Raw genomic sequence first — 61,835 nt, 5'->3', positions numbered from 1 at the left:
TACAGACTCGTTGACGTGCAAACACCTTGAAGGTTCATTTTCGGTTGTTTAACATTAGAATGAACTTGTAGTTCTATTCTTGACTCGTTGGTAGGCCTGGAACACAGCTTGTGTCTTCATTATTGGCAGATTGAAGTTGGAAACAACTTTACTTCATTCCATATCGTTTGAAGTTGAAAATCAATTGTAGCTTCATTTTTGGTTGTTTTAACATATAGATCAACTTGTAGTTTCTTCTTGACCAGTTTAAGCATTTGTAACCAACTTGTTTCTTCATTCATTGAGCTAGATTGAAGTTGGAAACAAACTTGTAGCCTCATGCCAGACTCGTTTGAACGTGAAAACAAACTGTAGCTTCATTTTCGGTTGTTTTTAAAATTTAAATCAACTTGTATTTTCATTCTTGACTCGTGGAGCCAGAAACAACTTGTTGCTTCATTATTGGCCTAGACTGAAGTTTTTTGGAAACAACTTGCTGCTCATTCCAGACTCGTTTGAGAGTGAAAAACATTGTAGCTTCATTTTGGTTGTTTACAATTAGATGAACTTGTTTTCATTCTTGACTGTTTGGCGGCCACTTGCGCCATTTGCTTGAAGGAAACAACTTTTGATCATTCAGAGCTCGTTGAAGTTGAAACAACTTGTAGCTTCATTTTCGGGTTTTAAACTTCGAATCAACTGTAGTTTCATTCTTGACTCGTTTAAGGGCACGAAAACAGGCTGTTGCTATCATTGTGTAGATTGAAGTTCGGAAACAATCTGTAGGTTCATTCCAGACTCGTTGAAGTTAAAACAACTTTGTATCGCTTCATTTTCGGTTGTTAAAATTAGAGATCAACTTTGGTTTTCATTCTTGACTCGTTTGCGCACGGAAACACTTTGGCTGCTTCATTAGTGCTAGATTGAAGTTGGGAAACAACTTGTAGCTTCTTCCAGACTCGTTTGAGCGTTGAAACAACACCTTCAGCATCATTTTCGGGTTTAAAATCTAAATGTAACTCTGTAGTTTCATTCTTGGACTCGTTGAGCCTGGAAACAACTTGTTGCCTTCATTATGGCTCGATGAAGTTGGAACCACTTGTATCGCTTCATTCCAGACTCGTTTATTTGAATCACAACTTGCAGCTTCTTTTGCGGTTGTCTCAAATTTTTTTTTAATACTCCACTTGTCGTTTCATTCTTGCCTCGTTTGAGCCCGGAAACCCCTTGTGCTTCCTTACTTGGCTTGATTGAGTTGGAAAACACCCTTGCTCTTCTTTCCGACTCCTTGACGTTGAACAAACTTGTAGCTTCTATTTCGTGTTGGTTTAAATTAAAAATCACTGTAGTTCCATTCTTGCTCGTTGGAGCCCGTAAACCACTTGTTGCTTTCATATGGCTAGATTGAAGTTGGCAACTACTGTGCTACATCCAGACTCGTTTTGGGAAAAGTTGAAAACAACTTTTAGCTTCCTTTTCGTGTGTTTAAAACTAAAATCAACTTCATAGTTTCATTCTGACTATTGAGCACGGAAACAACTTGTTGCTTCATTATTGGCCTAGCGTTGAAGTTGGACAACAACACTTGTAAGTTCCATTCCAGGACTCGTTTGAAGTTGAAAACAACTTGTAAGCTTCATTTCGGTTGCTTTAAAATATAATCAATTTGTGTTTCATTCTTGACTCGTTGAGCCCGAAACAACTTGTTGCTTCATTATTGGCTAGATTGAAGGTGGGAAAACAACTTGTAGCTTCATTTGGTCGTTTAAATTAGACAAACTGTAGTTTCACTCTTGACTCGTTTAAGCATGTAAACAACTTGTTGCCTTATAATTGGCTTAAATTGAAGTTGGAAAACCTTGTAGCTTCAATCAGGACTCGCTTGAAGTTGAACCACAACTTGTCGCTTCATTTTCGGTTGTTTAACAAATTATATTAACTTGTATGTTCATTCTTGCACGTTTGAGCCTGGAAAACAACTTGTTGCTTCATATTGGCTAGCTGAAGTTAGAAACAACTTGTAGCTTTCATTTCGGTTGTTTCAATTAAAATCAACTTGTCGTTTCATTCTTGACTCGTTTGAGCCCGAAACAACTTGTTTGCTTAATTATTGGCTAGATTGAAGTTGGAAACAACTTGTACCTTCATTCCATACTCGTTTGAAAATGAAAACAGCCTTGTAGCTCATTTTCGGTGTTTAACATTAGAATCAACTTGTTGTTTCATTCTTTGATCGTTTGAGATAGGAAACAACTTTTTGCTTCATCATTGCTAGATTGAAGTGGAAACCCCAAAAACTTTAGCCTCATTCCACGACTCGTTTTGAATGTTGAAAACACCTTGTAGCTTCATTTTCGGTTGTTTAATTAGAGACTGAACTTGTAGTTTCTTCTTGACTCTTTGGACCCGGAGGAACAACTTGGTGCCTTCTTATTGGCTAGATGAAGTTGGAAACACTTTTAGCTCTTTTTATTCCTATACTCGTTTGAAGTTGACACCACTTGTGCTTCATTTTCGGTGTTTAGAAATTAGCACTCAACCTTGCTAGTTTCCATTCTTGACTCGTTTAAGCATGTAAAACAACTGTTGCTTCATTATTGACTAGATTGAATTTGGAAACACTTGTACTTTTGCAGACTCGTTTGAAGTGAAAAACAACTTGTAGCTTCATTCTTTCGGTTGTTTAAATTAAATCAAACTGTAGTTTCATCTTGACTCGTTGAGCCCTGAAACAAACTTGTTGTTCATTCTTGGCTAGATTGAAGTTGGAAAACAACTTGTGCTTCATTCCAGACTCGTTTGGAAGATGGAAAAACCCTTGTAGCTTCATTTTCGGTTGTTTAAATTAGAATGAACTTGTAGTTTCATTCTTGACTCGTTTAGAGCCCGGAAACAACTTTTTGCTTTCCTTATTTGGCTAGATTGACGTTGGAAACCTATTAGCTATTCATTTTCGGTTGTTACAAATTACACAACCTTGTAGATTAATTCTGACTCGTTCCAAGCATGTAAACAACTTGTTGCTTCATCATTGGCTAGATTGAAGTTGGAAACAACCTGTAAGCTCATTCCAGACTCGCCTTGCAGTTTAAAACACCCTTGTAGCTTCATATTGGTTGGTTAAAACTTAGGAATCAAACTTCTGGTTTCATCTTGACTCGTTTGAGCCTGTAAACACCAATTGTTGCTCATTCTTGCTAGATTGAAATTGGAAACAACTTGTATCTTCATTCAGCCTCGTTTGAGGTTGACAAACAACATGTACGCTTCATTTTCGGTGTTTAAAATTAGAATGAACCTCGTAGTTCTTCTTGACCGTTTGAGCCGGGAAACGACTTGCCTGCTTCATATTGGCTCATTTGGAGTTGGAAACAACTTGTAGCTTCATTCCAGACGAATCGTTTGAAGTGAAAACAACTTGTAGGCTTCATTTTCGGTTGCTTTAAATAAAATCACACTTGCGTTTCATTCTTGACTTGTTTGAGCCCAGAAACACTTGTTGCTTTATTATTGGCTCAGATTCGAAGTGGAAACACACTTGTAGCTTCATTCTAGCACTCGTTTTGAAGTTGACAAACACCTTGTAGTCATTTTCGGTTGTTTAAACTTACAACTGAAACTTGTTGTTCATTCTTGACTCGTTTGACGATAGGAACCACTTTTGCTTCATATTGGCTAGATTAGACGTGGAAACAACTTGTAGCCTCATTCCCGATCGTTTGAAGTTGCAAACAAACCTTGTAGGTTCATTTTCGGTGTTTAATTCGAATGAACTTTAATTTCCATTCTTGACTCGTTGGGGCCCGGAAAACAACTTGGTTGCTTCATATTGGCCTAGATTGAAGTTGGAAACACTAACTTGTAGCTTCATCCATACTCGTTTGAAGTGAAACACAACTTGTGCCTTCTTTTGGTTGTTTATAAACTAGGACTCAACTTGTGTTTCATTCTGACGTCGTTTAAGCATGTAAACCGTTGCTTGCTCATCATTGGCTACCGATTGAGTGGACAACACTTGTAGCCTCTTCCAGAACCGTTTAAAGTTAAAAACTTGTAGCTTCATTTTCGGTCGTTTAAAATTAGACATCACTCGTAGTTCATTCTTGACTCGTTTGAGCACGGAACACACTGTTTGCTTATTCGTGGCCTAGATGAAGTCGGAAAAACTTAGTCTTCTACAGACTCGGTTTGAAGTTGAAAAACACCTTATGGTTCATTTTGGTTGTTTCAATTACGAATGAAACTTATGTTCATTCTGACTCGTTGGAGCCCGGCAACGAACTTTGGTGCTTCATTATTGGCTAGATTGAAGTTGGAACAACTTGTCGCTTCATTCCAGACCGTTTGCAGTTGAAAACAAACTTGTGCTTCATTTTTGGTTGTTTAAACTTGATCACTTGTAGTTCTCATTATTGACTCGTTTAAGCCATGTTAAACAACTGTGTGTTCACTCATTGGCTAGATTGAAGTTTGGAACAACTTGTAGCCTCATTCCAGACTCGTTGAAGTGAAACACTTGTAGCTATTTTCTGGTCGTTTTAAATTAGCATCAACCTTGCAGTTTCACTCTTGATCGTTCTGCAGTGCTAAACAACTTGTTGCTCTTCTTCATTGGTAGATGAAGTTGGAGAACAACTTGTGCGCTTATTCAGACTCGTTTTGAAGTTGAAAACGACTTGTAGCTTCATTTTCGGTTGTTTAACCTTAGTTAACTTGAGTTTCATTCTTGACTAGTTTGAGCCCGGAAAACCACTTGCTGCTTCATTATTGGCTAGTTTGAAGTTGGACAAACTTGTAGTTCATTTGTCGGTGTTTAAATATTAGAATCAACTTGTAGTTTCATTCTTGACTGTTTACGCTGTAAAACAACTTGTTGACTTCACATTGGCTAGATTGAAGTTGGAAACAACTTGTAGCTTCTTTCCAGGACTCATTTGAAGTTGAAAAAACACTTTAGCTTCATTTTCGGTTGTTTAAATTAACATGACACTTGTAGTTCCCATCTTAACTCGTTGGAGCCGGAAACAACTGTTGCTCATTTGCTGATTGAAGTTGGAACAAACTACTTGTAGCTACATTCCAGACTCGTTTGACGTTGAAAACAATTGTACGCTTCATTTTCGGTTGTTTAAACATAAATTCAACTTATAATTCATTCTTGACTCGTTTGAGCACGGAGGAAACCAAACTGTTGCTTCCATTATTGGCTAGCATTGAGTTGGAAACAACTTGTAGCTCATTCCAGACTCGTTTGGAAGTGACCAACTTGTCGCTTCATTTTCGGTTGTTTACAAATTAGAATCATTGTGTAGTTTCATTCTTGACTCGTTTGAGCCGGAAACAACTTGTTGCTTCATTATTGGCTAGATTGAAGTTGGAACAACTTGTAACTTCATTTTTGGTCGTTTTAAAATAGAATCAAACTTGTAGTTTCACCTTGACTCGTTTTAAGCATGTAAACAAACTTTTGCCTTCTAATTGGCTAAATTGACGTTGGAAAAACAACTTTGTAGCCTTCATTCCAGACTCGTTTGAAGTTGAAAAAACAACCTGTAGCTCATTTTCGGTGTTTAAAATTATATTCACACTTGTGTTCATTTCTTGACTCGTTTGAGTTCCTGAAACACAAACTTGTTGCTTCATTATTGGCTAGATTGAAGTTAGAAACAAAACTTGTAGCTTCATTTTCGTGTTGTTTAAATTAAAATCAACTGTCGTTTCATTCTTGACCGTTAGCCGGAAACAACTTGTTGCCTTATTATTGGCTAGATTGAAGTTGGAAACAACTTGTAGCTTCATTCCATACTCAGTTTGAAGTTGAAAACAGCTTGTCGCTTCATTTTCGGTGTTTAAAAATTAAATCAACTTGTTGTTTCATTCTTGACTGTTGAGATAGGACCACTTTTTGCTTGCATTATTGGCTAGATTGAGTGGGAAACACAACTTGTAGCCTCTTCCAGACTCGTTGAGTTGAAAACACCTGTCGTCTTCATTTTCGGTGTTTAAATTAGAATGAACTGTAGTTGTCATTCTGACTCGTTGGAGCCCGGAAAACAAACTTGGTGCTTCATTATTGGCTAGATTGAAGTTGTAAACAAACTTTTTTAGCTTCCTCCCTACTAGTTTGAAGTTGAAAACAACTTGTAGCTTCTTTTCGGTTGTTTAAAATTAGATCAATTGTATTTTCTGCTCGTTTACAAGCATGTTAAACCTTGTTGCCTTCATTATTGACTGATTGAAGTGGAAAACAACTTGTAGCTTCTTGCAGGACTCGTTTGAGTTGAAACAACTTGTAGCTTCATTTCGGTTGTTTAAATTAAAATCAAACTTGTAGTTTCATTCTTGACTCGTTGGAGCCCGGGAAACAAACTGTTGCTTCCTTACTTGGCTAGTTGAAGTTGGAACAAACTTGTAGCTTCATTCCAGACTCGTTTGAAAGATGAAAAACACTTGTAGCTTCATTTCGGTTGTTTAACTTAGAATTGAACTTTGTGTTTCATTTTGATCGTTAGAGCCCGGAATAACACACTGTGCTTCATTATTGGCTAGATGTGAAGTTGCAACAACTTGTCGCTTCATTTTCGGTTGTTTACAAATTAGAATCAACCTTTGTCGTTCATCTTGACTCGTTTAGCATGTAAACAACTTGTGCTTCTCATTTGGCTAGATTGAAGTTGGAAAACAACTTGTAGCTTCATTCCAGACTCGCTTGAAGTTAAAACAACTTTTGTAGCCTTCATTTTGGTTGTAAAAACATTCGAATCAACTTCTGGTTTCATTCTTGACTCGTTTGAGCCTGTAAAAAACTTGTTGCTTCATTATTGTCTAGATGAAGTTGAAAACAACTTGTAGCTTTATTCCAGACTCGTTTGAGGTTGAACAACAACTGTCATTCATTTTCGGTGTTTAAAATTAGAATGAACTCGTAGTTTTCATTCTTGACTCGTTTGAGCCTGGAAACAACTTGTTGTTCATTATTGGCCTAATTGAAGTTGGACACAACTTGTAGCTTCATTCCAGACTCGTTTGACGTTGCTAAACAACTTTTAGGTTCATTTTCGGTTGTTCAAATTAAAATCAACTTGTAGTTCATTCTTGACTCGTTTTGCGCCCGGAAACAACTGTTGCTTCATTATTTGATTGATTGAAGTTGGAAACAACTTGTATCTTCTTTCCAGACTCATTTGGAAGTTGAAAAAAACTGTAGCTCATTTCGGTTGTTTAAATTAAAATCAACTTGTAGTTCCATTCTTGACTCGTTGGAGCCCGGAACCACTTGTTGCCTTCATTATTGGCTAAGATTGAAGTTGGAAACTACTTGTAGCTACATTCAAGACTCGTTTGAAGTTGAAAAACAACTTGTAGCTTCATTTTCGGTTGTTAAACTAAAATCACTTATCGTTTCATCTTGACTCGTTTGAGACGGAAAACCCCTTGTTGCTTCATTATTGGCTAGTTGAAGTTGGAAACAACTTGTAGCTTTTCCAGACTCGTTTGCCGTTGAAAACAACTTGTAGCTGCATTTTCGGTTGTTTAAAATTTAGAATCAATTTGTGTTTCCATTCTTGACTCGTTTGAGCCCGAACCAACTGTTGCTTCATCTTGGCTATATTGAAGTTGGAAACAACTCGTAGCTTCATTTTTGGTCGTTTAAAATTAGAATCAACGTGAGTTTCACTCTTGACTCGTTTAAGCATGTAAACAACTTGTGACCTTCATACTTGGCTAAATGAAGTTGGAAACAACTTGTCGCTTCATTCCTAGACCGTTTGAAGTGAAAACAACTTGTTAGCTTCATTTTCGGTTTTTTAAAATATATTCAACTTGTAGTTTCATTTCTTGATCGTTTGAGCCTGGAAACAACTTGTTGGCTTCCTTATTGGCTAGATTGAAGTTAGAAACCACACTTGTAGCTTCATTTTGGTTGTTAAAATTAAAATCACTTGTCGTTTTCATTCTTGACTCGTTTGAGCCCGGAAACAACTTGTTGCTTAATTATGCTGATTGAAGTTGGAAACAACTTGTACATTCAATTCCCACTCGTTTGACTGGAAAACAGCTGTAGCTTCATTTTCGGTTGTTTAAAATTAGAATCAACTTGTTGTTTCATTCTTGATCGTTTCGAGATAGGAAACAACTTTTTGCCTTCATTATTGGCTCGATTGAAGTGAAACAATTGTAAGCCTCATTCCAGACTCGTTTTGCAGTTGAAACACACCTTGTACTTCATTCGGTTGTTTAAATTCGAAGCACTTGTAGTTTCCTTCTTGGACTGTTGGAGCCCGGAAACACTTGGTGCTTCTATTATTGCCTAGATTGAAGTTGGAAACAACTTTAGCTTCATTCCATACTCGTTTGACGTTGAAACACAACTTGTAGCTCATTTTCGGTTGTTTAAAATTAGAATCAATTGTAGTTTCATTCTTGACTCGTTTCAGCATGTAAACACCTTTTCTTCCTATTGACTAGTATATTGGAAGTTGGAAAACAACTTGTAGCTTATTGCAGACTCGTTGAGTTGACAAACAACTTGTCGCTTCATTTTCTTTTTTAAATTAAATACTTGTAGTTTATTCTGACTCGTTGGAGCCCGGAAACAACTTGTTCCTTCATTATGGCTAGATTGATTGGACACAACTTGTAGTTCATTCAGACTCGTTTGAAGATGAAAACACCTTGTAGCTTCATTTTCGGTTGTTTAAATTAGAATGAAATTTGAGTTTCATTGTTGACCTCGTTCGAGCCGCGAAACAACTTGTGTTCATTATGGCTAGATTGAAGTTGGAAACAACTTGTAGCTTCCTTTTCGGTTGTTAAAAATTAGGAATCAACTTGTATTTCCTTCTTGACTCGTTTAAGCATGTAAACAAAACTTGTTGCCTTCATCATTGGCTATATTGAGTGGAAAACAACTTGTAGCTTCATTAGGCTCGTTTGAAGTTGAAAACAAACTTGTAGCTTCATTTTCGGTTGTTTAAAATTAGAATCAACTTGTAGTTTCATTCTTGACTCGTTTGAGCATGTAAAACACTTGTTGCTTCATTATTGGCTAAATTGAAGTTGGAAACAACTTGTAGCTTCATTCCAGACTCGTTTGAAGTTGAAAACAACTTGTAGCTTCATTTTCGGTTGTTTAAAATTAGAATCAACTTGTAGTTTCATTCTTGACTCGTTGAGCCTGGAAACAAACTTGTGCTTCATTATTGGCTAGATTGAAGTTAGAAAACAACTTGTAGCTTCATTTTCGGTTGTTTAAATTAAAATCAACTTGTAGTTTCCTCTTGACTCGTTTGAGCCCGGAAACAAACTTGTTGCTTATTATTGGCTAGATTGAAGTTGGAAACAACTTGTAGCTTCATTCCAGACTCGTTTGAAGTTGAAAACAACTTGTAGCTTCATTTCGGTTGTTTAAAATTAAAATCAACTTGTTGTTTCATTCTTGACTCGTTGAGATAGGAAACAACTTTTTGCTTCATTATTGGCTAGATTGAAGTTGGAAACAACTTGTAGCTCATTCCAGACTCGTTTGAAGTTGAAAACACCTTGTAGCTTCATTTTCGGTTGTTTAAATTAGAATGAACTTGTAGTTTCATTCTTGACTCGTTGGAGCCCGGAAACAATTGGTGCTTCATTATTGGCTAGATTGAAGTTGGAAACACTTGTAGCTTCATTCCATACTCGTTTGAAGTTGAAAACAACTTGTAGCTTCATTTTCGGTTGTTTAAAATTAGAATCAACTTGTAGTTTCATTCTTGACTCGTTTAAGCATGTAAACAACTTGTTGCTTCATTATTGACTAGATTGAAGTTGGAAACAACTTGTAGCTTCATTGCAGACTCGTTTGAAGTTGAAAACAACTTGTAGCTTCATTTTCGGTTGTTTAAATTAAAATCAACTTGTAGTTTCATTCTTGACTCGTTGGAGCCCGGAAACAACTTGTTGCTTCATTATTGGCTAGATTGAAGTTGGAAACAACTTGTAGCTTCATTCCAGACTCGTTTGAAGATGAAAACACCTTGTAGCTTCATTTTCGGTTGTTTAAATTAGAATGAACTTGTAGTTTCATTCTTGACTCGTTAGAGCCCGGAAACAACTTGTTGCTTCATTATTGGCTAGATTGAAGTTGGAAACAACTTGTAGCTTCATTTTCGGTGTTTAAAATTAGAATCAACTTGTAGTTTCATTCTTGACTCGTTTAAGCATGTAAACAACTTGTTGCTTCATCATTGGCTAGATTGAAGTTGGAAACAACTTGTAGCTTCATTCCAGACTCGCTTGAAGTTTAAAACAACTTGTAGCTTCATTTTCGGTTGTTAAAAATTAGAATCAACTTCTGGTTTCATTCTTGACTCGTTTGAGCCTGTAAACAACTTGTTGCTTCATTATTGTCTAGATTGAAGTTGGAAACAACTTGTAGCTTCATTCCAGACTCGTTTGAGGTTGAAAACAACATGTAGCTTCATTTTCGGTTGTTTAAAATTAGAATGAACTCGTAGTTTCATTCTTGACTCGTTTGAGCCTGGAAACAACTTGTTGCTTCATTATTGGCTAGATTGAAGTTGGAAACAACTTGTAGCTTCATTCCAGACTCGTTTGAAGTTGTAAACAACTTGTAGCTTCATTTTCGGTTGTTCAAATTAAAATCAACTTGTAGTTTCATTCTTGACTCGTTTGAGCCCGGAAACAACTTGTTGCTTCATTATTGGATTGATTGAAGTTGGAAACAACTTGTATCTTCTTTCCAGACTCATTTGAAGTTGAAAAAAACTTGTAGCTTCATTTTCGGTTGTTTAAATTAAAATCAACTTGTAGTTCCATTCTTGACTCGTTGGAGCCCGGAAACAACTTGTTGCTTCATTATTGGCTAGATTGAAGTTGGAAACTACTTGTAGCTACATTCCAGACTCGTTTGAAGTTGAAAACAACTTGTAGCTTCATTTTCGGTTGTTTAAACTAAAATCAACTTATAGTTTCATTCTTGACTCGTTTGAGCACGGAAACAACTTGTTGCTTCATTATTGGCTAGATTGAAGTTGGAAACAACTTGTAGCTTCATTCCAGACTCGTTTGAAGTTGAAAACAACTTGTAGCTTCATTTTCGGTTGTTTAAAATTAGAATCAATTTGTAGTTTCATTCTTGACTCGTTTGAGCCCGGAAACAACTTGTTGCTTCATTATTGGCTAGATTGAAGTTGGAAACAACTTGTAGCTTCATTTTTGGTCGTTTAAAATTAGAATCAACTTGTAGTTTCACTCTTGACTCGTTTAAGCATGTAAACAACTTGTTGCTTCATAATTGGCTAAATTGAAGTTGGAAACAACTTGTAGCTTCATTCCAGACTCGTTTGAAGTTGAAAACAACTTGTAGCTTCATTTTCGGTTGTTTAAAATTATATTCAACTTGTAGTTTCATTCTTGACTCGTTTGAGCCTGGAAACAACTTGTTGCTTCATTATTGGCTAGATTGAAGTTAGAAACAACTTGTAGCTTCATTTTCGGTTGTTTAAATTAAAATCAACTTGTCGTTTCATTCTTGACTCGTTTGAGCCCGGAAACAACTTGTTGCTTAATTATTGGCTAGATTGAAGTTGGAAACAACTTGTACCTTCATTCCATACTCGTTTGAAATTGAAAACAGCTTGTAGCTTCATTTTCGGTTGTTTAAAATTAGAATCAACTTGTTGTTTCATTCTTGACTCGTTTGAGATAGGAAACAACTTTTTGCTTCATTATTGGCTAGATTGAAGTTGGAAACAACTTGTAGCCTCATTCCAGACTCGTTTGAAGTTGAAAACACCTTGTAGCTTCATTTTCGGTTGTTTAAATTAGAATGAACTTGTAGTTTCATTCTTGACTCGTTGGAGCCCGGAAACAACTTGGTGCTTCATTATTGGCTAGATTGAAGTTGGAAACAACTTTTAGCTTCATTCCATACTCGTTTGAAGTTGAAAACAACTTGTAGCTTCATTTTCGGTTGTTTAAAATTAGAATCAACTTGTAGTTTCATTCTTGACTCGTTTAAGCATGTAAACAACTTGTTGCTTCATTATTGACTAGATTGAAGTTGGAAACAACTTGTAGCTTCATTGCAGACTCGTTTGAAGTTGAAAACAACTTGTAGCTTCATTTTCGGTTGTTTAAATTAAAATCAACTTGTAGTTTCATTCTTGACTCGTTGGAGCCCGGAAACAACTTGTTGCTTCATTATTGGCTAGATTGAAGTTGGAAACAACTTGTAGCTTCATTCCAGACTCGTTTGAAGATGAAAACACCTTGTAGCTTCATTTTCGGTTGTTTAAATTAGAATGAACTTGTAGTTTCATTCTTGACTCGTTAGAGCCCGGAAACAACTTGTTGCTTCATTATTGGCTAGATTGAAGTTGGAAACAACTTGTAGCTTCATTTTCGGTTGTTTAAAATTAGAATCAACTTGTAGTTTCATTCTTGACTCGTTTAAGCATGTAAACAACTTGTTGCTTCATCATTGGCTAGATTGAAGTTGGAAACAACTTGTAGCTTCATTCCAGACTCGCTTGAAGTTTAAAACAACTTGTAGCTTCATTTTCGGTTGTTAAAAATTAGAATCAACTTCTGGTTTCATTCTTGACTCGTTTGAGCCTGTAAACAACTTGTTGCTTCATTATTGTCTAGATTGAAGTTGGAAACAACTTGTAGCTTCATTCCAGACTCGTTTGAGGTTGAAAACAACATGTAGCTTCATTTTCGGTTGTTTAAAATTAGAATGAACTCGTAGTTTCATTCTTGACTCGTTTGAGCCCGGAAACGACTTGCTGCTTCATTATTGGCTAGTTTGGAGTTGGAAACAACTTGTAGCTTCATTCCAGACTCGTTTGAAGTTGAAAACAACTTGTAGCTTCATTTTCGGTTGTTTAAAATTAAAATCAACTTGTAGTTTCATTCTTGACTTGTTTGAGCCCAGAAACAACTTGTTGCTTTATTATTGGCTAGATTGAAGTTGGAAACAACTTGTAGCTTCATTCTAGACTCGTTTGAAGTTGAAAACACCTTGTAGCTTCATTTTCGGTTGTTTAAATTACAATGAACTTGTTGTTTCATTCTTGACTCGTTTGAGATAGGAAACAACTTTTTGCTTCATTATTGGCTAGATTGAAGTTGGAAACAACTTGTAGCCTCATTCCAGACTCGTTTGAAGTTGAAAACACCTTGTAGGTTCATTTTCGGTTGTTTAAATTAGAATGAACTTGTAATTTCATTCTTGACTCGTTGGAGCCCGGAAACAACTTGGTGCTTCATTATTGGCTAGATTGAAGTTGGAAACAACTTGTAGCTTCATTCCATACTCGTTTGAAGTTGAAAACAACTTGTAGCTTCATTTTTGGTTGTTTAAAATTAGAATCAACTTGTAGTTTCATTCTTGACTCGTTTAAGCATGTAAACAACTTGTTGCTTCATCATTGGCTAGATTGAAGTTGGAAACAACTTGTAGCCTCATTCCAGACTCGTTTAAAGTTGAAAACAACTTGTAGCTTCATTTTCGGTCGTTTAAAATTAGAATCAACTCGTAGTTTCATTCTTGACTCGTTTGAGCACGGAAACAACTTGTTGCTTCATTAGTGGCTAGATTGAAGTCGGAAACAACTTGTAGCTTCATTACAGACTCGTTTGAAGTTGAAAACACCTTATAGGTTCATTTTCGGTTGTTTAAATTAGAATGAACTTGTAGTTTCATTCTTGACTCGTTGGAGCCCGGAAACGACTTGGTGCTTCATTATTGGCTAGATTGAAGTTGGAAACAACTTGTAGCTTCATTCCAGACTCGTTTGAAGTTGAAAACAACTTGTAGCTTCATTTTTGGTTGTTTAAAATTAGAATCAACTTGTAGTTTCATTCTTGACTCGTTTAAGCATGTAAACAACTTGTTGCTTCATCATTGGCTAGATTGAAGTTGGAAACAACTTGTAGCCTCATTCCAGACTCGTTTGAAGTTGAAAACAACTTGTAGCTTCATTTTCGGTCGTTTAAAATTAGAATCAACTTGAAGTTTCACTCTTGACTCGTTTATGCATGTAAACAACTTGTTGCTTCATTATTGGCTAGATTGAAGTTGGAGACAACTTGTAGCTTCATTCCAGACTCGTTTGAAGTTGAAAACGACTTGTAGCTTCATTTTCGGTTGTTTAAAATTAGATGAACTTGTAGTTTCATTCTTGACTAGTTTGAGCCCGGAAACCACTTGCTGCTTCATTATTGGCTAGTTTGAAGTTGGAAACAACTTGTAGCTTCATTTTCGGTTGTTTAAAATTAGAATCAACTTGTAGTTTCATTCTTGACTCGTTTAAGCATGTAAACAACTTGTTGCTTCATCATTGGCTAGATTGAAGTTGGAAACAACTTGTAGCTTCTTTCCAGACTCATTTGAAGTTGAAAAAAACTTGTAGCTTCATTTTCGGTTGTTTAAATTAAAATGAACTTGTAGTTCCATTCTTGACTCGTTGGAGCCCGGAAACAACTTGTTGCTTCATTATTGGCTAGATTGAAGTTGGAAACTACTTGTAGCTACATTCCAGACTCGTTTGAAGTTGAAAACAACTTGTAGCTTCATTTTCGGTTGTTTAAACTAAAATCAACTTATAGTTTCATTCTTGACTCGTTTGAGCACGGAAACAACTTGTTGCTTCATTATTGGCTAGATTGAAGTTGGAAACAACTTGTAGCTTCATTCCAGACTCGTTTGAAGTTGAAAACAACTTGTAGCTTCATTTTCGGTTGTTTAAAATTAGAATCAATTTGTAGTTTCATTCTTGACTCGTTTGAGCCCGGAAACAACTTGTTGCTTCATTATTGGCTAGATTGAAGTTGGAAACAACTTGTAACTTCATTTTTGGTCGTTTAAAATTAGAATCAACTTGTAGTTTCACTCTTGACTCGTTTAAGCATGTAAACAACTTGTTGCTTCATAATTGGCTAAATTGAAGTTGGAAACAACTTGTAGCTTCATTCCAGACTCGTTTGAAGTTGAAAACAACTTGTAGCTTCATTTTCGGTTGTTTAAAATTATATTCAACTTGTAGTTTCATTCTTGACTCGTTTGAGCCTGGAAACAACTTGTTGCTTCATTATTGGCTAGATTGAAGTTAGAAACAACTTGTAGCTTCATTTTCGGTTGTTTAAATTAAAATCAACTTGTCGTTTCATTCTTGACTCGTTTGAGCCCGGAAACAACTTGTTGCTTAATTATTGGCTAGATTGAAGTTGGAAACAACTTGTAGCTTCATTCCATACTCGTTTGAAGTTGAAAACAGCTTGTAGCTTCATTTTCGGTTGTTTAAAATTAAAATCAACTTGTTGTTTCATTCTTGACTCGTTTGAGATAGGAAACAACTTTTTGCTTCATTATTGGCTAGATTGAAGTTGGAAACAACTTGTAGCCTCATTCCAGACTCGTTTGAAGTTGAAAACACCTTGTAGCTTCATTTTCGGTTGTTTAAATTAGAATGAACTTGTAGTTTCATTCTTGACTCGTTGGAGCCCGGAAACAACTTGGTGCTTCATTATTGGCTAGATTGAAGTTGGAAACAACTTTTAGCTTCATTCCATACTCGTTTGAAGTTGAAAACAACTTGTAGCTTCATTTTCGGTTGTTTAAAATTAGAATCAACTTGTAGTTTCATTCTTGACTCGTTTAAGCATGTAAACAACTTGTTGCTTCATTATTGACTAGATTGAAGTTGGAAACAACTTGTAGCTTCATTGCAGACTCGTTTGAAGTTGAAAACAACTTGTAGCTTCATTTTCGGTTGTTTAAATTAAAATCAACTTGTAGTTTCATTCTTGACTCGTTGGAGCCCGGAAACAACTTGTTGCTTCATTATTGGCTAGATTGAAGTTGGAAACAACTTGTAGCTTCATTCCAGACTCGTTTGAAGATGAAAACACCTTGTAGCTTCATTTTCGGTTGTTTAAATTAGAATGAACTTGTAGTTTCATTCTTGACTCGTTAGAGCCCGGAAACAACTTGTTGCTTCATTATTGGCTAGATTGAAGTTGGAAACAACTTGTAGCTTCATTTTCGGTTGTTTAAAATTAGAATCAACTTGTAGTTTCATTCTTGACTCGTTTAAGCATGTAAACAACTTGTTGCTTCATCATTGGCTAGATTGAAGTTGGAAACAACTTGTAGCTTCATTCCAGACTCGCTTGAAGTTTAAAACAACTTGTAGCTTCATTTTCGGTTGTTAAAAATTAGAATCAACTTCTGGTTTCATTCTTGACTCGTTTGAGCCTGTAAACAACTTGTTGCTTCATTATTGTCTAGATTGAAGTTGGAAACAACTTGTAGCTTCATTCCAGACTCGTTTGAGGTTGAAAACAACATGTAGCTTCATTTTCGGTTGTTTAAAATTAGAATGAACTCGTAGTTTCATTCTTGACTCGTTTGAGCCCGGAAACGACTTGCTGCTTCATTATTGGCTAGTTTGGAGTTGGAAACAACTTGTAGCTTCATTCCAGACTCGTTTGAACACTACAAGAAAAACCGAGATTCCCAACGGAATTTTCCGTTGGTAAACATGAAATCCCGTTGCTAAAACGAAATGCCAACAGAATTACCAACGAAACAAACTGTTAGTAAAATCCTGGTTGGTAAATTGTTACCAACGGAAATATTCATTCCGTTGGTAATTTCGCAACGGATTACCAACGAACTATGGGTTCGTTGACTTCACTGATATGTCCAATATGCCAACGGATATTCCGTTGCTATTTTGCCAACAGAATTTCCGTTGGTAATTTGCCAACATTTTTCTAATCTTAAATGCCAACAGATTATTCCGTTGGTAATGTCCCGACAGAATTTCCGTTGCTAATTTGCCAACAGATTCTTTCTTAAAATTGCAACCACAGCTCCCAACCATCTTTTGGTTGCAAAGTTGGTGATTTTACCAACGGAAAGATTAACAAGTTTCACTTATATATTTGGTTGCTAATTCGTAGGGAATGTTAATTATTAATGTTCTTTTTAGCTAATACTACATTAAACACTATAATTATATTCTTAACAAAATACCTGTAAAACCAAAATAACAACCAAAACAAGAGCTAACTTCATTAAAAACAAAGTACCTGATCAGAAAGTGATCAGTAACCAAACATTTACAATACAATTCTATTAAGTTGGTGCAAAATATATAGAAGTTCACTACAATATATAAAAGCAGGGGCTTGCTACAGTAATGAAGTAATGCCTAACTTGCATTCTGATTCCTGAATACCAAAGCAAGTTGGCTCTTCATCTCTTCCATTTGCTTTCTCATATCTTCTAATTCCGTATTTCTCATCTCTTGCAATTCCTTCACCTGATCCTTCATTTCTTGGAGTTCAACCTGCATTAGCTCATATTCTCTGTTGAAGTTGGAGCCACTGTAACGAGAAGTGGAAGTATCGCTCCTGCTTTCTGGCCCGTATATGACACTTTGTAAAGAACCCATGCCATAAATTCTATTTCTTTTGTCTAGCCCCCCAACTGCCTGTAGGAATATTTCATCTTCATCAATAATTTGGGGTTCTTCGGAACCTTCAACAGGTTTAGAGCGTTCCTCACGAATTTCAATAACCTTATTCTGTACAATAATGAAAACACATCATACCAAATTAATTTATATGCAATAATAGCGACAAAACACATATCAAAATTCTACAACACTCTACTTACATATACTGCTTCTGCTTTCTTCGTAACAAATGTTTTTTTGTCACGATTCTTAGTATGTGTAAGCAAATACACATCAGCCGGAGTTGGATCTTTACCATTAGTCTCCGCCTGAAAATTCATTAATCTACGTTAAAAGATATCAATCTCCAATAACATGTATAACGAAAATCACCTCCAAATCCAATCTGGGATACATGATTTACTGACAGATTCTAGTATCTAGTTGATTGCAATTACTGATTTCAGCAGAAGGTCAAGCTTAATTTTATACATGTCTAGCGGAAAGGAAGGTCTAAATCCAAACACATATGCATTGTTCTGCCAACTAAAATATTTAAGTCATTTAGCTACTTTGTTATTCTTCTTTCATGAACGTGTTTACAAGTATATAATTTAGCCAAAACAAAACAATTCAGGACCAGTATGTGTAATATATTTGCTATTATTTATAAAAAATGATTTGACTCTACAAGATTAAAAAAATAAGTGCAATACATCAACAACCTCCGATAAATTTAAAGCAATCAGCTACATATATACAAACTCATGCGTACATATATATTTGTTACAGAAGGTAAATTAGATAAGTTAAGTTCAACTCTTACCAGAACAGCAGCATGTGTTCTTAAAGACGCTGAACCACCAGTATGAGTTGGAGGGTAGTGATCAGTCCCACCACGACGATTTTTCTTCTGCGTTTTTGATTTAGTCTGGAAAACTGGAGTTTTCCAAAACTCAACCCAAAGCAACCATACATGCATGGCTACTCTATTGTCTACTTCACCAGCTTCCCATTTTTTCCGAGCATCACTGCAAAAATTTGAATATCGATTGCTTGCTTTTTTTACCCATGCTTTGTATATTTGTTTGTCTTCTTGTCTCCAAACAAAAGATTTCTGCAAATAATAATAATATTATTACAAAATAGAAACAGAAATACTGGGGTTTTTATAACAGCACAATTATAGAACAAACATCCAAAATAATATCAAACATTACAGAGTAAATTAAGAGCAGTGTGCTTTAATAGAAAAAAAAAATTAACAGCGATGTAACTACACATGTAAAGAGAAGTACAAAATGAACAAGTGGTTTCAGATTAACATTAGTGATCAGACATATGACTTCTAAATTTTTTTACCAAGCAGGCCACATGTTGTGGTCGTTGTCAAAGAATCCGACCACACTAGTAGTCACTACACCATATATGGTCTATCCTAACATTGCATAATGATGTTGCCACCAAAAACGTTGCCTTAGATGCTTAAAATTTGATTGAACTGGGTGTATACCAACATCATATAGCGGTGTTGCCATTGATCCGAAAACTGTTGCCTTAACCACAAAAAAATCGCAATGCCAACATCTTGGCAACATCTTGTGAGATGTTGCCTTAGAGAAGAGTTAAAATAAAAGAGGGAAACATCCCGCTTTGTTTTGATAGTCAAATTTTTAAACAAAATTCAGCTGCAACCGCCTTAGAAAAAACATATCTCCTGCATATCTCAGACAATTAAAACAAAAATTAAAAACATATCTCTCATCTCTCTCTCTCAGACAAACACATCTCTCTCCTCGAACGCACTCTCTCTCAGACAAAACCTCCCTCTCTCTCTCTCCCGCATCTCTTACTCAATCTCTCCCGTATACCTCTCTTCTGAATCTTCTCTATCTCACTATTTCATCTCTTCCTCTCATCTCGTTCCCATATCTCTCATCTCTCGAAGCTCGAATCTGCAAAAATTTGGGAAAGGGGGCTGGTTCGACGACTTTAAAGAAGGAGCTCTGTTGTTTTTCTCTCGTAGCTTTAATTTGGTCGAACTCTAACTATAAGGTATCTCTCTGAGTTCATCTCGTTGATTTGGGGGTTTTAAAACCCTAATTTTTAATTGTTAATTTAGGGTTTCTTCAGTTGGGGTTTAATTGGGTGTTGATTTGGGTTAAATTTGTAAGTCAATTGAAAAACTCTTGGAGCGTGTTTGCTTATCTGCATTTTCCAAGTTTGTATGTGCATTTCTGAATTCTATCTATGTGTTTATTGTTTTTTGTTTGTACTAGAGGATTGATGTATATAAACTTGTTAAACTGCTTGAGAATTAGTTTCAAGTGTATTTTCAAGTGAATTAGTTTTTGTGTATTCCTGGAGAATGTATTTGCTCCTGTAATCTGTACTTTTTCTTGAGTTATAGTTTTTATTCTAGTAGTAATGTGTGGAGAATCACAATGACCCTGGACATATGTATTTGCATATTTGGTAATGCTCCCCATTCTCTTAAACTAGTATTTGCACACTCTTGTGTTTAGGTGATATTAGTTTAGGTGATACAAGATCAGCTAGAGTCCCTAAACCACGACCAAATCTACCTAAAATTTTATACTATGAACACAGATTTTATAGTATTACTATTATGCAACCAAGCAAGTTTGTATATGGTAATAGTAGATGTCATATGAATTGCAGACTGGTTAACAGGGGATTTCAAGTGCAATTTTTCTTTTAATAGCATTGTGACTTGCGTTGGGGATTAATAAGTTAGTATATATGTATAAGTTAGTAAATATGTATAAATTAGTTTGTATTACTACTTATTGTAGGAGACATGTTCTTTTATATGTTTTTGTATGGTCTCTAAACTATAGCAGCCTGCCAACTCTAGAAAGTAATATGTGTAGTGATAACTTAGTAGTGATGATATTATATATATATATATATATATATATATATATATATATATATATATATTTAGTATTCATGATATTTAGGCTTATATATTGTATATATGTTTGTAAATATATTTGTTAGGTACTACTGTTAGGTATGGTACTACTATTATATATTGTATAATTGAGTTGTATTTTATTGAACAGAACGTAAAGATGAGTGAAATATGGATTAATCTTCCAAGGTTCAGTGAAGAGTACACCAAGGGGGTTAAAGATTTTGTAGAAAATGCTATGGTTCATTATGCTGTAGAAAATGAAATGAAGTGTCCTTGTAGTTTATGTAAAAGTAAGCAATGGTGGGGTGCAGAACAAGTGTATAACCACCTGATTTGTAATGGTCCATCTGTGGTAGAAGTTAGTTGGATTTACGACGTCTCAAACATGGTAAATGGTAGTACTGAAGGGATGGATTGTCAAGAAAATGTCGGGATGGATAGTCTTATTTTTTTCACTGCTGTATGGCAGTGAAAAAGCTTTAAGTGTTGAAGATTGGAAGTCTCACACTGACTACGATGGCTACGAGGAGACTGATCGTCAGATATCCTGGTTCTGGGAGGTATGTTAGTCAGTAATACTTCTTTTCTTTAAGGCTTTTATGTTTAAGTCTTTGATCTAACAAAGGAAGAGAAGGATATATTTTGTTCTGTACTGCGAAATGCTAAATTACCGTACGGGTTTTCGTCTAATATAAGCAAGTGTGTGCAGGATAGAAAGGTTGCGGGGTACAAAAGTCATGATGCGCATATTATAATGCAGTACCTTCTACAAATAGCGGTTAAGAAGACATTGAAGCCTGAGGTTGCAATTCCATTGATTAGGCTTGGTGAATTTATGCGTAGCATATGTTCAAAAGTGATTGAGGTGGAGGATATTAAAAAGCTTCAAAAACAGATCATTGAGATATTGTGCCAACTAGAGATGAATTTTCCACCTGCATTCTTCGACATCATGGTGCATTTACCAATACATCTCTGCAATGAAATTGAACTTGGTGGACCAGTCCACCAAAGATGGATGTATTCCATTGAGCGGTATTTAGGTAAGTTGAAGTGATATGTTCGTAACAAGAGTAAGCCAGAAGGGTCTATAGCAGAAGGTTATTTGGCTGATGAATGCCTAATATTCTGTTCCAGATTCCTAGGTGATGATAGTGTGTCGAATGCAATCAGAAATGTAGAAGCCAGTGGGTATCCTATTGGTCTAGGGAAAAATAAAGATGGGAAAGCATTTAATTTGTGTGAAGATACATGGATCTCTGCACATCGTTACGTCTTATTTAACTATGATGACAAGGAAGTGGAAAAACTAATTGAGTAAGCACTATATTCCTAGTTCTCAATGTATATTAATTAGATTAGTGAACATGATATAATTGTAACTAACATATTTTCTTTGTCTCTAATTTTAGGAAACACCGTGCTCTATTTGACCAAAATACAAAGTCCAAAAGGTATAAAAGAGAAAGGGATCACACTGGTGAAGTATGTGAATGGTTTAAGAATGAAATTGGTCAAATGAAGGATGTCACAAGAGAACTAGCCAGGCTGCATTAATTAAATTCTAATTGAATTTTGTATCAGTTTCTTAATAACTTATAATGTTGAATTTTGATAAGTAGCAAATGGCTTTGACTTCTTCAATTGTTTCACTTGATAGGTACGCCACCAGGCCAACCTGAAGAAGAAGAAAAACAGAGAAAGCCACGAGGGAAGTCAAAACTGACTCATGTCCATACAAGAGGGGAAAAGAGAGAGATCAAGCTATCTGATCTCGGGCAACCAGTAGATGATGATGAACATCTGATTAGGGAGTTCAGCAATTTTTTAGGAACAACAGTAAGAGAGTTTGTCTCTCTTACATGTCGTAGTTGGACTGAAGTTCCACAAAAAGATATCCTGTGGGAATATGTGAAGGTAATATAATTTTTTTCTTAATTTATGGCTATTTTCTGAGAATTGTTTAGTTAAATTTATGAATTAACTCCTCAATTAGCTCCTAAATTATATGTAAAACATGTTTCATTTTTAGGACAAGTACGTAATCCCTGAAGAAGGTTATGACTGGGTTATGACGACGATGCGGGACTTGTTTAGGGGGTACAAAGCTCGGATCAAGAGGGATTACTATTATAAATATCAAACTGATGAGGAGAGGCTAGAAAATAGGCCTAGGGAGGTTCCATTGAAAGACTTCAAGATATTGTTAGAATATTGGGCTGATGAGAAAATAGCGGTAACATGAAATATAATTTTCTTTGTCACTGCATTATTTATCTCTTAAGGGATGTTCGAATTGTTTTTTCTCTCTTTTTCAGAAAAAAGCAAGAACAAATTCAGAATCTCGAAGGCTTATAACTGAAACACATACTGCTGGAAGTAGGAGTTTCGCACAAATAAGTCACAATATGGTAAGTGTTTTCATTTAAATATTTGTTAGGATTATGCTTGTCCTTTTGTTTTTGTTTCTATAAGTATGAACTGGTTGATGTGGTGAAAACCTTTTTTTTTTTGCAAGGCACTTGAAAGAGCATTGAAGGCTACCCGTGAACAACCACCAGCGCCAATATCAGATGTTGATGTTTATGTTAAAACACGCAAACGGGAAAGCACAAGAACATACAAGCTACCTACTGAAGTTGTTGAGAAAAAAGTGGTAAGTTCTCGGACTTCATAATTAGAATACAAATATAAATTATAATATGTACTGTTATATCCTTGATATTTAGTTTTGCTATTTTAAATACTTTTTGGTAGTTGTAGATGATCAAGACATTTTCTTGCTCAATGTATGCATGTTATTGTTATAGGAAAATGTAAAGAAGCTGCTGAAAGATGGAACAATTGACGAAGCTGAAGAAGTTGTTTATGGTGGGAAGGATCACAGTCGCACATTTTTAGTGGGGAGGCTTATTGAGAAAAGGGAACCAAAGAAAAAAATTGCACGCCCTTTGCCTACCATTCCAGAGAAGTATGTGGCTAGTTTAACTGAACAGATTCGAGATCAAATTGCAAAGGAGATGGAAGAACAAGTGCAGAAGAAGGTTGAAGATAATGTCAAGCTCATGATGTCCAAGCTGGCAGAAAAGAATCCAGGCCTTAATCTCGATATCGAGCTAACCAGTGCAACTAAACCAACAGTTGAGCCATCACAGGCCAACAATGGCAGTGATTAACAGCCCTTGCTTAACTAAACATGTCCTTGCTTAACTTTTATTTAGCTTTTATATTAAGATGAATTTGTATTTTGGAGAAGTTGGAGGATCTCGTTTTATTTTGAAAGATGTGATGTATTTTGGAGTTGGGGAATTGTCAGTTAGTCAGTACTGTTTGAGGATTTGGTTGGTTGTTTGCTTGGAAACTTGATATTGTTATTTATAAAGGGATGATCTAATTTTCAAACAAAAGCTTGTAAATTTTTTATTTGAACCTGTTGCCATAGCTTAGAAAAATGTTGCTAAGAAAATTAATTTACAGTGTTGCTATAACATTAAAAGTGTTGGCATAACCATATAATTTGATTTTAGTTATACTTTATGGTAACATAAAAAGTGGTGTTGCTATCTAAAAGAGGTGTTGCTATAACCTTTAAAGCAACAGTATAATACATGTTGCTGTTAACCAAATAGATGTTGCCATACACTCTATGGCAACGTTATTTACTATGTTACCAAAAAATGGACAAAGTGTTAGCAAAACCTCTATGGCCACATGGATTTTCGCAACATCTTCGAAATTGGAAAAAATGTTGCCTTAAACACAATAGCAACATAAATGATGGTTTTAGCAACGAAAATTCGGTGTTAGGATAGACCTTATATGGTGTAGTGAGTCCAACAGGAACCCAGACCAATTAAACAAAGAATGTCCTAGTTAATTACTTACTCTGTTCATTTATTTTTTTGCTGATTAATTTATCTTCTCTATTTAGGAGAACTCATATTTATTCTATGCACTGCAGGTCAAATGGTTGTCTAATATTGGTACTTGTGCTATCATATAATGTACTAACATATTGGCTTATACTCTATAAACTACAAAACTAAAGGGGATATAGATTTAAACTAAATAGAATCGGGTAGACAGTGGACTAACTGCTACAGAGTGCAAGGTCGTGAGAATTTTGATGACTGAGGTATATTATGCTCATATAGATTATAATATTATGTAATATTATCTATACGTATTAAAATAATTCACACAAAATAAATGAAATATATACCTTAAACTCCTCGAAATAAAAATCTTTAACCTCCTTAGACACTGCCTTCCAGTTGAATCCAGTGGGATCCTGCCTCTCAGATATACAGTCTGTGATTGCTCGTGAGCATCTACCCGAAGGCTCCAACCTGATAATATCATTTATAATTTAACCATGAATAAGTTCGAGTCAGGGAAAACACACAACTTTTTTAGGTAGAAAACATTTAATTGTAACCAAGAAAAATTCAAGCTACCATAACCAGAAAGAAGTGCCAGTAAAACATAATTGGTACCTTTTGTACTCATTGGTATTTATAAAAATCTAACTAATTGGTATCATTTAAACAATATTATACAATCAATTAATTGGCTACCAGTAAAATATAACCAATAATGAGAGAATGCTACTTACAATCCCTTAATTACTTCGATCCTCATACGCCCGTCCCTATGCATAGAGCCAACTACCCAACCTTCATCCGCTGATTCATTTGCAGATTCATTTGTAGAAACATTTGGGGTGTTAGGCTGTGATCGTGCAGGTGTGTGTTCTCGCTCTGATTGTTGTGATCCAACTGGTGTGTTTTCTGTAGAGTTCCTTGGAATGGAGCTACTTGATGGTCGAATTCTTCGTGTACTCATCCTTGAGAATAGAAACACTGATTAGTACTACTGATTAACATATAAAGACTTATAGACACAGTGCTCTTTCACCAGTTACATGTCATACTATACTAGCTAAAAAGCTACTAGTTAAAACCATGACATCGAAGACTTAAAAAGCTCCAGCTACCCATTACCAAATTATAATCCATAATTTTATCTCAGCAACACATAAATCTTCCAAACAACATATAACACAAATTCACCTCAACATGAAACAAAAACCAGATTAAAACAAACTAACAAAAACCCACAACTCTTTAAGTAAAATCAAGATTACAACTCTAGGGTTTGAAAAAAATTTAACAAAAATTTAAGAACTAAAGCAGCCCTTTTGGGCATGAAGCTCACCTGGTCTTTAAAAGTTAATGAATCAGAGTCATCAAATGTACACATGACATACAGAAAATTTGCAGAGAGCAATCAAATCGGAACAGTAACTATAAATCGACTCAAATTAACCATTCGAAGAGGTGATAGCATGCTGAAACAGAGATTAGAACTGCCCCTAAATCGACTAGCAATTAACTCTAAATCAATAATACCTAAATCGCCCTAAATCCTATGAATTAGTCCTAAATCATCAAGCAATTAACCCTATGATTAATATACAGATGCAGTGAGAACAATATACCTGAAGATTTTGCCGCTTGATAGACTGTCGTTTGAGAGAGAATGAAAGCTTCACACTAACCCTACCCGCTTTTATATTCCTCTTTTCACAATATGCCGCCCTTATTTTTGGTCTTGCTCAAACTGACCGCTATTTTATTTGGTTTGGCGGTACTACAATAATTGGTACATGTGAATAAATATTAGTACAAGTAAATTATTTTCAAAATATATAAAAATTAATAAAAATATATACCTAGCTAATTAGAAGAATTATTATAATCAGACCCATTATTATCAATATCATCACTTTGTGAAGATCCCCCTTCTTCCGAATCCGAATCAAACTCAATCTCTTCTTCGGGTGACCCTTCACCGTCATCTAAATCTAAAATGCCTTCATTATCATTTAGATGTGTGGGAATATCTCTTATGTCGATCCTATTCAAGTTTTCCGGTGTTTCATCTTGATATGGCTCTTGGTGTGATTGAGGTGCTTGTGACAATTCAACAAGTGGACGAGCCTTAATTTTGCATACAACCAACCAATCCATCTTGTCTCGCCTAAGACTTGGATAATTACAAAAATAGACTTGCATGGCTTGACTTGCCAAGATAAAAGGTTCATAGACGCTCAATTTTTTTTTCCGATTCACTTCAACCATTTTAAAGCGGAGATGAACTCTTGTACCTACATTTGGTGTAGGATCAAACCACTCGCACTTAAACAATGTTGTTTTCTTTATCGGAAGACGAGGATACTCAAGGATTAAAATCTCATCTATGATTCCAAAATAATCATTAGATGTCTCACTATAGTTTGATCCTTTAATGCATACTCCGCTGTTGAATGTGGATCTGTTTTCCCCATATTTTCGCGTATGAAACTTGTACCCGTTTACATAGTAAATTGGTACAGATCTAACTGAGCGAAGAGGTCCTGAAGCAATGTCTCGAACAATTTCATCTGGAACCAATGATGGATTTTGTGCCTGGAAATAGTATTAAAGATAATAAGAATATATATAAATACATGCATACATATAAGACATAGCAAAATCACTTACATATTGTTTAAACCAAATAGCAAAATCACTCTCTAAGCATTTGTCAATCTCAGCATCAGTTATACTTTGATTGGACTCCCGCACCATATTTATAAAAATCCTGATTTGACACATTAGAATAATATTAATAAAAAACTATTGAACATGGACATACTTATATGATTTAGGAAAAACAACACGTACTCGGTATATGGCGCAACCTCTGGGCAATTTAACAAGACATAATTGTGGGCTGCCATGTACTCCCGATCATCAAGATAACGAACATTAGCGCAGCCAGATGCCCGTCCAGGATGAGAAAATATAGAAAAATTCCCCTCGAAGCTCTCTCCACCTCCACTAGAATCGTTTCGAGGAACTTTTCTATGTTTTGTTTGAACATGTTGTTCGAAATAATGTGAACAAAATGTTGAAGCTTCTTCCACTAAGTAAGCGTTACACATGGAACCTTCTACCCGAGCTTTATTTTTTATGTTATTCTTTAAGTGACGTAAGAACCGTTCAAAGGGGTACATCCAACGATACTGTACAGGACCTGCTATACGTGCCTCGTATGGTAAATGCACCAAAAGATGTTCCATTGAGTCAAATAAAGCTGGTGGAAATATGCGTTCCAATTTGCAAAGTATCACTGGAATCTGTTCTTCAAGTCTGCACATATCGCTAACCTTCAAAGTGGCTGAAGTTAGATCTTTGAAAAAAAGGCTCAACTCTGTTACAGCCTCCCAAACATTATTAGGAAGAAATTCTCGAAAAGCAATTGGCATAAGTCTTTGCATAAACACATGACAATCGTGACTTTTCATCCCAAATAACTTGTATTTTTTCATGTCGATGCAACGCCCCATATTCGACACATATCCATCCGGAAATTTAAGATCTTGTAACCACTTACACACTGCTTCTTTACCCTTTTTATCTAAGCTGTAACAAGCTTTTGGATATTTTCGTGTCGACTCATCAATTGCTAACTCAGGCCTCCGACAAAGAAGTGCAATATCAGCTCTTGCTTTAGCATTATCTTTGGTTTTACCTTCGATGGCCATAATAGTGTTGAAAATATTTTCAAACACATTTTTCTCAATGTGCATAACATCAAGGTTATGTCTAATTGATAATGTCCTCCAATATGGCAAATCCCAAAAGATACTTCGTTTTTTCCATCCATAATTATAAGTTTTGATGATTTTGGCATTATGCTCTTCACTTCCCAATTCAGTAATTTTCATCAAACCAAGTGACTCAATTTCTTGTAAGACATCTTCACCTGTCCGAATAGGTGGAGGAAATTCAGACACGACCTTCCCCTTGGTAAACCAGTTTTTATTCTTTCGAAATGGATGATTCGCAGGCAAAAACTTCCGATGATTATCAAACCATGTTGGCTTTCCTCCATGTTTGAGATTATAAGCATCATGTTCATGAGCACAATGAGGACACGCTAAATGACCAGCAGTTTTCCATCCTGATAACATTGAATAAGCAGGAAAATCACTTATAGTCCACATCAAAGCAGCTCGCATTTGAAAATTCTGCTTTAAGGAAGTATCCCATGTCTCAACACCAACCTCCCATAACATTTTTAACTCGGAAATCAATGGTTGAAGAAAAACATCTATCTTCTGCTTTGGATTCCTCGGGCCAGGCACAAGTATGGATAGAAACATGTACTCTTCTTTTGAACACATCCAGGGAGGTAAATTATATGGAGTCACTATAATTGGCCAAGAAGAATATTGCTTGCCTGAACTACCAAATGGCTGAAATCCGTCAGCAGAAAGTCCAAGTCTCACATTTCTGACCTCCGAGGAAAATAATGGATGTGCTCTATCAAATTGCCTCCACTCCTCTGAATCTGAACAATGATGCATTACACCATCTTCTTTGTAATGATCAGCATGCCATCTCATATGAGCTGCAGTCGTCGGTGAGGCATATAACCTTTGTAATCTCGGGGCCAATGGAAAATATATCATCCTTTGAACAGCCACTTTCTTTCTCTCTCTTGTAGATCTGTTAACTCTGATCTTATATCTCGGTTTAGAACAAAATTTGCATGACTCCATGTCAATGTCTTCGTTCCAATATATCATGCACCCATTAACACAACAATCGATATGAATGGAAGGTAGGCCCAGTCCTTCCATATGTTTCTTTGTTCCATAGAAACTATCGAGAAATGTATTATCTTTAGGCAAGATGCCTTTGATAAATTGTGATGTCTGATCATAGCATGCTTCCGACCAGTGATGATCAGATTTCAGACTCAACATTTGAGCCATGGCAGCCAACTGTGATGTTTCACAACCATCATATAGCTCTCGTTCCGAAGAATTTAGCATGTTGTATATATTTTGTGCTTCTGCGTTCGGCATCTCTTCTGAACGATGTGGATCAAAACTAGGGCCGCCTGCATCAATCACCATATTGTACATTAAATTGTTCCCATCTGTGCCACGTGCAACATTTGAATAGTTTGCTGAAGATTGGTCTTCGTTCCCATTAAAAATGTATGACTCTCCGTGTCGACTCCATATATAATAATCTCTCACAAATCCATTCTTCAACAAATGTAGCTTCACGATATCTGAATTCCAAAATTTTCGATTCTTACACTTTGTGCACGGACATTGTATACTCGTACCATTCATAGACGTTGGCTGAGATATAACATGATTCATGAATTCTTCCACTCCAGAAATAAATAGAGAATTCAAGAAACCACTCTCATCCGTCCTTTCGTACATCCAAGATCGGTTATTATTCATGTTTCAAGACCACCTACATAAAAATTCAGAAACAACAATATTTTAACTAAAATATATTTAGTAAAATATATCAAGCCAATATAAATGATTCTTCCAAATCAATAACTAACACATGTTAAGATAACTAGAACTATATTATTTTCAAACATCATGTTTAGATTTATGTATTTGCTAAATCTTATTACACATAATGTGGTGCATAAATGCTAAAAATTATATCTAATTAACCACTAATTAGACTATCACATTATCAACACATATATACATGGTCAATTATAAACATTTTATAAAATGCTATCAAACATGAATATTGTTTTAATTCTACACAACACTAAAAGACTATCAACATAAATAATTTATATTATAATAACGAATAAATATTAGAATGTACATGAAGAATAGCTAACCTTCTTGTAAATAGCTTCGATCCAAATGGGGAAAATTGAGATGATTTTAGCTATTTTCAGTTGCTATGAGGAGATAAAATGAGAGGATATAAGTTTAGAAAACGTAGAAAGAAAGAAGAAACTGTCTGCCAATTTTTTTAATATGTTTGAATACTGACGGATTACCAACGGAAAATATGACAGCTGTACTTTACCAACGGTTTACCAACGGAAATCGAGTTGACCGATCTCCTTTACCAACCGATTGCCAACGGTTAAAAAGGTGACCGAGTTAAATTATCAACTGTCAGCCAATATATTATTTAATATGTTTTGTATACTGACGGATTACCAACGGAAAAATGAACGTGGATCTTTACCGACGGTTTACCAACGGAAGTTGAGCTGACCGATCTAGTTTACCAACCGATTGCCAACGGATGAAAAAGTGACTGAATTATAGTACCAATTGTCTGCCAATGTATTTAATATGTTCAAGATACCAACGGTTTACCAACGGATATCGAGTTGACCGATCTCCTTTACCAACCGATTCCCAACGGTTAGAAAAGGTGACCGATCTTGAATACCAACGAATTACCAACGCCTCTATTTTGTAAAAGTCACCTCCATTTACTGACCGATTAGCAACAGAATTACCAAATGAATTAATGACGAATGTACTACCACATTACCAACAGAATATCCGTTGGTAATCCGTAAGAACTCCGTCGGTATTCCGTTGCTAATATTTCCGTTGGCAATTCGTAAGTAATTCTGTCATTGCCTAGCAGCGGGTGATTTTGGCGCCAACATTTCCCAACGGAATCTTCCGTTGTTAATTATTGGTTGGGGAACGGTTGGTATTCCGTTGTTGAGTGTTTGACCGTGGCCTGCCTACTAATCAGTCAGCATTCCGTTGGGAAACTGCAACCAAAACGATTCCGTTGGTAATTTTGGTTGGCAGATTCGGGTTTTCTTGTAGTGGAAGTTGAAAACAACTTGTAGCTTCATTTTCGGTTGTTTAAAATTAAAATCAACTTGTAGTTTCATTCTTGACTTGTTTGAGCCCAGAAACAACTTGTTGCTTTATTATTGGCTAGATTGAAGTTGGAAACAACTTGTAGCTTCATTCTAAACTCGTTTGAAGTTGAAAACACCTTGTAGCTTCATTTTCGGTTGTTTAAATTACAATGAACTTGTTGTTTCATTCTTGACTCGTTTGAGATAGGAAACAACTTTTTGCTTCATTATTGGCTAGATTGAAGTTGGAAACAACTTGTAGCCTCATTCCAGACTCGTTTGAAGTTGAAAACACCTTGTAGGTTCATTTTCGGTTGTTTAAATTAGAATGAACTTGTAATTTCATTCTTGACTCGTTGGAGCCCGGAAACAACTTGGTGCTTCATTATTGGCTAGATTGAAGTTGGAAACAACTTGTAGCTTCATTCCATACTCGTTTGAAGTTGAAAACAACTTGTAGCTTCATTTTTGGTTGTTTAAAATTAGAATCAACTTGTAGTTTCATTCTTGACTCGTTTAAGCATGTAAACAACTTGTTGCTTCATCATTGGCTAGATTGAAGTTGGAAACAACTTGTAGCCTCATTCCAGACTCGTTTAAAGTTGAAAACAACTTATAGCATCATTTTCGGTCGTTTAAAATTAGAATCAACTCGTAGTTTCATTCTTGACTCGTTTGAGCACGGAAACAACTTGTTGCTTCATTAGTGGCTAGATTGAAGTCGGAAACAACTTGTAGCTTCATTACAGACTCGTTTGAAGTTGAAAACACCTTATAGGTTCATTTTCGGTTGTTTAAATTAGAATGAACTTGTAGTTTCATTCTTGACTCGTTGGAGCCCGGAAACGACTTGGTGCTTCATTATTGGCTAGATTGAAGTTGGAAACAACTTGTAGCTTCATTCCAGACTCGTTTGAAGTTGAAAACAACTTGTAGCTTCATTTTTGGTTGTTTAAAATTAGAATCAACTTGTAGTTTCATTCTTGACTCGTTTAAGCATGTAAACAACTTGTTGCTTCATCATTGGCTAGATTGAAGTTGGAAACAACTTGTAGCCTCATTCCAGACTCGTTTGAAGTTGAAAACAACTTGTAGCTTCATTTTCGGTCGTTTAAAATTAGAATCAACTTGAAGTTTCACTCTTGACTCGTTTATGCATGTAAACAACTTGTTGCTTCATTATTGGCTAGATTGAAGTTGGAAACAACTTGTAGCTTCATTCCAGACTCGTTTGAAGTTGAAAACGACTTGTAGCTTCATTTTCGGTTGTTTAAAATTAGATGAACTTGTAGTTTCATTCTTGACTCGTTTGAGCCCGGAAACCACTTGCTGCTTCATTATTGGCTAGTTTGAAGTTGGAAACAACTTGTAGCTTCATTCCAGACTCGTTTGAAGTTGAAAACAACTTGTAGCTTCATTTTCGGTCGTTTAAAATTAGAATCAACTCGTAGTTTCATTCTTGACTCGTTTGAGCACGGAAACAACTTGTTGCTTCATTAGTGGCTAGATTGAAGTCGGAAACAACTTGTAGCTTCATTACAGACTCGTTTGAAGTTGAAAACAATTTGTAGCTTCATTTTCGGTTGTTTAAAATTAGGATCAACTTTTAGTTTCATTCTTGACTCGTTTGAGCACGGAAACAACTTGTTGCTTCATTAGTGGCTAGATTGAAGTTGGAAACAACTTGTAGCTTCATTCCAGACTCGTTTGAAGTTGAAAACAACTTCTAGCTTCATTTTCGGTTGTTTAAAATTATATTCAACTTGTAGTTTCATTCTTGACTCGTTTGAGCCTGGAAACAACTTGTTGCTTCATTATTGGCTAGATTGAAGTTGGAAACAACTTGTAGCTTCATTCCAGACTCGTTTGAAGTTGTAAACAACTTGTAGCTTCATTTTCGGTTGTTCAAATTAAAATCAACTTGTAGTTTCATTCTTGACTCGTTTGAGCCCGGAAACAACTTGTTGCTTCATTATTGGATTGATTGAAGTTGGAAACAACTTGTATCTTCTTTCCAGACTCATTTGAAGTTGAAAAAAACTTGTAGCTTCATTTTCAGTTGTTTAAATTAAAATCAACTTGTAGTTCCATTCTTGACTCGTTGGAGCCCGGAAACAACTTGTTGCTTCATTATTGGCTAGATTGAAGTTGGAAACTACTTGTAGCTACATTCCAGACTCGTTTGAAGTTGAAAACAACTTGTAGCTTCATTTTCGGTTGTTTAAACTAAAATCAACTTATAGTTTCATTCTTGACTCGTTTGAGCACGGAAACAACTTGTTGCTTCATTATTGGCTAGATTGAAGTTGGAAACAACTTGTAGCTTCATTCCAGACTCGTTTGAAGTTGAAAACAACTTGTAGCTTCATTTTCGGTTGTTTAAAATTAGAATCAATTTGTAGTTTCATTCTTGACTCGTTTGAGCCCGGAAACAACTTGTTGCTTCATTATTGGCTAGATTGAAGTTGGAAACAACTTGTAGCTTCATTTTTGGTCGTTTAAAATTAGAATCAACTTGTAGTTTCACTCTTGACTCGTTTAAGCATGTAAACAACTTGTTGCTTCATAATTGGCTAAATTGAAGTTGGAAACAACTCGTAGCTTCATTCCAGACTCGTTTGAAGTTGAAAACAACTTGTAGCTTCATTTTCGGTTGTTTAAAATTATATTCAACTTGTAGTTTCATTCTTGACTCGTTTGAGCCTGGAAACAACTTGTTGCTTCATTATTGGCTAGATTGAAGTTGGAAACAACTTGTAGCTTCATTTTCGGTTGTTTAAATTAAAATCAACTTGTAGTTTCATTCTTGACTCGTTTAGGCCCGGAAACAACTTGTTGCTTAATTATTGGCTAGATTGAAGTTGGAAACAACTTGTAGCTTCATTCCATACTCGTTTGAAGTTGAAAACAACTTGTAGCTTCATTTTCGGTTGTTTAAAATTAGAATCAACTTGTTGTTTCATTCTTGACTCGTTTGAGATAGGAAACAACTTTTTGCTTCATTATTGGCTAGATTGAAGTTGGAAACAACTTTAGCCTCATTCCAGACTCGTTTGAAGTTGAAAACACCTTGTAGCTTCATTTTCGGTTGTTTAAATTAGAATGAACTTGTAGTTTCATTCTTGACTTGTTGGAGCCCGGAAACAACTTGGTGCTTCATTATTGGCTAGATTGAAGTTGGAAACAACTTTTAGCTTCATTCCATACTCGTTTGAAGTTGAAAACAACTTGTAGCTTCATTTTCGGTTGTTTAAAATTATATTCAACTTGTAGTTTCATTCTTGACTCGTTTGAGCCTGGAAACAACTTGTTGCTTCATTATTGGCTAGATTGAAGTTGGAAACAACTTGTAGCTTCATTTTCGGTTGTTTAAATTAAAATCAACTTGTAGTTTCATTCTTGACTCGTTTGAGCCCGGAAACAACTTGTTGCTTAATTATTGGCTAGATTGAAGTTGGAAACAACTTGTAGCTTCATTCCATACTCGTTTGAAGTTGAAAACAACTTGTAGCTTCATTTTCGGTTGTTTAAAATTAGAATCAACTTGTTGTTTCATTCTTGACTCGTTTGAGATAGGAAACAACTTTTTGCTTCATTATTGGCTAGATTGAAGTTGGAAACAACTTGTAGCCTCATTCCAGACTCGTTTGAAGTTGAAAACACCTTGTAGCTTCATTTTCGGTTGTTTAAATTAGAATGAACTTGTAGTTTCATTCTTGACTCGTTGGAGCCCGGAAACAACTTGGTGCTTCATTATTGGCTAGATTGAAGTTGGAAACAACTTTTAGCTTCATCCCATACTCGTTTGAAGTTGAAAACAACTTGTAGCTTCATTTTCGGTTGTTTAAAATTAGAATCAACTTGTAGTTTCATTCTTGACTCGTTTAAGCATGTAAACAACTTGTTGCTTCATTATTGACTAGATTGAAGTTGGAAACAACTTGTAGCTTCATTGTAGACTCGTTTGAAGTTGAAAACAACTTGTAGCTTCATTTTCGGTTGTTTAAATTAAAATCAACTTGTAGTTTCATTCTTGACTCGTTGGAGCCCGGAAACAACTTGTTGCTTCATTATTGGCTAGATTGAAGTTGGAAACAACTTGTAGCTTCATTCCAGACTCGTTTGAAGATGAAAACACCTTGTAGCTTCATTTTCGGTTGTTTAAATTAGAATGAACTTGTAGTTTCATTCTTGACTCGTTGGAGCCCGGAAACAACTTGTTGCTTCATTATTGGCTAGATTGAAGTTTAAAACAACTTGTAGCTTCATTTTCGGTTGTTAAAAATTATAATCAACTTCTGCTTTCATTCTTGACTCGTTTGAGCCTGTAAACAACTTGTTGCTTCATTATTGTCTAGATTGAAGTTGGAAACAACTTGTAGCTTCATTCCAGACTCGTTTGAGGTTGAAAACAACATGTAGCTTCATTTTCGGTTGTTTAAAATTAGAATGAACTTGTAGTTTCATTCTTGACTCGTTTGAGCCCGGAAACGACTTGCTGCTTCATTATTGGCTAGTTTGAAGTTGGAAACAACTTGTAGCTTCATTCCAGACTCGTTTGAAGTTGAAAACAACTTGTAGCTTCATTTTCGGTTGTTTAAAATTAAAATCAACTTGTAGTTTCATTCTTGACTCGTTTGAGCCCAGAAACAACTTGTTGCTTTATTATTGGCTAGATTGAAGTTGGAAACAACTTGTAGCTTCATTCTAGACTCGTTTGAAGTTGAAAACACCTTGTAGCTTCATTTTCGGTTGTTTAAATTACAATGAACTTGTTGTTTCATTCTTGACTCGTTTGAGATAGGAAACAACTTTTTGCTTCATTATTGGCTAGATTGAAGTTGGAAACAACTTGTAGCCTCATTCCAGACTCGTTTGAAGTTGAAAACACCTTGTAGGTTCATTTTCGGTTGTTTAAATTAGATTGAACTTGTAGTTTCATTCTTGACTCGTTGGAGCCCGGAAACAACTTGGTGCTTCATTATTGGCTAGATTGAAGTTGGAAACAACTTGTAGCTTCATTCCATACTCGTTTGAAGTTGAAAACAACTTGTAGCTTCATTTTTGGTTGTTTAAAATTAGAATCAACTTGTAGTTTCATTCTTGACTCGTTTAAGCATGTAAACAACTTGTTGCTTCATCATTGGCTAGATTGAAGTTGGAAACAACTTGTAGACTCATTCCAGACTCGTTTGAAGTTGAAAACAACTTGTAGCTTCATTTTCGGTCGTTTAAAATTAGAATCAACTTGAAGTTTCACTCTTGACTCGTTTAAGCATGTAAACAACTTGTTGCTTCATTATTGGCTAGATTGAAGTTGGAAACAACTTGTAGCTTCATTCCAGACTCGTTTGAAGTTGAAAACGACTTGTAGCTTCATTTTCGGTTGTTTAAAATTAGATGAACTTGTAGTTTCATTCTTGACTAGTTTGAGCCCGGAAACGACTTGCTGCTTCATTATTGGCTAGTTTGAAGTTGGAAACAACTTGTAGCTTCATTTTCGGTTGTTTAAAATTAGAATCAACTTGTAGTTTCATTCTTGACTCGTTTAAGCATGTAAACAACTTGTTGCTTCATCATTGGCTAGATTGAAGTTGGAAACAACTTGTAGCTTCATTCCAGACTCGCTTGAAGTTTAAAACAACTTGTAGCTTCATTTTCGGTTGTTAAAAATTAGAATCAACTTCTGGTTTCATTCTTGACTCGTTTGAGCCTGTAAACAACTTGTTGCTTCATTATTGTCTAGATTGAAGTTGGAAACAACTTGTAGCTTCATTCCAGACTCGTTTGAGGTTGAAAACAACATGTAGCTTCATTTTCGGTTGTTTAAAATTAGAATGAACTCGTAGTTTCATTCTTGACTCGTTTGAGCCCGGAAACGACTTGCTGCTTCATTATTGGCTAGTTTGAAGTTGGAAACAACTTGTAGCTTCATTCCAGACTCGTTTGAAGTTGAAAACAACTTGTAGCTTCATTTTCGGTTGTTTAAAATTAAAATCAACTTGTAGTTTCATTCTTGACTCGTTTGAGCCCAGAAACAACTTGTTGCTTTATTATTGGCTAGATTGAAGTTGGAAACAACTTGTAGCTTCATTCTAGACTCGTTTGAAGTTGAAAACACCTTGTAGCTTCATTTTCGGTTGTTTAAATTACAATGAACTTGTTGTTTCATTCTTGACTCGTTTGAGATAGGAAACAACTTTTTGCTTCATTATTGGCTAGATTGAAGTTGGAAACAACTTGTAGCCTCATTCCAGACTCGTTTGAAGTTGAAAACACCTTGTAGGTTCATTTTCGGTTGTTTAAATTAGAATGAACTTGTAGTTTCATTCTTGACTCGTTGGAGCCCGGAAACAACTTGGTGCTTCATTATTGGCTAGATTGAAGTTGGAAACAACTTGTAGCTTCATTCCATACTCGTTTGAAGTTGAAAACAACTTGTAGCTTCATTTTTGGTTGTTTAAAATTAGAATCAACTTGTAGTTTCATTCTTGACTCGTTTAAGCATGTAAACAACTTGTTGCTTCATCATTGGCTAGATTGAAGTTGGAAACAACTTGTAGCCTCATTCCAGACTCGTTTGAAGTTGAAAACAACTTGTAGCTTCATTTTCGGTCGTTTAAAATTAGAATCAACTTGAAGTTTCACTCTTGACTCGTTTAAGCATGTAAACAACTTGTTGCTTCATTATTGGCTAGATTGAAGTTGGAAACAACTTGTAGCTTCATTCCAGACTCGTTTGAAGTTGAAAACGACTTGTAGCTTCATTTTCGGTTGTTTAAAATTAGATGAACTTGTAGTTTCATTCTTGACTAGTTTGAGCCCGGAAACGACTTGCTGCTTCATTATTGGCTAGTTTGAAGTTGGAAACAACTTGTAGCTTCATTTTCGGTTGTTCAAAATTAGAATCAACTTGTAGTTTCATTCTTGACTCGTTTAAGCATGTAAACAACTTGTTGCTTCATCATTGGCTAGATTGAAGTTGGAAACAACTTGTAGCTTCATTCCAGACTCGCTTGAAGTTTAAAACAACTTGTAGCTTCATTTTCGGTTGTTAAAAATTAGAATCAACTTCTGGTTTCATTCTTGACTCGTTTGAGCCTGTAAACAACTTGTTGCTTCATTATTGTCTAGATTGAAGTTGGAAACAACTTGTAGCTTCATTCCAGACTCGTTTGAGGTTGAAAACAACATGTAGCTTCATTTTCGGTTGTTTAAAATTAGAATGAACTCGTAGTTTCATTCTTGACTCGTTTGAGCCCGGAAACGACTTGCTGCTTCATTATTGGCTAGTTTGAAGTTGGAAACAACTTGTAGCTTCATTCCAGACTCGTTTGAAGTTGAAAACAACTTGTAGCTTCATTTTCGGTTGTTTAAAATTAAAATCAACTTGTAGTTTCATTCTTGACTCGTTTGAGCCCAGAAACAACTTGTTGCTTTATTATTGGCTAGATTGAAGTTGGAAACAACTTGTAGCTTCATTCTAGACTCGTTTGAAGTTGAAAACACCTTGTAGCTTCATTTTCGGTTGTTTAAATTACAATGAACTTGTTGTTTCATTCTTGACTCGTTTGAGATAGGAAACAACTTTTTGCTTCATTATTGGCTAGATTGAAGTTGGAAACAACTTGTAGCCTCATTCCAGACTCGTTTGAAGTTGAAAACACCTTGTAGGTTCATTTTCGGTTGTTTAAATTAGAATGAACTTGTAGTTTCATTCTTGACTCGTTGGAGCCCGGAAACAACTTGGTGCTTCATTATTGGCTAGATTGAAGTTGGAAACAACTTGTAGCTTCATTCCATACTCGTTTGAAGTTGAAAACAACTTGTAGCTTCATTTTTGGTTGTTTAAAATTAGAATCAACTTGTAGTTTCATTCTTGACTCGTTTAAGCATGTAAACAACATGTTGCTTCATCATTGGCTAGATTGAAGTTGGAAACAACTTGTAGCCTCATTCCAGACTCGTTTGAAGTTGAAAACAACTTGTAACTTCATTTTCGGTCGTTTAAAATTAGAATCAACTTGAAGTTTCACTCTTGACTCGTTTAAGCATGTAAACAACTTGTTGCTTCATTATTGGCTAGATTGAAGTTGGAAACAACTTGTAGCTTCATTCCAGACTCGTTTGAAGTTGAAAACGACTTGTAGCTTCATTTTCGGTTGTTTAAAATTAGATGAACTTGTAGTTTCATTCTTGACTAGTTTGAGCCCGGAAACGACTTGCTGCTTCATTATTGGCTAGTTTGAAGTTGGAAACAACTTGTAGCTTCATTTTCAGTTGTTTAAAATTAGAATCAACTTGTAGTTTCATTCTTGACTCGTTTAAGCATGTAAACAACTTGTTGCTTCATCATTGGCTAGATTGAAGTTGGAAACAACTTGTAGCTTCATTCCAGACTCGCTTGAAGTTTAAAACAACTTGTAGCTTCATTTTTGGTTGTTAAAAATTAGAATCAACTTCTGGTTTCATTCTTGACTCGTTTGAGCCTGTAAACAACTTGTTGCTTCATTATTGTCTAGATTGAAGTTGGAAACAACTTGTAGCTTCATTCCAGACTCGTTTGAGGTTGAAAACAACATGTAGCTTCATTTTCGGTTGTTTAAAATTAGAATGAACTCGTAGTTTCATTCTTGACTCGTTTGAGCCCGGAAACGACTTGCTGCTTCATTATTGGCTAGTTTGAAGTTGGAAACAACTTGTAGCTTCATTCCAGACTCGTTTGAAGTTGAAAACAACTTGTAGCTTCATTTTCGGTTGTTTAAAATTAAAATCAACTTGTAGTTTCATTCTTGACTCGTTTGAGCCCAGAAACAACTTGTTGCTTTATTATTGGCTAGATTGAAGTTGGAAACAACTTGTAGCTTCATTCTAGACTCGTTTGAAGTTGAAAACACCTTGTAGCTTCATTTTCGGTTGTTTAAATTACAATGAACTTGTTGTTTCATTCTTGACTCGTTTGAGATAGGAAACAACTTTTTGCTTCATTATTGGCTAGATTGGAGTTGGAAACAACTTGTAGCCTCATTCCAGACTCGTTTGAAGTTGAAAACACCTTGTAGGTTCATTTTCGGTTGTTTAAATTAGAATGAACTTGTAGTTTCATTCTTGACTCGTTGGAGCCCGGAAACAACTTGGTGCTTCATTATTGGCTAGATTGAAGTTGGAAACAACTTGTAGCTTCATTCCATACTCGTTTGAAGTTGAAAACAACTTGTAGCTTCATTTTTGGTTGTTTAAAATTAGAATCAACTTGTAGTTTCATTCTTGACTCGTTTAAGCATGTAAACAACATGTTGCTTCATCATTGGCTAGATTGAAGTTGGAAACAACTTGTAGCCTCATTCCAGACTCGTTTGAAGTTGAAAACAACTTGTAGCTTCATTTTCGGTCGTTTAAAATTAGAATCAACTTGAAGTTTCACTCTTGACTCGTTTAAGCATGTAAACAACTTGTTGCTTCATTATTGGCTAGATTGAAGTTGGAAACAACTTGTAGCTTCATTCCAGACTCGTTTGAAGTTGAAAACGACTTGTAGCTTCATTTTCGGTTGTTTAAAATTAGATGAACTTGTAGTTTCATTCTTGACTAGTTTGAGCCCGGAAACGACTTGCTGCTTCATTATTGGCTAGTTTGAAGTTGGAAACAACTTGTAGCTTCATTTTCAGTTGTTTAAAATTAGAATCAACTTGTAGTTTCATTCTTGACTCGTTTAAGCATGTAAACAACTTGTTGCTTCATCATTGGCTAGATTGAAGTTGGAAACAACTTGTAGCTTCATTCCAGACTCGCTTGAAGTTTAAAACAACTTGTAGCTTCATTTTTGGTTGTTAAAAATTAGAATCAACTTCTGGTTTCATTCTTGACTCGTTTGAGCCTGTAAACAACTTGTTGCTTCATTATTGTCTAGATTGAAGTTGGAAACAACTTGTAGCTTCATTCCAGACTCGTTTGAGGTTGAAAACAACATGTAGCTTCATTTTCGGTTGTTTAAAATTAGAATGAACTCGTAGTTTCATTCTTGACTCGTTTGAGCCCGGAAACGACTTGCTGCTTCATTATTGGCTAGTTTGAAGTTGGAAACAACTTGTAGCTTCATTCCAGACTCGTTTGAAGTTGAAAACAACTTGTAGCTTCATTTTCGGTTGTTTAAAATTAAAATCAACTTGTAGTTTCATTCTTGACTCGTTTGAGCCCAGAAACAACTTGTTGCTTTATTATTGGCTAGATTGAAGTTGGAAACAACTTGTAGCTTCATTCTAGACTCGTTTGAAGTTGAAAACACCTTGTAGCTTCATTTTCGGTTGTTTAAATTACAATGAACTTGTTGTTTCATTCTTGACTCGTTTGAGATAGGAAACAACTTTTTGCTTCATTATTGGCTAGATTGAAGTTGGAAACAACTTGTAGCCTCATTCCAGACTCGTTTGAAGTTGAAAACACCTTGTAGGTTCATTTTCGGTTGTTTAAATTAGAATGAACTTGTAGTTTCATTCTTGACTCGTTGGAGCCCGGAAACAACTTGGTGCTTCATTATTGGCTAGATTGAAGTTGGAAACAACTTGTAGCTTCATTCCATACTCGTTTGAAGTTGAAAACAACTTGTAGCTTCATTTTTGGTTGTTTAAAATTAGAATCAACTTGTAGTTTCATTCTTGACTCGTTTAAGCATGTAAACAACATGTTGCTTCATCATTGGCTAGATTGAAGTTGGAAACAACTTGTAGCCTCATTCCAGACTCGTTTGAAGTTGAAAACAACTTGTAGCTTCATTTTCGGTCGTTTAAAATTAGAATCAACTTGAAGTTTCACTCTTGACTCGTTTAAGCATGTAAACAACTTGTTGCTTCATTATTGGCTAGATTGAAGTTGGAAACAACTTGTAGCTTCATTCCAGACTCGTTTGAAGTTGAAAACGACTTGTAGCTTCATTTTCGGTTGTTTAAAATTAGATGAACTTGTAGTTTCATTCTTGACTAGTTTGAGCCCGGAAACGACTTGCTGCTTCATTATTGGCTAGTTTGAAGTTGGAAACAACTTGTAGCTTCATTTTCAGTTGTTTAAAATTAGAATCAACTTGTAGTTTCATTCTTGACTCGTTTAAGCATGTAAACAACTTGTTGCTTCATCATTGGCTAGATTGAAGTTGGAAACAACTTGTAGCTTCATTCCAGACTCGCTTGAAGTTTAAAACAACTTGTAGCTTCATTTTTGGTTGTTAAAAATTAGAATCAACTTCTGGTTTCATTCTTGACTCGTTTGAGCCTGTAAACAACTTGTTGCTTCATTATTGTCTAGATTGAAGTTGGAAACAACTTGTAGCTTCATTCCAGACTCGTTTGAGGTTGAAAACAACATGTAGCTTCATTTTCGGTTGTTTAAAATTAGAATGAACTCGTAGTTTCATTCTTGACTCGTTTGAGCCCGGAAACGACTTGCTGCTTCATTATTGGCTAGTTTGAAGTTGGAAACAACTTGTAGCTTCATTCCAGACTCGTTTGAAGTTGAAAACAACTTGTAGCTTCATTTTCGGTTGTTTAAAATTAAAATCAACTTGTAGTTTCATTCTTGACTCGTTTGAGCCCAGAAACAACTTGTTGCTTTATTATTGGCTAGATTGAAGTTGGAAACAACTTGTAGCTTCATTCTAGACTCGTTTGAAGTTGAAAACACCTTGTAGCTTCATTTTCGGTTGTTTAAATTACAATGAACTTGTTGTTTCATTCTTGACTCGTTTGAGATAGGAAACAACTTTTTGCTTCATTATTGGCTAGATTGGAGTTGGAAACAACTTGTAGCCTCATTCCAGACTCGTTTGAAGTTGAAAACACCTTGTAGGTTCATTTTCGGTTGTTTAAATTAGAATGAACTTGTAGTTTCATTCTTGACTCGTTGGAGCCCGGAAACAACTTGGTGCTTCATTATTGGCTAGATTGAAGTTGGAAACAACTTGTAGCTTCATTCCATACTCGTTTGAAGTTGAAAACAACTTGTAGCTTCATTTTTGGTTGTTTAAAATTAGAATCAACTTGTAGTTTCATTCTTGACTCGTTTAAGCATGTAAACAACTTGTTGCTTCATCATTGGCTAGATTGAAGTTGGAAACAACTTGTAGCCTCATTCCAGACTCGTTTGAAGTTGAAAACAACTTGTAGCTTCATTTTCGGTCGTTTAAAATTAGAATCAACTTGAAGTTTCACTCTTGACTCGTTTAAGCATGTAAACAACTTGTTGCTTCATTATTGGCTAGATTGAAGTTGGAAACAACTTGTAGCTTCATTCCAGACTCGTTTGAAGTTGAAAACGACTTGTAGCTTCATTTTCGGTTGTTTAAAATTAGATGAACTTGTAGTTTCATTCTTGACTAGTTTGAGCCCGGAAACGACTTGCTGCTTCATTCACTACACCATATTTGGCCTATTGCAACATCAAAAGTCAATAATGTTGCAAAAAATGTTGCTATAGGAAAAAAATTGCTACCCTTTTGCAATATTTTCATAAAATGTTACCTAAAACTGAAAAGTGTTGCATGCCTGGTCATTTTTTCAGAGATCTAAAAATTTTGATAACAATTGTAACACTTTGTCAACCGTTACAATAGTTTGCAACATTTTTTTAAATTGGAACCAAAAAAATAGGCGGGCTTCTTTATTTTTGTTGGCGGGGTACAAATCAAAATTCACAAAATAAACCCCCCCAAAACCAACGCCCCCCCCCCCAACAAAATGCTCTCCACTCTCAAGCTACTGTCTTTCTTCTTCTCTCTCACGCTGCACATCTTCAAAATCCTCTACGGTCAATCAAGGTAAAATTCGTATCTTTGTCCCAATTCATGTCTTAATACTTCGATTAGGGATTTGTGTTGTTTAGAGGTTAACTTTTTTAGGGTTTTGTATCTTGTTTTATGTTCTTATTCCGTGTTCTTATTGTGTGCCTTAATTTGTTCGATTAGGGTAAGGTTGGAGAGTTATTAATGTTACTTTGTATCTTACTTGAGTTTGGTCTCCGACTATTCCTGTTTTCCAGGTAAATTTTGACACCTAACTTCGATTTATCAAGTGGGCTCTGTTTATTTGTGTTTATTTGCTGTGAAGTTTGGTATTTTTTTGATAATTTTTGTATGGTTTCAATTAAAGGCATTATTTTGGATTTTGGGTTTGTTTGTTTTGGCGTTTATGTGGTTTTGATTGTGAATTTTAGGTTTTTGTAGTGATTATGTAGTTGGGTCTGGAGGGAGTGAGATTTTAGCACTTGAGTCTGCATTAGGAAAGTGATTTATGGATTTTAGTGAGTGGAATTGGAGACTTAGATGTTTGTTTGTGGTGGATTTTAGCATTGACCAATGATATAATATCATTTTGGGTTGGATAATAGGATTGGGGAGATGAGGAAAAGTTTGTGGTATTTTTCACTGAATACAGATCAAATTAAGTTAGGATTTTTAATTCTTCTATGACATATTTGGATTTATTTGTGTTTATGATCTTGTGTTTTTTTCTGGCTTCTTTGCTTTGCCAGGTTGTAATCAAATGTGTTTGGAACCTATAACTTCCGCCCCCTTTGCTTCACTCTGTACTTATGTGTTCCATATCAAAGTGGGGCTTTTTTTTATGTGTCTCTGCTCTTTATCTTCCTTTTTATTAATGAGCTAGAGATTGAGGTGGTAGAAGGCCCATATCTAAAACAAAGCCAAGTAGTGATAACAGGTGCTAGTGTTGATGATCATAATGAGGATAAAACAAGAGTAGATATTAACTTAGTGCCACTAGGTGAGAAGTTTAATAACACCACTGCTGCATTGTATAAATTGACAATTAAGAGTTCTGATATTGTATTGATCTAGGAAGCCAAGCGAGGCTAAAGATATTTTTTACAGATAGTCATACACTATGCTATCCATCAGCGTCTCTATTGAATTTTGAGTAGATTCTTATCATGTGTTGGAAGATTTCCTACTAATCCCCTATGTACTCATGTTTGTCCATGATGTAAACCCTATTATATATTTTGATAACTTTCTGATTTGGATTTTGATTTCAGGATGGTGGTGCCAAGAAAATTGCCTTTCAGCTTCAGTGCGTGACATGGAACTTGAGAGAGCATTGAAAAACTTTCTGTATGATCAATTAGATATCTCGAAGGAAGTTCAAGAACAGGTAAGACTCATCCCCAAAAAACTTAGAGGAGAATAGAAAGCCCAGTTCTCCTGTAATTCCTGATGATTTTTTATTTCCTATTTCCCATGAAGTGATGAGGGACCCTGTTATAGTGGCCACATGACAGGTAAATTTTGCATATCAAAAATATTTTCTTTATTATTTCTTCCACTTCTTGACTAATTTCCTATGCACTTCCTGTCTAATTCTATCTTCCTCCTATTGTCCAGACAACGAGAGATCCTACATCCAGAGATAAATATATTGCGGCAACACAAACTGTCCAAAAACTCAACACACTTTAACTTTAAACTACGTATTAAGAAATCTCATTACTCAGTGTTGTGTAACACACAATGTTGAGCAGCCAACAACACTAACAGTGAGGGAAATTGGTCATGGCTGATGACACAGCCAGAAAGCAAGACCTTCCCCAAAAAACATCGCACTAAAAAACGAGATCACAGGTATACCTCCTTCACTTGTGACAAAAGAAGAAGAAGATTTAGTACAATGAAAAATTGTAAAGGTCTCTACACTTCTACATGCTCACAACTGTAAGCTCGTTTTTCTTTTTACTAAACTAGTTGGCATTTAGTCGTGGACTCGTATTGTTTGTATACTATGGGATATGGAAACTCCCCCAATTCTTAAATAATTACTGCGTATATATGTGATATAAGTTGATCAAATATTGTGTAATAGATTTACAAGATGGTACTCATTGTGGCCTTTTTTTTGTGACAGTTGTCAGGTGATGCGTAATTCAAAGAGTTTCCATCATTTCTTTGCTTTGTAGGGATTTTGCACTACGAACTATGCGTGATTTGTGGAGGATATACAAAATTCGGGCGAAGAAATATTATTATCTCAAATATGATAATGATGCAGAAGGGCTGAAAAACAATCCTTTTAGCAGTGTTGCGTGCTTCTGATGATGAACTTGACGACAAGGGAGATGGAAATGTAGTTGCTAAACATGGTGATGAATGAAGATTTTTAGTCACATTTAAGTTTAAAGCTTCATCTCTACGCTTGCTGGTGGATTAACTTTTGTGAGGATGGTTCTTAACTTGGTACCTTAGACTAGTTTCTTTTGTATCTTTCAAGTTGATGACTCAGATTGTACTTTAAATTCTACTTAATTTGGTCATTTTTCGAGTTAAGAAATTTTCAGAGTATTGCATTTGTATATAGTATTACTATAAATCAGGCCCAACAGTTTAAAAGCATTACAATACACACAAAATTGTTGCAGAAATGTGTTACTAAAAAATAAAAAGTATTGCAATTGGTTTAATATTGTTGCACAAAAGTGTTACAACAAAATTTCAAATTATTGGTATGCAACAGTTTCCAAGTATATAGTGTTACAAAAAAATGTTACAGTAAATTTATTGTAACACTATAAAATTGTTACCAAAGGCCTCGAAAATGTTACAACAGGTTACAATTGAAAGTCTATTGCAATACCTCAAAAATGTTGCAAGAAACCAAATAATTGTTGCAACAGGGGTCTATTGCAACGGCAGCAAATGCAACATCGAATTTTGGCAAAAATGTTACCAAAGGGTCTACTGTAACAGTTTTAGGCTCTAACGCTACATTTTTTAGCCGTTGCAACAGGTGAAATATGGTGTAGTGATTATTGGCTAGTTTGAAGTTGGAAACAACTTGTAGCTTCATTTTCGGTTGTTTAAAATTAGAATCAACTTGTAGTTTCATTCTTGACTCGTTTAAGCATGTAAACAACTTGTTGCTTCATCATTGGCTAGATTGAAGTTGGAAACAACTTGTAGCTTCATTCCAGACTCGCTTGAAGTTTAAAACAACTTGTAGCTTCATTTTCGGTTGTTAAAAATTAGAATCAACTTCTGGTTTCATTCTTGACTCGTTTGAGCCTGTAAATAACTTGTTGCTTCATTATTGTCTAGATTGAAGTTGGAAACAACTTGTAGCTTCATTCCAGACTCGTTTGAGGTTGAAAACAACATGTAGCTTCATTTTCGGTTGTTTAAAATTAGAATGAACTCGTAGTTTCATTCTTGACTCGTTTGAGCCCGGAAACGACTTGCTGCTTCATTATTGGCTAGTTTGAAGTTGGAAACAACTTGTAGCTTCATTCCAGACTCGTTTGAAGTTGAAAACAACTTGTAGCTTCATTTTCGGTTGTTTAAAATTAAAATCAACTTGTAGTTTCATTCTTGACTCGTTTGAGCCCAGAAACAACTTGTTGCTTTATTATTGGCTAGATTGAAGTTGGAAACAACTTGTAGCTTCATTCTAGACTCGTTTGAAGTTGAAAACACCTTGTAGCTTCATTTTCGATTGTTTAAATTACAATGAACTTGTTGTTTCATTCTTGACTCGTTTGAGATAGGAAACAACTTTTTGCTTCATTATTGGCTAGATTGAAGTTGGAAACAACTTGTAGCCTCATTCCAGACTCGTTTGAAGTTGAAAACACCTTGTAGGTTCATTTTCGGTTGTTTAAATTAGAATGAACTTGTAGTTTCATTCTTGACTCGTTGGAGACCGGAAACAACTTGGTGTTTCATTATTGGCTAGATTGAAGTTGGAAACAACTTGTAGCTTCATTCCATACTCGTTTGAAGTTGAAAACAACTTGTAGCTTCATTTTTGGTTGTTTAAAATTAGAATCAACTTGTAGTTTCATTCTTGACTCGTTTGAGCCCGGAAACAACTTGTTGCTTCATTATTGGATTGATTGAAGTTGGAAACAACTTGTAGCTTCTTTCCAGACACGTTTGAAGTTGAAAACAACTTGTAGCTTCATTTTAGGTTGATTAAAATTATAATAAACTTTTAGTTTCATTCTTGACTTGTTTAAGCATGTAAACAACTTGTTGCTTCATTATTGGCTAGATTGAAGTTGGAAACAACTTGTATCTTCTTTCCAGACTCATTTGAAGTTGAAAAAAACTTGTAGCTTCATTTTCGGTTGTTTAAATTAAAATCAACTTGTAGTTCCATTCTTGACTCGTTGGAGCCCGGAAACAACTTGTTGCTTCATTATTGGCTAGATTGAAGTTGGAAACTACTTGTAGCTACATTCCAGACTCGTTTGAAGTTGAAAACAACTTGTAGCTTCATTTTCGGTTGTTTAAACTAAAATCAACTTATAGTTTCATTCTTGACTCGTTTGAGCACGGAAACAACTTGTTGCTTCATTATTGGCTAGATTGAAGTTGGAAACAACTTGTAGCTTCATTCCAGACTCGTTTGAAGTTGAAAACAACTTGTAGCTTCATTTTCGGTTGTTTAAAATTAGAATCAACTTGTAGTTTCATTCTTGGCTCGTTTGAGCCCGGAAACAACTTGTTGCTTCATTATTGGCTAGATTGAAGTTGGAAACAACTTGTAGCTTCATTTTTGGTCGTTTAAAATTAGAACCAACTTGTAGTTTCACTCTTGACTCGTTTAAGCATGTAAACAACTTGTTGCTTCATAATTGGCTAAATTGAAGTTGGAAACAACTTGTAGCTTCATTCCAGACTCGTTTGAAGTTGAAAACAACTTGTAGCTTCATTTTCGGTTGTTTAAAATTATATTCAACTTGTAGTTTCATTCATTACTCGTTTGAGCCTGGAAACAACTTGTTGCTTCATTATTGGCTAGATTGAAGTTGGAAACAACTTGTAGCTTCATTTTCGGTTGTTTAAATTAAAATCAACTTGTAGTTTCATTCTTGACTCGTTTGAGCCCGGAAACAACTTGTTGCTTAATTATTGGCTAGATTGAAGTTGGAAACAACTTGTAGCTTCATTCCATACTCGTTTGAAGTTGAAAACAACTTGTAGCTTCATTTTCGGTTGTTTAAAATTAGAATCAACTTGTTGTTTCATTCTTGACTCGTTTGAGATAGGAAACAACTTTTTGCTTCATTATTGGCTAGATTGAAGTTGGAAACAACTTGTAGCCTCAATCCAGACTCGTTTGAAGTTGAAAACACCTTGTAGCTTCATTTTCGGTTGTTTAAATTAGAATGAACTTGTAGTTTCATTCTTGACTCGTTGGAGCCCGGAAACAACTTGGTGCTTCATTATTGGCTAGATTGAAGTTGGAAACAACTTTTAGCTTCATTCCATACTCGTTTGAAGTTGAAAACAACTTGTAGCTTCATTTTCGGTTGCTTAAAATTAGAATCAACTTGTAGTTTCATTCTTGACTCGTTTAAGCATGTAAACAACTTGTTGCTTCATTATTGACTAGATTGAAGTTGGAAACAACTTGTAGCTTCATTGCAGACTCGTTTGAAGTTGAAAACAACTTGTAGCTTCATTTTCGGTTGTTTAAATTAAAATCAACTTGTAGTTTCATTCTTGACTCGTTGGAGCCCGGAAACAACTTGTTGCTTCATTATTGGCTAGATTGAAGTTGGAAACAACTTGTAGCTTCATTCCAGACTCGTTTGAAGATGAAAACACCTTGTAGCTTCATTTTCGGTTGTTTAAATTAGAATGAACTTGTAGTTTCATTCTTGACTCGTTGGAGCCCGGAAACAACTTGTTGCTTCATTATTGGCTAGATTGAAGTTGGAAACAACTTGTAGCTTCATTTTCGGTTGTTTAAAATTAGAATCAACTTGTAGTTTCATTTTTGACTCGTTTAAGCATGTAAACAACTTGTTGCTTCATCATCGGCTAGATTGAAGTTGGAAACAACTTGTAGCTTCATTCCAGACTCGCTTGAAGTTTAAAACAACTTGTAGCTTCATTTTCGGTTGTTAAAAATTAGAATCAACTTCTGGTTTCATTCTTGACTCGTTTGAGCCTGTAAACAACTTGTTGCTTCATTATTGTCTAGATTGAAGTTGGAAACAACTTGTAGCTTCATTCCAGACTCGTTTGAGGTTGAAAACAACATGTAGCTTCATTTTCGGTTGTTTAAAATTAGAATGAACTCGTAGTTTCATTCTTGACTCGTTTGAGCCCGGAAACGACTTGCTGCTTCATTATTGGCTAGTTTGAAGTTGGAAACAACTTGTAGCTTCATTCCAGACTCGTTTGAAGTTGAAAACAACTTGTAGCTTCATTTTCGGTTGTTTAAAATTAAAATCAACTTGTAGTTTCATTCTTGACTCGTTTGAGCCCAGAAACAACTTGTTGCTTTATTATTGGCTAGATTGAAGTTGAAAACAACTTGTAGCTTCATTCTAGACTCGTTTGAAGTTGAAAACACCTTGTAGCTTCATTTTCGGTTGTTTAAATTACAATGAACTTGTTGTTTCATTCTTGACTCGTTTGAGATAGGAAACAACTTTTTGCTTCATTATTGGCTAGATTGAAGTTGGAAACAACTTGTAGCCTCATTCCAGACTCGTTTGAAGTTGAAAACACCTTGTAGGTTCATTTTCGGTTGTTTAAATTAGAATGAACATGTAGTTTCATTCTTGACTCGTTGGAGCCCGGAAACAACTTGGTGCTTCATTATTGGCTAGATTGAAGTTGGAAACAACTTGTAGCTTCATTCCATACTCGTTTGAAGTTGAAAACAACTTGTAGCTTCATTTTTGGTTGTTTGAAATTAGAATCAACTTGTAGTTTCATTCTTGACTCGTTTAAGCATGTAAACAACTTGTTGCTTCATCATTGGCTAGATTGAAGTTGGAAACAACTTGTAGCTTCATTCCAGACTCGTTTGAAGATGAAAACACCTTGTAGCTTCATTTTCGGTTGTTTAAATTAGAATGAACTTGTAGTTTCATTCTTGACTCGTTGGAGCCCGGAAACAACTTGTTGCTTCATTATTGGCTAGATTGAAGTTGGAAACAACTTGTAGCTTCATTTTCGGTTGTTTAAAATTAGAATCAACTTGTAGTTTCATTTTTGACTCGTTTAAGCATGTAAACAACTTGTTGCTTCATCATCGGCTAGATTGAAGTTGGAAACAACTTGTAGCTTCATTCCAGACTCGCTTGAAGTTTAAAACAACTTGTAGCTTCATTTTCGGTTGTTAAAAATTAGAATCAACTTCTGGTTTCATTCTTGACTCGTTTGAGCCTGTAAACAACTTGTTGCTTCATTATTGTCTAGATTGAAGTTGGAAACAACTTGTAGCTTCATTCCAGACTCGTTTGAGGTTGAAAACAACATGTAGCTTCATTTTCGGTTGTTTAAAATTAGAATGAACTCGTAGTTTCATTCTTGACTCGTTTGAGCCCGGAAACGACTTGCTGCTTCATTATTGGCTAGTTTGAAGTTGGAAACAACTTGTAGCTTCATTCCAGACTCGTTTGAAGTTGAAAACAACTTGTAGCTTCATTTTCGGTTGTTTAAAATTAAAATCAACTTGTAGTTTCATTCTTGACTCGTTTGAGCCCAGAAACAACTTGTTGCTTTATTATTGGCTAGATTGAAGTTGGAAACAACTTGTAGCTTCATTCTAGACTCGTTTGAAGTTGAAAACACCTTGTAGCTTCATTTTCGGTTGTTTAAATTACAATGAACTTGTTGTTTCATTCTTGACTCGTTTGAGATAGGAAACAACTTTTTGCTTCATTATTGGCTAGATTGAAGTTGGAAACAACTTGTAGCCTCATTCCAGACTCGTTTGAAGTTGAAAACACCTTGTAGGTTCATTTTCGGTTGTTTAAATTAGAATGAACATGTAGTTTCATTCTTGACTCGTTGGAGCCCGGAAACAACTTTGTGTTTCATTATTGGCTAGATTGAAGTTGGAAACAACTTGTAGCTTCATTCCATACTCGTTTGAAGTTGAAAACAACTTGTAGCTTCATTTTTGGTTGTTTAAAATTAGAATCAACTTGTAGTTTCATTCTTGACTCGTTTAAGCATGTAAACAACTTGTTGCTTCATCATTGGCTAGATTGAAGTTGGAAACAACTTGTAGCCTCATTCCAGACTCGTTTGAAGTTGAAAACAACTTGTAGCTTCATTTTCGGTCGTTTAAAATTAGAATCAACTTGAAGTTTCACTCTTGACTCGTTTAAGCATGTAAACAACTTGTTGCTTCATTATTGGCTAGATTGAAGTTGGAAACAACTTGTAGCTTCATTCCAGACTCGTTTGAAGTTGAAAACGACTTGTAGCTTCATTTTCGGTTGTTTAAAATTAGATGAACTTGTAGTTTCATTCTTGACTAGTTTGAGCCCGGAAACGACTTGCTGCTTCATTATTGGCTAGTTTGAAGTTGGAAACAACTTGTAGCTTCATTTCGGTTGTTTAAAATTAGAATCAACTTGTAGTTTCATTCTTGACTCGTTTAAGCATGTAAACAACTTGTTGCTTCATCATTGGCTAGATTGAAGTTGGAAACAACTTGTAGCTTCATTCCAGACTCGCTTGAAGTTTAAAACAACTTGTAGCTTCATTTTCGGTTGTTAAAAATTAGAATCAACTTCTGGTTTCATTCTTGACTCGTTTGAGCCTGTAAACAACTTGTTGCTTCATTATTGTCTAGATTGAAGTTGGAAACAACTTGTAGCTTCATTCCAGACTCGTTTGAGGTTGAAAACAACATGTAGCTTCATTTTCGGTTGTTTAAAATTAGAATGAACTCGTAGTTTCATTCTTGACTCGTTTGAGCCCGGAAACGACTTGCTGCTTCATTATTGGCTAGTTTGAAGTTGGAAACAACTTGTAGCTTCATTCCAGACTCGTTTGAAGTTGAAAACAACTTGTAGCTTCATTTTCGGTTGTTTAAAATTAAAATCAACTTGTAGTTTCATTCTTGACTCGTTTGAGCCCAGAAACAACTTGTTGCTTTATTATTGGCTAGATTGAAGTTGGAAACAACTTGTAGCTTCATTCTAGACTCGTTTGAAGTTGAAAACACCTTGTAGCTTCATTTTCGGTTGTTTAAATTACAATGAACTTGTTGTTTCATTCTTGACTCGTTTGAGATAGGAAACAACTTTTTGCTTCATTATTGGCTAGATTGAAGTTGGAAACAACTTGTAGCCTCATTCCAGACTCGTTTGAAGTTGAAAACACCTTGTAGGTTCATTTTCGGTTGTTTAAATTAGAATGAACTTGTAGTTTCATTCTTGACTCGTTGGAGCCCGGAAACAACTTGGTGCTTCATTATTGGCTTGATTGAAGTTGGAAACAACTTGTAGCTTCATTCCATACTCGTTTGAAGTTGAAAACAACTTGTAGCTTCATTTTTGGTTGTTTAAAATTAGAATCAACTTGTAGTTTCATTCTTGACTCGTTTAAGCATGTAAACAACTTGTTGCTTCATCATTGGCTAGATTGAAGTTGGAAACAACTTGTAGCCTCATTCCAGACTCGTTTGAAGTTGAAAACAACTTGTAGCTTCATTTTCGGTCGTTTAAAATTAGAATCAACTTGAAGTTTCACTCTTGACTCGTTTAAGCATGTAAACAACTTGTTGCTTCATTATTGGGTAGATTGAAGTTGGAAACAACTTGTAGCTTCATTCCAGACTCGTTTGAAGTTGAAAACGACTTGTAGCTTCATTTTCGGTTGTTTAAAATTAGATGAACTTGTAGTTTCATTCTTGACTAGTTTGAGCCCGGAAACGACTTGCTGCTTCATTATTGGCTAGTTTGAAGTTGGAAACAACTTGTAGCTTCATTTCGGTTGTTTAAAATTAGAATCAACTTGTAGTTTCATTCTTGACTCGTTTAAGCATGTAAACAACTTGTTGCTTCATCATTGGCTAGATTGAAGTTGGAAACAACTTGTAGCTTCATTCCAGACTCGCTTGAAGTTTAAAACAACTTGTAGCTTCATTTTCGGTTGTTAAAAATTAGAATCAACTTCTGGTTTCATTCTTGACTCGTTTGAGCCTGTAAACAACTTGTTGCTTCATTATTGTCTAGATTGAAGTTGGAAACAACTTGTAGCTTCATTCCAGACTCGTTTGAGGTTGAAAACAACATGTAGCTTCATTTTCGGTTGTTTAAAATTAGAATGAACTCGTAGTTTCATTCTTGACTCGTTTGAGCCCGGAAACGACTTGCTGCTTCATTATTGGCTAGTTTGAAGTTGGAAACAACTTGTAGCTTCATTCCAGACTCGTTTGAAGTTGAAAACAACTTGTAGCTTCATTTTCGGTTGTTTAAAATTAAAATCAACTTGTAGTTTCATTCTTGACTCGTTTGAGCCCAGAAACAACTTGTTGCTTTATTATTGGCTAGATTGAAGTTGGAAACAACTTGTAGCTTCATTCTAGACTCGTTTGAAGTTGAAAACACCTTGTAGCTTCATTTTCGGTTGTTTAAATTACAATGAACTTGTTGTTTCATTCTTGACTCGTTTGAGATAGGAAACAACTTTTTGCTTCATTATTGGCTAGATTGAAGTTGGAAACAACTTGTAGCCTCATTCCAGACTCGTTTGAAGTTGAAAACACCTTGTAGGTTCATTTTCGGTTGTTTAAATTAGAATGAACTTGTAGTTTCATTCTTGACTCGTTGGAGCCCGGAAACAACTTGGTGCTTCATTATTGGCTAGATTGAAGTTGGAAACAACTTGTAGCTTCATTCCATACTCGTTTGAAGTTGAAAACAACTTGTAGCTTCATTTTTGGTTGTTTAAAATTAGAATCAACTTGTAGTTTCATTCTTGACTCGTTTAAGCATGTAAACAACTTGTTGCTTCATCATTGGCTAGATTGAAGTTGGAAACAACTTGTAGCCTCATTCCAGACTCGTTTGAAGTTGAAAACAACTTGTAGCTTCATTTTCGGTCGTTTAAAATTAGAATCAACTTGAAGTTTCACTCTTGACTCGTTTAAGCATGTAAACAACTTGTTGCTTCATTATTGGCTAGATTGAAGTTGGAAACAACTTGTAGCTTCATTCCAGACTCGTTTGAAGTTGAAAACGACTTGTAGCTTCATTTTCGGTTGTTTAAAATTAGATGAACTTGTAGTTTCATTCTTGACTAGTTTGAGCCCGGAAACGACTTGCTGCTTCATTATTGGCTAGTTTGAAGTTGGAAACAACTTGTAGCTTCATTTCGGTTGTTTAAAATTAGAATCAACTTGTAGTTTCATTCTTGACTCGTTTAAGCATGTAAACAACTTGTTGCTTCATCATTGGCTAGATTGAAGTTGGAAACAACTTGTAGCTTCATTCCAGACTCGCTTGAAGTTTAAAACAACTTGTAGCTTCATTTTCGGTTGTTAAAAATTAGAATCAACTTCTGGTTTCATTCTTGACTCGTTTGAGCCTGTAAACAACTTGTTGCTTCATTATTGTCTAGATTGAAGTTGGAAACAACTTGTAGCTTCATTCCAGACTCGTTTGAGGTTGAAAACAACATGTAGCTTCATTTTCGGTTGTTTAAAATTAGAATGAACTCGTAGTTTCATTCTTGACTCGTTTGAGCCCGGAAACGACTTGCTGCTTCATTATTGGCTAGTTTGAAGTTGGAAACAACTTGTAGCTTCATTCTAGACTCGTTTGAAGTTGAAAACAACTTGTAGCTTCATTTTCGGTTGTTTAAAATTAAAATCAACTTGTAGTTTCATTCTTGACTCGTTTGAGCCCAGAAACAACTTGTTGCTTTATTATTGGCTAGATTGAAGTTGGAAACAACTTGTAGCTTCATTCTAGACTCGTTTGAAGTTGAAAACACCTTGTAGCTTCATTTTCGGTTGTTTAAATTACAATGAACTTGTTGTTTCATTCTTGACTCGTTTGAGATAGGAAACAACTTTTTGCTTCATTATTGGCTAGATTGAAGTTGGAAACAACTTGTAGCCTCATTCCAGACTCGTTTGAAGTTGAAAACACCTTGTAGGTTCATTTTCGGTTGTTTAAATTAGAATGAACTTGTAGTTTCATTCTTGACTCGTTGGAGCCCGGAAACAACTTGGTGCTTCATTATTGGCTAGATTGAAGTTGGAAACAACTTGTAGCTTCATTCCATACTCGTTTGAAGTTGAAAACAACTTGTAGCTTCATTTTTGGTTGTTTAAAATTAGAATCAACTTGTAGTTTCATTCTTGACTCGTTTAAGCATGTAAACAACTTGTTGCTTCATCATTGGCTAGATTGAAGTTGGAAACAACTTGTAGCCTCATTCCAGACTCGTTTGAAGTTGAAAACAACTTGTAGCTTCATTTTCGGTCGTTTAAAATTAGAATCAACTTGAAGTTTCACTCTTGACTCGTTTAAGCATGTAAACAACTTGTTGCTTCATTATTGGCTAGATTGAAGTTGGAAACAACTTGTAGCTTCATTCCAGACTCGTTTGAAGTTGAAAACGACTTGTAGCTTCATTTTCGGTTGTTTAAAATTAGATGAACTTGTAGTTTCATTCTTGACTAGTTTGAGCCCGGAAACGACTTGCTGCTTCATTATTGGCTAGTTTGAAGTTGGAAACAACTTGTAGCTTCATTTCGGTTGTTTAAAATTAGAATCAACTTGTAGTTTCATTCTTGACTCGTTTAAGCATGTAAACAACTTGTTGCTTCATCATTGGCTAGATTGAAGTTGGAAACAACTTGTAGCTTCATTCCAGACTCGCTTGAAGTTTAAAACAACTTGTAGCTTCATTTTCGGTTGTTAAAAATTAGAATCAACTTCTGGTTTCATTCTTGACTCGTTTGAGCCTGTAAACAACTTGTTGCTTCATTATTGTCTAGATTGAAGTTGGAAACAACTTGTAGCTTCATTCCAGACTCGTTTGAGGTTGAAAACAACATGTAGCTTCATTTTCGGTTGTTTAAAATTAGAATGAACTCGTAGTTTCATTCTTGACTCGTTTGAGCCCGGAAACGACTTGCTGCTTCATTATTGGCTAGTTTGAAGTTGGAAACAACTTGTAGCTTCATTCCAGACTCGTTTGAAGTTGAAAACAACTTGTAGCTTCATTTTCGGTTGTTTAAAATTAAAATCAACTTGTAGTTTCATTCTTGACTCGTTTGAGCCCAGAAACAACTTGTTGCTTTATTATTGGCTAGATTGAAGTTGGAAACAACTTGTAGCTTCATTCTAGACTCGTTTGAAGTTGAAAACACCTTGTAGCTTCATTTTCGGTTGTTTAAATTACAATGAACTTGTTGTTTCATTCTTGACTCGTTTGAGATAGGAAACAACTTTTTGCTTCATTATTGGCTAGATTGAAGTTGGAAACAACTTGTAGCCTCATTCCAGACTCGTTTGAAGTTGAAAACACCTTGTAGGTTCATTTTCGGTTGTTTAAATTAGAATGAACTTGTAGTTTCATTCTTGACTCGTTGGAGCCCGGAAACAACTTGGTGCTTCATTATTGGCTAGATTGAAGTTGGAAACAACTTGTAGCTTCATTCCATACTCGTTTGAAGTTGAAAACAACTTGTAGCTTCATTTTTGGTTGTTTAAAATTAGAATCAACTTGTAGTTTCATTCTTGACTCGTTTAAGCATGTAAACAACTTGTTGCTTCATCATTGGCTAGATTGAAGTTGGAAACAACTTGTAGCCTCATTCCAGACTCGTTTGAAGTTGAAAACAACTTGTAGCTTCATTTTCGGTCGTTTAAAATTAGAATCAACTTGAAGTTTCACTCTTGACTCGTTTAAGCATGTAAACAACTTGTTGCTTCATTATTGGCTAGATTGAAGTTGGAAACAACTTGTAGCTTCATTCCAGACTCGTTTGAAGTTGAAAACGACTTGTAGCTTCATTTTCGGTTGTTTAAAATTAGATGAACTTGTAGTTTCATTCTTGACTAGTTTGAGCCCGGAAACGACTTGCTGCTTCATTATTGGCTAGTTTGAAGTTGGAAACAACTTGTAGCTTCATTTCGGTTGTTTAAAATTAGAATCAACTTGTAGTTTCATTCTTGACTCGTTTAAGCATGTAAACAACTTGTTGCTTCATCATTGGCTAGATTGAAGTTGGAAACAACTTGTAGCTTCATTCCAGACTCGCTTGAAGTTTAAAACAACTTGTAGCTTCATTTTCGGTTGTTAAAATTAGAATCAACTTCTGGTTTCATTCTTGACTCGTTTGAGCCTGTAAACAACTTGTTGCTTCATTATTGTCTAGATTGAAGTTGGAAACAACTTGTAGCTTCATTCCAGACTCGTTTGAGGTTGAAAACAACATGTAGCTTCATTTTCGGTTGTTTAAAATTAGAATGAACTCGTAGTTTCATTCTTGACTCGTTTGAGCCCGGAAACGACTTGCTGCTTCATTATTGGCTAGTTTGAAGTTGGAAACAACTTGTAGCTTCATTCCAGACTCGTTTGAAGTTGAAAACAACTTGTAGCTTCATTTTCGGTTGTTTAAAATTAAAATCAACTTGTAGTTTCATTCTTGACTCGTTTGAGCCCAGAAACAACTTGTTGCTTTATTATTGGCTAGATTGAAGTTGGAAACAACTTGTAGCTTCATTCTAGACTCGTTTGAAGTTGAAAACACCTTGTAGCTTCATTTTCGGTTGTTTAAATTACAATGAACTTGTTGTTTCATTCTTGACTCGTTTGAGATAGGAAACAACTTTTTGCTTCATTATTGGCTAGATTGAAGTTGGAAACAACTTGTAGCCTCATTCCAGACTCGTTTGAAGTTGAAAACACCTTGTAGGCTTCATTTTCGGTTGTTTAAATTAGAATGAACTTGTAGTTTCATTCTTGACTCGTTTGAGCCCGGAAACAACTTGGTGCTTCATTATTGGCTAGATTGAAGTTGGAAACAACTTGTAGCTTCATTCCAGACTCGTTTGAAGTTGAAAACAACTTGTAGCTTCATTTTCGGTTGTTTAAAATTAGAATCAACTTGTAGTTTCATTCTTGACTCGTTTAAGCATGTAAACAACTTGTTGCTTCATTATTGGCTAGATTGAAGTTGGAAACAACTTGTAGCTTCATTCCAGACTCGTTTGAAGTTGAAAACAACTTGTAGCTTCATTTTCGGTTGTTTAAAATTAGAATCAACTTGTAGTTTCATTCTTGACTCGTTTAAGCCTGGAAACAACTTGTTGCTTCATTATTGGCTAGATTGAAGTTGGAAACAACTTGTAGCTTCATTCCAGACTCGTTTGAAGTTGAAAACAACTTGTAGCTTCATTTTCGGTTGTTTAAAATTAGAATCAACTTGTAGTTTCATTCTTGACTCGTTTGAGCCTGGAAACAACTTGTTGCTTCATTATTGGCTAGATTGAAGTTGGAAACAACTTGTAGCTTCATTCCAGACTCGTTTGAAGTTGAAAACAACTTGTAGCTTCATTTTCGGTTGTTTAAAATTAGAATCAACTTGTAGTTTCATTCTTGACTCGTTTAAGCATGTAAACAACTTGTTGCTTCATTATTGGCTAGATTGAAGTTGGAAACAACTTGTAGCTTCATTCCAGACTCGTTTGAAGTTGAAAACAACTTGTAGCTTCATTTTCGGTTGTTTAAAATTAGAATCAACTTGTAGTTTCATTCTTGACTCGTTTGAGCCTGTAAACAACTTGTTGCTTCATTATTGGCTAGATTGAAGTTGGAAACAACTTGTAGCTTCATTCCAGACTCGTTTGAAGTTGAAAACAACTTGTAGCTTCATTTTCGGTTGTTTAAAATTAGAATGAACTTGTAGTTTCATTCTTGACTCGTTTGAGCCCGGAAACAACTTGTTGCTTCATTATTGGCTAGATTGAAGTTGGAAACAACTTGTAGCTTCATTCCAGACTCGTTTGAAGTTGAAAACAACTTGTAGCTTCATTTTCGGTTGTTTAAAATTAGAATCAACTTGTAGTTTCATTCTTGACTCGTTTGAGCCATGAAACAACTTGTTGCTTCATTATTGGCTAGATTGAAGTTGGAAACAACTTGTAGCTTCATTCCAGACTCGTTTGAAGTTGAAAACAACTTGTAGCTTCATTTTCGGTTGTTTAAATTAGAATGAACTTGTTAGTTTCATTCTTGACTCGTTTGAGCATAGGAAACAACTTGTTGCTTCATTATTGGCTAGATTGAAGTTGGAAACAACTTGTAGCCTCATTCCAGACTCGTTTGAAGTTGAAAACACCTTGTAGCTTCATTTTCGGTTGTTTAAATTAGAATGAACTTGTAGTTTCATTCTTGACTCGTTGGAGCCCGGAAACAACTTGGTGCTTCATTATTGGCTAGATTGAAGTTGGAAACAACTTGTAGCTTCATTCCATACTCGTTTGAAGTTGAAAACAACTTGTAGCTTCATTTTTGGTTGTTTAAAATTAGAATCAACTTGTAGTTTCATTCTTGACTCGTTTAAGCATGTAAACAACTTGTTGCTTCATTATTGGCTAGATTGAAGTTGGAAACAACTTGTAGCTTCATTCCAGACTCGTTTGAAGTTGAAAACAACTTGTAGCTTCATTTTCGGTTGTTTAAAATTAGAATCAACTTGTAGTTTCATTCTTGACTCGTTTAAGCATGTAAACAACTTGTTGCTTCATTATTGGCTAGATTGAAGTTGGAAACAACTTGTAGCTTCATTCCAGACTCGTTTGAAGTTGAAAACAACTTGTAGCTTCATTTTCGGTTGTTTAAAATTAGAATCAACTTGTAGTTTCATTCTTGACTCGTTTAAGCATGTAAACAACTTGTTGCTTCATTATTGGCTAGATTGAAGTTGGAAACAACTTGTAGCTTCATTCCAGACTCGTTTGAAGTTGAAAACAACTTGTAGCTTCATTTTCGGTTGTTTAAAATTAGAATCAACTTGTAGTTTCATTCTTGACTCGTTTGAGCCTGGAAACAACTTGTTGCTTCATTATTGGCTAGATTGAAGTTGGAAACAACTTGTAGCTTCATTCCAGACTCGTTTGAAGTTGAAAACAACTTGTAGCTTCATTTTCGGTTGTTTAAAATTAGAATCAACTTTTAGTTTCATTCTTGACTCGTTTGAGCCTGGAAACAACTTGTTGCTTCATTATTGGCTAGATTGAAGTTGGAAACAACTTGTAGCTTCATTCCAGACTCGTTTGAAGTTGAAAACAACTTGTAGCTTCATTTTCGGTTGTTTAAAATTAGAATCAACTTGTAGTTTCATTCTTGACTCGTTTAGCCTGTAAACAACTTGTTGCTTCATTATTGGCTAGATTGAAGTTGGAAACAACTTGTAGCTTCATTCCAGACTCGTTTGAAGTTGAAAACAACTTGTAGCTTCATTTTCGGTTGTTTAAAATTAGAATCAACTTGTAGTTTCATTCTTGACTCGTTTAAGCATGTAAACAACTTGTTGCTTCATTATTGGCTAGATTGAAGTTGGAAACAACTTGTAGCTTCATTCCAGACTCGTTTGAAGTTGAAAACAACTTGTAGCTTCATTTTCGGTTGTTTAAAATTAGAATCAACTTGTAGTTTCATTCTTGACTCGTTTAAGCATGTAAACAACTTGTTGCTTCATTATTGGCTAGATTGAAGTTGGAAACAACTTGTAGCTTCATTCCAGACTCGTTTGAAGTTGAAAACAACTTGTAGCTTCATTTTCGGTTGTTTAAAATTAGATGAACTTGTAGTTTCATTCTTGACTCGTTTGAGCCCGGAAACGACTTGCTGCTTCATTATTGGCTAGATTGAAGTTGGAAACAACTTGTAGCTTCATTCCAGACTCGTTTGAAGTTGAAAACAACTTGTAGCTTCATTTTCGGTTGTT

At 35.4% G+C, this 61,835-nt stretch overlaps 4 protein-coding genes across 4 annotated transcripts; 1 reads left to right on the top strand and 3 right to left on the bottom strand.

Moving 5' to 3' along the window:
* Window positions 1–17,040: 17,040 nt before the first annotated feature.
* Window positions 17,041–26,031, bottom strand: LOC108203794 (uncharacterized). Its single transcript, XM_064092954.1, has 6 exons — window positions 25,892–26,031; window positions 25,007–25,237; window positions 24,614–24,740; window positions 18,277–18,567; window positions 17,672–17,779; window positions 17,041–17,579 (listed from the first exon to the last, which is right to left on the bottom strand). Exons 2-6 carry the CDS (start codon window positions 25,234–25,236, stop codon window positions 17,205–17,207), a joined length of 1,131 nt encoding a protein of 376 aa, XP_063949024.1. The 5' UTR covers window position 25,237; window positions 25,892–26,031; the 3' UTR covers window positions 17,041–17,204.
* Window positions 22,056–23,567, top strand: LOC108203795 (uncharacterized). Its single transcript, XM_064093154.1, has 5 exons — window positions 22,056–22,308; window positions 22,424–22,627; window positions 22,710–22,802; window positions 22,910–23,047; window positions 23,202–23,567. Exons 2-5 carry the CDS (start codon window positions 22,463–22,465, stop codon window positions 23,565–23,567), a joined length of 762 nt encoding a protein of 253 aa, XP_063949224.1. The 5' UTR covers window positions 22,056–22,308; window positions 22,424–22,462.
* A 98-nt stretch (window positions 26,032–26,129) lies between the features above and the next one.
* Window positions 26,130–27,030, bottom strand: LOC108203796 (uncharacterized). Its single transcript, XM_017372976.2, has 2 exons — window positions 26,937–27,030; window positions 26,130–26,861 (listed from the first exon to the last, which is right to left on the bottom strand). Exons 1-2 carry the CDS (start codon window positions 27,021–27,023, stop codon window positions 26,130–26,132), a joined length of 819 nt encoding a protein of 272 aa, XP_017228465.2. The 5' UTR covers window positions 27,024–27,030.
* Window positions 27,031–27,049: 19 nt separating this feature from the next.
* On the bottom strand, window positions 27,050–30,207 carry LOC135152815 (uncharacterized). Its single transcript, XM_064093925.1, has 2 exons — window positions 30,112–30,207; window positions 27,050–29,717 (listed from the first exon to the last, which is right to left on the bottom strand). Exon 2 carries the CDS (start codon window positions 29,702–29,704, stop codon window positions 27,050–27,052), a length of 2,655 nt encoding a protein of 884 aa, XP_063949995.1. The 5' UTR covers window positions 29,705–29,717; window positions 30,112–30,207.
* Window positions 30,208–61,835: the final 31,628 nt, after the last annotated feature.

This window comes from Daucus carota, chromosome 5 (genome assembly GCF_001625215.2).
Source record: "Daucus carota subsp. sativus chromosome 5, DH1 v3.0, whole genome shotgun sequence".
NCBI classification, from domain to species: domain Eukaryota; kingdom Viridiplantae; phylum Streptophyta; class Magnoliopsida; order Apiales; family Apiaceae; genus Daucus; species Daucus carota.
The sequence above is the reverse complement of the archived record's forward strand: the minus strand, read 5'-3'. Positions and strand labels throughout refer to the sequence as shown.

What these genes read in the sequence shown, in the direction of transcription:
- LOC108203795 (XM_064093154.1), top strand. Translation starts at nt 22,463, where the DNA reads ATGACGACGATGCGGGACTTGTTTAGGGGGTACAAAGCTCGGATCAAG. An exon ending in GGGCTGATGAGAAAATAGCG is followed by an intron (nt 22,628 to 22,709) that starts GTAACATGAAAT and finishes TCTCTTTTTCAG; the next exon opens with AAAAAAGCAAGAACAAATTC. An exon ending in CACAAATAAGTCACAATATG is followed by an intron (nt 22,803 to 22,909) that starts GTAAGTGTTTTC and finishes TTTTTTTGCAAG; the next exon opens with GCACTTGAAAGAGCATTGAA.
- LOC108203794 (XM_064092954.1), bottom strand. Translation starts at nt 25,236, where the DNA reads ATGAGTACACGAAGAATTCGACCATCAAGTAGCTCCATTCCAAGGAAC. An exon ending in ATCGAAGTAATTAAGGGATT is followed by an intron (nt 24,741 to 25,006) that starts GTAAGTAGCATT and finishes TGATATTATCAG; the next exon opens with GTTGGAGCCTTCGGGTAGAT. An exon ending in AGAAAGCAGAAGCAGTATAT is followed by an intron (nt 17,580 to 17,671) that starts GTAAGTAGAGTG and finishes ATTATTGTACAG; the next exon opens with AATAAGGTTATTGAAATTCG.
- LOC108203796 (XM_017372976.2), bottom strand. Translation starts at nt 27,023, where the DNA reads ATGGTGCGGGAGTCCAATCAAAGTATAACTGATGCTGAGATTGACAAA. An exon ending in CTATTTGGTTTAAACAATAT is followed by an intron (nt 26,862 to 26,936) that starts GTAAGTGATTTT and finishes TACTATTTCCAG; the next exon opens with GCACAAAATCCATCATTGGT.
- LOC135152815 (XM_064093925.1), bottom strand. Translation starts at nt 29,704, where the DNA reads ATGAATAATAACCGATCTTGGATGTACGAAAGGACGGATGAGAGTGGT.